We start from the raw sequence: 72,089 nt of genomic DNA on the forward strand, positions 1-72,089 counted from the left end.
TTATTTATTTATTTATTTATTTATTTATTTATTTATTTATTTATTTATTTATTTATTTATTTTATCCGCAGGACCAAATGACATGGCAAGTTGGGTGGATTGTTGCAGAAAATAATTGAAAAAGAAGCAGTCAGTACACGTAATTCACACAATTAAAGCCCGTATGCTACAATGCTGGCCAACATATCACATGGCCTAATTATTCAATGTTAGCTAATTCATCAAAGAGCCTAGTCGTTCAATATTAGTGTCTTCATACTCGTTTTCTGTAGCTCTTCAAAGCGATGTCTACGTTCTAGAAAATAGGAGGAGCAATAAACTTTAATTAAAGCCAGCAATTCAATTGGTTGGGCCTAGGCCTCCCACGTGGGGACGTCGAGGTCTGGCCCCTCCGCCGCCTCGCGGGAAAGCAAATTTTATTTTCGACAGAAAACCAGAATAGTCCTTCTATGAAAGTTACAGAAGACAGCATCCGACTACTGTGTAAGTTTCGGTATACATGAATAATTTGAGATATCGTGGAACTGCTTTTTAAGGCGTTGATCACGCTCACTGTTTATGGGCACCGTATTGACCCCAAAGCTGGTAAATCCTACCACTAAGCTTCTTTCACAGATAGACTAACATACGATGTCTATCGTACGACTGAGCATGCCGTTATCTATTCGAAAAAACGACCCCTTTAAGAGGCCGCAGCAATTCATATATTGAATAGGTGAGCACGCACAATGAAAACGGGATGGAAAACCTAGTTAAAATATCAGAGCATAAGACACCTTGGTCTTCTTAGCACAGTGCAGTGCAGTATTTACTGAAATTATGTCATCCTTGCCGCTTCTTTGAAATGAAAATAGGCCCATACTTCCCGGAAATATGCGTTACGACCTCGCAGTAAGATCGGGAAGCGTAATTTTTTTTGCGAAGGTGGCAGCAACTTTTCAGATATGGCGCAGGAAGCCCAGAAAAATTACGCCTAATTGGCCGAAGGCGGAGCTCACTTAATTTACCTCTCTCTTGATTGGCAACCCGTTCTTGCATCACCGTTTCCCTGCTCAAATGGGTCAGCGAGGCGCAACACGCCCAAATCCTGCGCCGATCGGTGTTTCATCTGATAAAGCTCGCTGTAGGTTCCTTTTCCGGTGCGCTGATTTATTGAGCTAGATCGATAAGGATGTGCTCCACAGAGAAACGCAGTATTCCGGGTAACAGGCCTTAACCAACAGCGGTTAAGACCAGTTTTCCAGAAGTCTCGCCTGTCGCTAGCGTCCAAACCAGAAACGTGGTTGTCCCCATTTCTAGCTACACTGTCTCCGCTCGCTTTCCCGGGATAGTCTGCAGATATTATTGACGCGATTATCTAGTTCCTCGTATTGCTCCTGCTGCCGCTGCGTTGCGCAATCATTTATCTTCGCTGCACGCAAGCTGGTCGAGTGCTTTTCCTCGTGACTAAACTTAGCTTAACCACACTGCCGTAATCACGCAACAGTGCCTGAGGTGTCAGAGCGTGTAGACCTTGCCGACAAAAAAAAACAAGTATGAAAACGAGACAAACTCTGCAGCCCCGTGTCCTCTTGCTTGACATCTAGGAATATGTAAGGAAGTTTGGTCAATGGTTTCCGATATTCTGGCTTCCCGGCAACGCCTCTTGTCAAGAATTTTATGGGATGTTGTCTTAGTCATATAGAGATTGCCTTTTATTACAAGGCTACTGGTACCGTGGCTTCTTTTCGCTCCATTTTAGGTAGTGTAAGCTGGCTCTGCATCTCTATTTGAAGTATTATTTGTAGCGTTTAGAAGAAATTACCGGTTCAGACTATCGCGAAACTTGGCTTCACCGCGGGGCCTGAACTTCCGAAATGCTGTTCAAATAAATACGAAAGTTCTGTGGTGACCAAACCTAGCACCTAATCTCTGCAGTTCGCATCTGGAGCGCGAAATACCGCTGATTCCTGAGCGATCGCCATCTAGAGAATTTTTCTAAATATCTTTGTATTAAATATCCCTGGCTAAATTGACCTACATTAGTAGGCATTTTCTCACCTCTTTCCCTGGCATACACATTGTAGTAACGAATTTTTCATAGTTATTACCAGAGTACAGCACCTCAAGAAATGTTACTTTTCTTGGTAGAGCAATTTCGCTGTTAGCATTTCAAACAACGAGGCCTGGAGTTACAACATCGAGCTGGATGCAAGCTAACAGTAAAATTAACAAGAAAGGAGTCGTACATATCAGCCAAGTTGGTGCTCTGCTGCGTGTGCATCCTAGAAAGAAAAGTAAAGGAAAATGACGTGGCGTAGCCCGCTCCACCGAGAGGTACAGCGAGTTTAGGACAATTAAAAAATAAACGAAAAGGGGGAATTTGCCATAGTGAATTTTGCGAAAAAGCCAATTTAAACAAAATGTTTCGGGGCCAAGCAAGGAGAATGGGGTCGAAAGGAGGCAAATGTTAAAAATTACGCTGAATAAATGCAAAAAGTAAGTTATAAACGAACTTACCATTTATGGGCCCCAAATAGTTAAAGTACAGTGTATTCTCGGCGGCTCTTAAATTTAATGTTCGAGGCAAACGACAGCGCCCTCGCCAGATAAGCTATTGAAGCGACTGGGCGGCCTGATCCACAATTTGCATTCATGTTTTATCGATTAATGCAACAGCGGAGACACTGAAAGTAAAGATAAAGTTCTGATATAAGCTGGGCGAGATGAGTCCGTGTGGAAGCCGCATGGTGCCCTTTGTTGTTGAGGATACGCACTGGTATCGTCGATCAGAAATTCAAAGATAGCGGTGGAGCAAAGGTACCCGGTTAGTCTTGAGATGTTCGCTCTTGTGCGGTAGCACGTGCATCTCTATTCTGGAAGTCATTTTTTTCCCTCTCTCAATAACGCCGATACGAGATTGAAGAGATGGTCAGCTTGAGCGGCGCGGTGATGATGTGAGCAATGGTACTGCGGTTAACGTAGAAGTTATGACACTGCTATGGTCACTTGGAGAAACCCCACCTTGTTTGGCATAACATGGTATAATATCAGAAATCACACGTACAAAAGTAGCACGACTGATGGCGAGTGTAGCTATAGGTATAAAAGGCACGTGTGTTAGATGAAGGCAAGGTTTGTAGTTAATACGCGTCAGGGTGGTGTAGAGGCGATGTTCTCATTGTCGCGTAAGTTTTTGCGATCGATATCTGTAGCAGATCTAGACGTGCCAAGTTGGTGCGAAGTCAATCCCGTATTTCAATTTCCAGCGTATGCGTTTCTTACGCCGATTAACCTGTTTGATAACGATAACGTTCTAACTACATCATTGTTAGCTTAAGTATTTACTTTACGCGCGCTTGTTCTATTCCAGCCTGAAGAAACTTCACATACTGCACCACCACGGTTAAGCCGTTCCTCCGGGAAACCAAGGCATGTGAAAAGCTTCGTCACGACCTTCACTTCATCACCACCGGCGTCCGCTATCACGGTGCCAACCGCGGACAGACCGCGGCACGCGGACGATCATCACCTTCCTGAGGAATTCGTGAATCATGACTCCTTCATAAAAACCCACACACTTCCTCCTCCTTGATTAAATATTACTCACCCCGTACACAAAGTGTTCCTTAATCGTAATTCGCAGATGGATGACCGAAGCGTTGCACGCCTGTCAAGGAACACGATCATCAGAAAACGGCGTAATGTAGCCGCCATGCCACCACGTACACCCTGAAAACGGCGCATATACATGCAAGTCGTGTAGATTTAAAGCCGTGGCCTTTCGAAACGCGCGTACTTACGACACTGCTTCTTAACGCACTGCTTGTAACGCTATTCACAGCAGTAGCAGGTGATAATATCTGGAGTTTAACGTCCCAAAACCATGATATGATTATGAGACGCCGTAGTGGAGGGCTCCGGAAATTTCGACCACCTGGGCTTCTTTAACGTGCACCTAAAGCTGAATACACGGGCCTCGAACATTTTTGCCTCCATCGAAAATGCAGCCGCCGCGCAGTAGAAAGTAGCAAGCAAGATGAATACCGAAACGAGGCTGGTCATAAAAGCGACTCAGAAAAATGTGCGCCCTTCGCCATGCGTGGTATTTACATACGCAGGCAGCACACGGTTAATGCGTACGTGCTACGCTATGCGTCGTACCAGCGCAGCAGCGCTATTGCGCACAGAGCGAACTCAATAACTACTTTCATAAGTACATGACGTAGATATAACTGCTCGCCTAAGCAAATTTATTGAACTTGCACACATAGCGCAAGCCAGGTTATTCCGTATTCACAAGGAGTCGTACATAGATCTTTATAAAGATAGATTTCTTTTGTTTTTTTTTCCACTGTTTTTTTTTTCGTACGGCGCTAAGATACGAGCGACCAAAACGGAGAAGGCCTTCAGACAAGTGTTGGTTGGCCAAGACGATTTATTCTTACCTCAGCGGTATTTTGCATTCACCCAATATCAGGAATAATTTGCCTGGGTGCAAGCAAGCCCGCACGTGACCGCCTAATACACTACACGTAGTTCGACGTTGCCGTCTATACGCGCGAAACGAGCTTCCAAGATTACATATTCAATTACAGGTGATAGTGCGCGGCAAACGTATCGTAGGAGGAGGTGTAAAAAACTTTGTTCAGAAAGGTGAGCCGACGGCAGACTCGTTCAGGGTGGGAGGCGTCTCTAGTCCAGGATGCCGAGGGCCTGAGCCGACACTTTGTCCCTGTTCATCAGACGTCGCTGCTCTTCAAGGCTTGAGCTTGCCAGCTGGGCCTCCCACCTTAAACCAACCACTAAACATAAAAATAAAAGGGCAGACACTCGAGCCCGCGGTAGCACTCTAATAAATAATGTCTGGGGTTTATGACGTCCCAAAACCACGCTATGATTATGAGAGACGCCGTAATGGAGGGCTCCGGAAATTTCGACCACCTGGGGTTCTTTAACGTGCACCTAAAGCTAAGTACAGGGGCCTCACGCATTTTCGCCTCCATCGAAAATGCAGCCGCCGCGGCCGGGATTCGATCCCGCGACCTTTGGGTCAACAGTCGAGCGCCATAACCGCTAGACCAGCGTGGCGGGGCGGTAGCACTCTAAGCTATTGCTTCGTAAAGCTGCCAAAATATGTAGTTTACAACTTATGCCACCCGATGTAGATGCTGCAATGACTTTCAGGTAAGTGTGACATTTTGTTTGCCGACAAAAGTAAAACGAGACGTCTTGTGAGTAAATGCATTTTATTGACGAGTCAATTCTCCGCAACCATACTACTTGGCGTAAAAAACCTTCACAGAGCCTAGCGGTATGGAAGTTACCAATTAGTGGGCCATAATTGCTTGTTATGGAAGGGCCGAACGGCCGGGTTACTCAAAAGCTTTCTGAACATGAAATTAATTGAAGGAAACAGCTAATACTCTGCCCATACGGGAATAATTTAGGAAACGGAAGTTAACATGTATGTGCTCAAAATACCGCTCTACCACGCTGCTACATTAGCAGCCGAGGGCATGTGTGCACGGATCATGGAGTGTTGGATACACCACTGAAAAATAAAACGATTAAAAGGTGCACAAATAGAAACTTTTGTAACTTTTCAAATAATGCATTATCAAATCCAAGATAATCTCTAAAATTATGTAATTATGCCTATGTAATTATATAAATATGTAATTCTATAATTCGATAATTATGTAATTATGCCCAGCACCTCCACCACTCTGCAAGACGGCAGCACAGTTGTGGTCTCGACGACGTTTATTCGGCAGAGTCGCCCGAGCGACCCTTCGAACGAAGAAAACGCTCACAGTGATGATGATTATATACGGGTCAAAAAGATGAAGGACGAATGCTGTGAATATTGTGCTCACACGTGATGCGACAAATATATCGCTTTATTCACGCGCCACAATAACTCTATATTCACAACAGCGTGGACATGTATGACACAAACTTTCGGAGCCGTTCAAGTTTCTTGCTTCCGAACCGGACGCGGAGAGCTACGCAAGGCGCCGTTTTACGCAGTGCAAAGCGCTCTCTGTCCCACATCGCAGTCGTAATTCGTACACGGTCACGTTTCTGCGCGTATGAAGATCGCTCGGATGTGTAAGGAGTGCAGTGATTCGAAACTTATTACCTTATTATTACTTATTCGCTTGGTGTCTACTGCTTCGCCGCACCGAACCTATTGGACGCTTGCTGCGGTACAGATTTCGCAGCGCAAATAAAACGAAAAAATAAAACGCAGTTCTGCAAGCGCCGACAACGTCGAAAAATAAGAATTAAATCGCAGGAGCACGCAATCGCAAGTCCAATTGGCGCCAGCAACGCTATGTAGTCGACAAGCTTTCCCGTCCTCTTAAGATTAAAGCTGCACATTGTTGTCAAAGGCTTGACCAGCTTCAGGCTTTACACGCACGCTCGCTATAAGTATTCACGGCCGACGGGAAAACAATTCTCGTAAGGCAAACTCCTGTTCTGGTGCAGTCGCATCAGTGATCCGTGGATGAGATCACAAAACGAAACAACACATTTTAAGCGATAGGAAATATTTGAGTCGATATTGATATCGCATCGCGTAATAAAAGAAAAAAAAAACGACAGCGGACTCCCGCATACTGCGTCTTCGCGCACAGACTCAGGCGGCACTCGTGACGTTGAGGATGTCGAGTGACGTCATGTTGAACGCCGACACCGGCGTCAGTGGCGGCGGCTGCGTCGCCCAAGCGGGAACATGGTCCAGGTCGAACATGGCGGTGCCGACGGTGACCAGCGAGACCAGCTCGAGTACGATAGTCACAATCTTGACTGGAAAGCCGATTTTAATCTGCGAATGGATGAATGTAGGGAGTTACACTCGGACGTGGAACGTATTGTGCGATAAAAGAGCACAGATAAAAGAGGACAGTAAAAGAGGGTGTTTATCTGTCGGGGCGGCCATCTACAAAAGCAGTTATAATAATGGAGCCAGCAAAAATGACACAGGGCGATTTCAATAAAATCGCGGGAAATTTCTTCCACAGAGTAGTGCCTTGCAAGAGAAAGGCCTTGCTTGCTTGCAGACAGGTTATTAGACATTTATCGTGGGGCACTACGCAAGGGCATACTTAAAATGCAAATCCAGTAAATTAAGGTGAGTGGAACATAGTTTTAGCCGCAACTGGGCTACTTTGACATTCAGTCTTTCTTATGCACACGTGCACAGCTCTTGAAAAGATTGAGAACTAAAGCGAGGACTTTCGACGAATGGTTTATTTCAAACCAGCACGCACTATGACGACGCCCACGTGCCTTAAAACAGGCTGTGCCTCCGCTGAGACAAGAGCCTTTTTGCTTTTTGTTCGCGTATATTCGTGTAATATATAATACCTCAGGTCTAACGCCCCAAAACCACGATATGATTATGAGAGACGCCGCAGTGGAGGGCTCCGGAAATTTCGACCACCTGGGGTTCTTTAATGTGCACCTAAATCTAAGAACACGGGCCTCAAACATTTTCGCCTCCATCGAAAATGCAGCCGCCGCGGCCGGGATTCGATCCCGCGACCTTTGGGTCAGCAGTCGAGCTCCATAACCACTAGACCACCGTGGTGGGGCTATGTTCGTGTACGAGGTATTCTTTTTACAAGAGTGCCAAGAAATAATAAATATACGGTATTTAACAGAAAGAAAAAGAAAATTTAGTCAAGAACCAGGTGCTGCGGTCATGCATAATTGTTGAAATTACGCTAATCACCAGTTAACTAAGACTCCCCAACTAAATTTTTTTCAGTAATTTCATTAGGGTACATATTGCAGTTCGTTTGCGCACTCGTGTTTAAAAAATTTCGTTAATGAGAGGCTGCAGTATGAATATTTTTCGCAGTGGCGAGTTACGAAATGCATTGACTCCTATGGGCGTTCGCCGCTGCTCCGAAAATATTTCGTTCCCTCGGGATTTCGTTATTGCGGGTATCAACTGTATAAGTGCTATCGCATTAATTGGCGTAGGCGGATATGAGTGTCTGAGCAACATTGATAGCTCACGACATGAACATGACACAAACGTCGCGCGCGCCACGAAACCCTTTCCCCCAGTTCCGTGTGGCCCATACCAGCATACCATCACTCTTAGAAAAAAAAAGGTCGGCATATTAACTAACTAAATACTAACCGTTTACTTGTCACAAAGAGCACTAGCCTCTTAGAAAGTGCAGGTTGTAAAATGCAGGTTAGTGAAATTTGCTACCTAGTTAGTAAGTGAATAGTGTTGACTCGAATGGTTAGTCCATTACTAGATTGTTAGTAACCGCGTTAGCAACTTAGTAACCGTATTAACTCTAGTAGACTACAATTAACCAACTACAGATTTACGCCTTTTTTTGTTTATATATGCGTGTGTATTACCATATCAAGACGATTCTATTACAAAAGTATGTATAGGATAAAAATATACGAAGCGGCATGGCCCCCGTACGTTAAATATTGACCGCTCATTGCTTCACGTAATTACCATTGTAGGTACGCGTCACAGAAACATACATAGAGACATGAATTGACCACAAACGAGAACACACACGCAAACGCACACAAAATCTCAAGACTTCTACGTAGCCAATATCTACTCTAGCAGCAGCATGAAGGCTATTTATGCTCCTAGTTTGGAATAGCACACCGTGTACTAGTTAGAAACCATAGAATTTAGAAGACTTGATGTTTTCTACACAATATCTTATGCCCTGCTATTTGCTTATATGTGCGCCATCATGTAGCACGAAACTTATATTCCAAGGTAATCAATAAAATAAAGTTTGGCTAAATTTTCCTACAGACTGTCGCGATTACGGCAAAATATACAGCGGCATCTACGAAAGATCTGGCAACGTGGGTGGCTTAGTAGCTACTTAGCTAAAACCCCAAGAAATCTTCCTAGGTTAGTAACGGCAAAAGGTACAAGCATTACTAGCTGCTGGCCTAGTAAAGGGATGCCGCGAAGGTAGCAAATACGCTTGAAACAAGTAAATACATGCGTTTACTAACTGTTTACTAACTTTTTTCCTAAGAGATGCATGGCCCTTGGTATGCATTCGGGTATGGTACACGTGCCTCTAGGCTGTCGGCTGTATCACAATACGATCGCTGCGGCCCTATCGAATCTACGCCTTTCGGGTAAGCAGTGAAGCACCGTGACCACTGATCCACAGCGGCGGCCCCTCGACTGTACTGCGTCGTAGTACAGTTATACAGTGTTCCCTTCTACGTAGGCCCTCGACAAATGTTCGACACACTCTCGCTGCAATATTTGAATGCTGGTAACAACAGCGGCCACAGCTAGAGAATAGAATAACAGAGAGCTGAGCTAGTTGGTAAGTATTCATGTTAAAGAGACAGGGCGTGCAAACACCACAAACGCCGACTAACAACTAAAAAGGCGAACTGCTTCAGCATGCGCAGATAAGTTTTCGTGCCTTCTTTCTTTTTCCGCCGTTGCGAGCCTTTTCAGTTGTTAGTCGGCGTTTGTGGTGTCTTGCCTTCTCTCGTGTGTCCGTGTTTGCACGCCCTGTACATTTAACATGAATCATAGCTAGAGGTTGCACGCTGGGCTTACCATCTCCCAGCAAGACATGCGCGCATAGTCGAAGAGCAGCGCGTTTCCATAAGAGGACACCGGCAGCAGGAACACCAACGAGGCGCCCTTGGTCACCGGCAGCAGGAGCCGCAGAGGGTTCCACCGGCGCTCACTCGCCTGAGCATCATGAAACAGTGCAGTACACAGTAGATCTTGTACCCCTTGGGGAGTATTTTTGACCCACTAGAAGAGCCATGACCTATTCGCTTGCTTGCGTTTCTCTTCTCGAAGGAACGGCGCTCACCGCTTTTCTACCAATAATGCAACGTCACGCTGATGGCGACGACCGTTACGACGTGGAAGTAGTGGTCGCGCGGCGTCAACTCAAGGATAGCCGCGGATACAGGTAATTATTGCTATGGGGCAAAAAAAATGCCATAATTACACCCTATCTTCTGAGAGCGTAGGAAGAGCACGCGTTGCACGGCACGATCGAGAACTCCCTTCGAACACTTTTTCACCTCTTTGAGCTAGAACACTTAGTTTCACAGAACCCACTCCCTATTCCACGACAGGGTAAAACACGATTTTAACTCCACTGATCCGAAGCCGCATTTCATACTGTTGTTTCAAAAGATGCACACTGTAGTACAAAAGAGGCGAATTTGGGGCGTCTTTCTTCCACGCATCGATAATCGCTGCGCGCCCGACCAAATACTTCCGCTCGCCTGAAAGTTCAGACGAGATGCTCCATACGAGTGCATTTACAACTGAAGACACAGGCAGGTCACCACAAAACAGCAGCGCACGGCAGCTTCAAAACGTAGTCGTCTCCTTCAGGCAATTCGTGTGTTCTTCATTAATGGTGCCAGTTAGTAGCAGTATCAATGATGATTACATATTTTTTTCGTGCCGAAATTCTTGTCCTCATAAAGAACTTGACTGACCACCTCCACATTTCTGGCCACGAAGGCTCCATTTGTACAAAAAAATCACAGCATATCCACGGGGTGAATGATGATGAGTGGGGCGAAGCTCCGGAGGGAATCATCGGTAAACCGTGAAACTCTTCCGTGAAATTCGCCCACTACATCATATAAAGAGTGTGAAACACCGTGTATATATTAAACATCAAACTTTTATTGTACTGTTGGTTTACGTGGTCCCTTCATTATCACCGCTTTGTGATCGGTGAAATGCATGGAAAGTGTCCGCTCCCGAGCGAAAGAGAAAGCGCGCCAAGAGCGACCACGTTCCCCGCTCGACTTGTGAACATTAACGGCAAGGCTAGAGGAAAGACACGACGCGCGTAGCGTTCCTCTTCGTGTTCCACGACGCGAGGTCGGTAGCATGCCCAACGAAAGCCAACGGAACGCGATCGTGCAAGTGCTCCGGCTTCGCATAGCCTCATGGTCCCATTTAGCCAGAATTCTTGCTCAAGGTGTGCTTTGCGTTTTTCGTAGAAATAATTTCTTTATCATGTACATTAAGACGAAAAGTTGAAAGCTCACTAGAGTATATCGCCCGCAAAGTATGTCTTTAGTGTGATTAAATCAAGGAACACTACGATGTCTTGTAAATTATGATAACTAGTGAATTGCTCATCTAGTGAGCAATTCATTAAACTAGCGCTGGCTACATACTACTACTACTATTACTACTACTACTACTACTACAGAGGAGGGAACGACCCACACCCTAAGGAGCTTCGCCCCTAAACTAAGTGAAATGTTACGTAAATTAACATCGATAGAGTAAAACATTATTATCAGCGTACGGCCACGTAATGTATAAAGCTGCCAAATATGATATCGTATAGACGTTCTCAACTCGTGACCGGCAACTTCCCACTGTCAATGAAGCGGAAAGTGCAGAACCCTTGTATTTAGCCATGAAGTTCTAAGACATGGAAAACTTCCAGAATAACAAAGACGCTCGAGAAGCAGCTAAAGACCACACGGGGTGCGATAGGACAAGAAATAATAGGTGTAACTCCAAGAAATAGGGAGACAGCACAACGGATCAGAGAACAAACAGCCGTAGCCGATATCCTATAGTATACATTAATAGCAAAAAAGGACCTGGGAATATGAGAACGACAGATAAGCGCTGGTCAGCTAGAACGTCAGAATTCCAAGAGATGGGAAGTGCTATCGAGGACGGCGAAACGTTAAGCGGGGCGACGAAATTAAGAAAACTGGCAGACATAAAATTGCATCAGCTCGCTCAGGACAGGGTGAGTTGGAGATTACTGGGAGAGGTCTTCGTCCTGCAGTGTACGTCAGATGGGCTGATAATGATGACGTTGCAGTATATATAACTGGTTTCTAAAACGAATTGTAATTTTATTATTACCACATAATGAATCAAGAATAAGAAACACAACACTTCAGTTTGTCTGAAGAATTAACATAGCTTCACCCTCCAAGACGCCTTTATGACACATGACAGTGCTCGTCGTACCCTCTGTGTGTCATTCATTTCTTTAACGCCGCGTGCCCGGTAATTTCAAGGTACCAGGCGTGCTATATGAGCGTGACATAGCATTCTTCATAGAACGTGGCGGGGGCGCAGGTTTCAAGAAAGGAAACGCAAGCAAACCAAATTACGATCAGGACCATTTTCGCAATGTAAATTTATAGGAGGCGTACCATTTCCCTGTGAGCCACTATTTCGTAATCGTGAATACATGCAGCGTTTGATCTGCGCACACCTGGGTGAGTCAGTAGGATAACATCGTTAGTAACAATGCCGAGGATGGAGACAAAGGAATAAAGAGACGGTGCGCTCGACTCTAAGCTAGAATTTTATGAAGGAAAGCGAAATATAAACCTTTCGTGCAAATCCGAAGTAACGGTGGGGGCCGATGTATGGACGTACAGTCGTCAGCAAGCTTAGCTCGAGCGCTCGGCAGCGTATCCTGAAACGGTTTGATTGACGCCTGCGCAGCGTAGCTTTGGGTTCTGTTGCTCAGATGTTACCAATGCATGCCGACATACTGTCCGAGCATCATCATCAGCCTGTCTACGCCCACTGCAGGGCAAAGGCCTCTCCCATGTTCCGCCAATCAACCCGGTCATGTCCTATCCACTGCCACGTTATACCTACGAACTTCTTAATCTCATCTACCCAACTAATTTTCTGTCTCCCCGTCACGCGTTTGCCATCTCTTGGAATCCAGTCAGTTACCCTTAATTACCACCGGTTATCCTGCCGACGTGCTACGTGCCCGGCCCATATCCATTTCTTCTTCTTGATTTCAACTATGATATCCTTAACCCCCGTTTGTTCCCGTGACCCACTCTGCTCTCTTCCTGTCTCTTAAGGTTACACCTATCATTTTCCTTTCCATCGCTCGCTGCGTCGTCCTCAGTTTAAGCTGAACCCTCTTTGTAAGTCTCCAGGTTTCTGCTCCGCAGGTAAGTACCGGTAAGATGCAGCTGTTATATACCTCCTTCTTGAGGGATAGTGGTAGACTACCATTCATGATTTGATAATGCTTGCCGAATGAGCCCCACCCCATCCTTATTCTTCTAGTTATTTCACTCTCATGGTTCGGCTCCGCGGTTACTACCTGTCCTAAGTAGACGTACTCCTTTACAGCTTCCAGTGTCTCGCCATCTATCGCAAAGCGCTGTTCTCTGCCAAGATTGTTCCACATTACTTTAGTTTTATGCATATTAATTTTCAGACCTACTCTTCTACTTTCCGTATCCAGTTCAGTAATCATTAGCTGTAATTCGTCTCCCGCGTTACTCATCAATGCAATGTCATCAGCGAATCGCAGGTTACTGAGATACTCTCCATTAACTCTTATCCCTAATTCTTCCCAATCTAGGGCCCTGAAAACCAGCTGTAAACACGCGGTGAATAGCATTGGAGAGATCGTGTCTCCCTGCCGTACGCCCTTCTTTATTGGGATTCTGTCGCTTTCTTTATGGAGGACTATAGTGGCTGTGGATCCGCTGTAGATTTCTTCCATTATGTTTATATAGACTTCGTCGATGCCCTGATTCCGCAGTGCCTGCATGACTGCTGATTATCCTCACCGAATCAAATGCCTTCTCGTAATCTATGAAGGCTATGTATAGGGGTTGGTTGTATTCCGCGCATTTCTCTATCACCTGATTGATATGGTCTATTGTTGAGAAGCCTGTACGAAATCCTGCCTGGTCTTTTGGTTGATTGAACTCTAGTGTCGTATTAATTCTTTTAGCAATTACTTTTGTAAATAGCTTGTAGACAACGGACAGTAAGCTGATGGGCCTGTAATTTTTCAGGTCCTTGACGTCCCGTTTCTTATGGGTCAAGATGATATTGGCATTCTTCCAAAATTCTGGTATCCTGCCCGTCAAGATACACTTCGTATACAGGGTGGCCAGTTTTTCTAACATAATCTCTCCACCGTCTTTCAACAGGTCTGATGTTACCTGATCCTCACCAGCGGCTTTGCCTCTTTGCATTCCCTTTAGCGCTTTCTTTACTTCTCCTGTCAATACTGGTGGGATGTCAGATTCCTCTGGGCTATTACTGCTTCTTACGTTATCATCCTGACTGTCTCGGCTGCTGTACAGGCCTCTGTAGAACTCTTCCGCTACCTCAACTATTCTATCCCTATTGGTTGTGACCTTGCCTTCCTTGTCCCTTAATGCATACATCTGATTTTTGCCTATGCACAATTTTGTCTTCGTAGCTTTGAGGCTTCTTCCGTTCTTTAGAGCATGCTCAATTCTCTCCATATTATGGTTTCTTACATCGGCTACTTTACGCCTATTGAGTAACTTCGAAAGCTCCGCCAGCTCTATTTTGTCTGTTGCATTTGAGGCTTTCATGGCTTGACGTTTCTTAATGAGGTTTTTCGTCTCTTGTCCGAGCATACCAAGGGATTATCTCGGCAAGAGCACCTAGCGCTTCGCTGCTTGCATCAGACAAACCAGTCCAGGCCACAACGCGGAGTGTTCCAGTTATGCTTTCTGACTAGTGTTCAATGTGCCGATTGGTTGAATTAACAGGAACGGGTGCCTGCCTGTCTGAGGTTTGTATTGCGGTCCATTCAACGTATCCACACAAACCTTTCATGCGGGCACACAGTGCATACAGAATGTAAAATGTATGCTGCATTCTCCGGTAACGTAATCGCGATTCGCATGGGACTGCATCCCCATATCTTTGCTTTGTTGCCTTACGATTTCATTTTGTAGCGAAGTTGTTCGTAACTAGTCCATTCGTAACTCCGTGAATGTTATCCACAGTTACCTACTCAACAGAAAACCCCTAGCATGTATGTGTCGCAGAAATAGGGCAACCCCCCCTGTCACAAAAGTCGCATATGCTTAACGTTGCCTGCGCATAATGTCCTAAGGTACGTTAAGAAAAGGGTCTTTTCTTTGTCTTTTTTTTTCAATTACGCCCAAGGCGAAAGCGCTCTAATTCTGCTCTAAGAATGGTGTGCCGTGAGCGTACGTGCACCGCTTAGTGTGTGTAAGCGTGAGCCGTAAGACGAGCACCCGAGCTGCGTGCCTATCATGTGTTTTTGTTTTGTCTAGTATGGAACTGCTTGCCGTGAAGGTCACCGCCAGCAGAGCCAGAGCCTTAAGACGTGTATCCGAATTACGTGTCAGATCATGTGCTTCTGTTTGTGTTTTGTCTGAACCACCGGACGTTGTGTCCGAGCCACGTCTCAGATCATGTGCTTTTGTTTTGTCTATTATGAAACGGCTTGCCGTAAAAGTCACCGACAGCGGAATCTGAATCACGGGACGTTGTATCCGAGCTACGTCTTAGACCGTGTGCCTACGCGACCGCGTGACTGGTGTTTTGTCTGTGAGCTACTGGTTCGCCCGTGAAGGACACCGAAAGCGAATTGTGAACCATGCCCGGTAGCAACCAGTGCCTACGTGACCGTTTCAAGGATGCATCGACACTACACTAGAAGCTGGGACCGGCGGCCGGAGAAACGTATAAAAAACGGCCCCATCCTATGCTTCATCAGTCTGCTCTGCGCCGGAGAAGAGATCCACGCTGGGCAACTCCCGGGACAAAACGCAGCCACCCATCACCCCCGGTTACCGTGGAGCCGCCGCTGACCCATGCATCTCGTCAGCCTCAAGGGTCACTTATGCTCGGTGCCGGTGTTGAGGGACTCTGCTGCGCCCGGTTACGTATGTCATTCGCTTGAACTTAGTGGACTGCGGACTCTAATTATTTGCTCGGCTCTTGCTGTTTGGTAATTCATCTGATACTACTCAGTGTCTTGACATATTTGAATTTTCATGCAGGCTGCACTTATCTGTATAATTGTGGAATGTATAATTAGTTCACCCTTGTATTCTAGATAACTGTTCTGTTCGAGTGGGAATATCTTTTTCTTTGTGTCAACTCGTTATTAAAGTTTTTTCTGCGTTCTTTGATTGGAGAAGGCCCTTGACTCTTTCATACCGGCGATTGGCGCAAGCCATACACCAGAGGCCCAACCCCCATGCCACATCTTGGGAGAAGCTGGTGCTTCGGCCCCGACCGAGTCGTGACAACCCCCCTACTCACAACTTATTTGTTCACTAAAAATGAACAGAAAAAAGTAAACAAAGTAAATTAGTAACGAAAATCAATAAATTAATTCATTGAATATCCTGCGCCTTGCACCTCTGTCTCACGCAAATAAAGGTGGAACGGCTTAAAGCCGATTCCCTGCGTTGGGTATGTGCCATGCTCAGAGAACAACAAAACAGCATACACTAAATTAAAAGAATCCTGTGCCTTTCAGTACGTTTCATCATGGTGGCAGAGCCCCCCCCCCCCTCTAGCCGCCATACCTTCACCGAAATTGTGTCACCTTTTTTGGCGTGTGCTAAACAGCTTCGCTGGTCATCCGCCTTCGAATACAGGAATAGCTCATGAATTTTTTTTTCTTTTCGTTTCGTTTGCTGCTGTCATTCCCATTTTGTCCGCTTGGTGGTGCTGCATCTTTCGCGTTCCTATAATAAATTTTAATTAAAAGTAAACGCACCATTCTGTTGTTCTCTTATGTCTGTCTCCGTTATTTACGTTCTTTTTTAATGAAGGGAAATGAGTATTACTCTATGATCTTTGTACATATAGTAGTTGCCTGCTGTGTACCCAATAGAGTAACTTGGTCCGTCTGACCAGCGGGGCACTCACCATCACCAACAAGCCCAGCTCTCCGCACTTTTGGTACTCACCATTGTTGCCATGGGAGCCATGAGGTGGAGCACGCTGTCGTGGCTGCTCTTCATCTCGACCAGGAAGCTCTGGAGCGTGAACAGCAGCGCCACGCCCAGGCCAGGGTGCAAGTCCGCAGCGGCTGACACCAGCTCCAGGCGCAAGGCACTCACGTCACCAAGCTGAAATTAGCGAAATAAATAGTAATAATCCACCGAGGACGAGTGATACCTTTTCTTCGGATGTACCGGGGAGTCTGGCGTTGTTTATAAATGTGGCGGGACATTGACACAGAAGCTTATCGACTGTTTTTTCGCATTTGCGAAAGCGCGAAGGGATGGTTTAGCCGTAACAGTGCGAGCTGGCTAGTTCTATCCCGACCAATAACCAACACAGCAGTCAGGTGGCCAGAATGGGAGTTCTGAAAAGCGCGCCGCATTTCCCTTGCCCAGAGCAATGTGCGGCACTAACTGCGCAAATTTGTAGGCATTCGTCGCAATTTTGAAAGCTCGCTTTTGTTAGCTTGCCTCGAGAAAATGCCTTCAACAAAGAAAAGAAATTCAGGATCCCTTCGCATATAAGCAAAATGAGTTCAAGCGAAGCTTGGCGTGCGCGTACCTTATTTATTTATTTATTTATTTAATTATTTATTTATTTAAATCAAATTGCGTAATGCTCCATCCTAACTTTTTCCTCCATGCCGGGAATCGGACCTTCATCCACGTGCTTGGCAGAGCCACACTTCAGTTGCTACAGGAAACAACGACAGTCATGCGTTCGTATTCAGGCAGTAATGAAATTTGGCAACGCGATATGACGAGTGACCACGATACAAGATCAGATTCACATACCAGAAACCACTGATCGCCGATGAGCCCACGACCGACAGAGCATCAGTTATTGAAAAACGGCGCATAGAAATACTCACGCGACCAGCGCACCATCGAGGCCCGCATTTCTGAACACTCTCCAGCGCCGGGTTCTTCCCGTAAAACGCCGTCGAAATTTGTAACGCATAAGAAGCGTCGTTAGAAAACACAGCGATTGTGTTTTTTTTAACACGAAAGTGTTTTATGCCGCGGTCCACCAAGACTCCAGTGACGTATTTCCGTCACGGAAATGACGTCGAAAAAATTTATACAATCAGATGGCAAAGAAAAAAAGTTCCGTCAACGGGCATCGAACGCACGACCGCTCGGTCCGCAACAACAGATGCCGGGCACGCTACCCATTGCGCCACGGTCGCAGACTCTAGAGGCTTTACAAACGCGCCTTTTATATCTACCACTCTCCCGATCGGCGGGGTGGTGTTGCCCTCTGGGAGCGGTAAAGTAAAGTAATTCGTCATTACTGTGACCTCCGCGAATAACACCTGCAACGCGTTACACGTCCGTCTCATTCGGCGCGTTTTCAGTTGAAGTTTAATTTTGTCAATGCCTTAACACACTGCGAGGTGGCGATCTTAGCACAAGCGTCGTAAAAGCGTCGGCCTCGCTCATAGCATCACGTTAATACAAACCAAAAAATAGCTCATTCGACGCGTGCCTGCCTGACCTAGCTGTTGCACCGCGTTCCACGCTCACGCGCTCGCCCTGAGCAAAATAGCGGCCGGGGAGTCGGCACGACGCGCTTTGCGTTTCCCTCCAGTCCAGCCGTGCTGTCCAATCACACTTTAACATGCCGCGGGATGGTGACCAAGTTCTGCGTTCAATATGCGGCGCTCTTCTGGCTATCACATCTCGTTCTCTGATTACGCTTTCATTGTTTACTACAGCTACCACAAGGTTTTGTGTAATCATTTAACGTGGACGTTAGTCGTCGGGACGGAGATGTACTACCAATCATCAAAGTGGGTGCATCCACGTTAAACGGTGCTACAGCTGCCAGACATCAATATACATTGTGCAAACTCTCTTATATCAATGTACAGTAAACATTAAGTTACTTCTGTAAGGGCACGCTTTACTTTCGTGTTATTCCGATTGCTATGACAGAGGGATCAACCATGTTTTTTTTTTCTTTGAGCGACCTTAGAGGGGTAAGTGTGACGGGCGCTGCATCCGCGCCGTGACAGAGGAGCGCACGGCACGTAGTGAAAGTTCTGGCTGCCGCAAGGGGCGCTGCGGTAGTCATAGGTACCACGCTTTCTTTTCTAGAGCCCTCCACTACGGCGTCTCATAATCATAGCTTGGTTTTGGGACATTAAACCCCAACAATTATTATTATATATCTCTTATGTCAATGTACAGCGCACAGTCAACTATTTCGGTAAGCATCCGGTTTACTTTCGTGTTATAGCGATTACAATGACGGAGGAATCAACCATGCTTTTTTCCGACGCTTTGCATTCGCCGTTTGGTTGCCCACGTGTTGGCTGCCAACCAGTGCGTGTGGATGTTGGCTGACCATACTGCCAAGCCACTCATGTGCATTCTTTGTGCCTGGCTTTAAAGGCGGATATAGAATGTTCTTGGAGAAGCCGTCGTATTGTAGATAGAACGGACACAAAACAGTCTCCGGACGACTTGGATTGGACCGAAACGCAAGCGCTGGGGCCGGAGAATCGAATTAGCCTGCTTTGTGTCTGGCTTATTCCAATCCCGCGCCGATAGTCACCACCGAACGACTTGTCAAATTGCGGCACCACCTAGCGTCCACTCAAGACACTAACAGAAATAAATTGTTAAAGTCATCGCGCTCTCTAATTTCAAGCTTCGAAAAACAATGCCTGCCAATATTGATGTTCAGCTATATTCGAGATTTCTTCATGCGTAGAAAACGTTTCTGAATTCCCTTAGCTCGCTTATTGGCTGTTTGCTCCCTCTCATCCTCTCGTGACGTTTCGTTCCGTCCCCGCCAAGGGTCCCCGCCTCCGTTCGGTGACAGAACGCGGCAGACGCGTTGTCCTTCTCCTACATCATGCGTCGGTCAGATTTGTTCCATCGTACTCCTGCCTTTGTGGCTCGAAGCGATGCCGCCGCCGCCTCACAGCGCTCGTGTGGCACGCCTTGAAGCCAGTGCATGCATCAGCGTCGCAGTGACGCGTCCCCATTGGTAGCCCGCATAGCCCCACGAGCGGAGACACGCGATCTCAAAACGCCGTGTCTCTTAGAGAGCGAGCGAGACAGCCAACGTAGTGATCATGAGGGACGCAAGACACCGCCCCACGGATCTGAACACAACTGAACAAAGAAATTGTGTGTAGTGGGACTTACCGAATTTCTGCAGCACATACGCGTTTATGATGATGACAGTTTTCCGATAGGCCGCACAAATGTCTGTGGCACATACCCGTTTGCCGGTTAACTGTGAGTAGTGGGATTTACCCAATGTCTGTGGCGCACACCCGTTTGATGCCCACAAGCGACGGATCCCGGACATGAAAGACTCGACCAAGAACAGCTTGGCTGTTCAAAGTGCATCGCAGTAGAATCGGTTAAACAAAAATGGCACAACCTGACAAACACACGAGTGTACCGCTTATTATGTACGTTTGGTGTGTAGTGTTCATCTGTTTCTTTCTCAAACTCTAAATAAGCGCAAACAACCCTTTGGCTTCTCGGCGAGGAGAAGCGCCCCAGTGACTGCCCGCCCTAGTTTTACGCTTTACAAGGGAAAAAAAAGTGGAAATTCCTGTTTTCTTAGGTACAGCGCGAATGAATCAAACAAGCACGAAATATCGCACGCAATGAATAATTTCTCCCTTAGCGGGTTCACCCACGCTTGCAGAACGTGATTAAATCTGGGCCTTATGTACGTGTTGTACACGCTGTGCAAACCAAATGTTAAGTAACATTTTCTTTGCGCAGCGCAGGAAGTGTTGTTGTTAATTAGCAAGACTTCCTATGAAAGGTGCCTTGAATTTCGTCGTGCTACAACAAAAACCCTCTCGAGGACAAAATGTAAAGCTAACAGGGACGATTGTACGCTTCAGTAGATGCGAAAACGTAATGCCCAACTGCGTTTCCTGTTCGCGGAATCCACTTGCTGTGGGCCGCTTTCATAAGCTGATGAACGCTAGGAAGAACGCGAAAGATGCCACGCCGATACAGCCTGTAAACAACGATATATGGAAATCTGCGACCCGTAAGAGTCTAAGCTTACGCCTCAATTCCACAACAAGACAACTCCCAAAGGAGATTCCGCGTGTAATTTTCATTCATTCATTCATTCATTCATTCATTCATTCATTCATTCATTCATTCATTCATTCATTCATTCATTCATTCATTACTATATCCATCAGCTTTTCTGGTTGAGCCTGCCCCGTGATTTGTGGGCAATTCGTAGCAAACATTTAAACGGCTGCATTCCAAGCATTTTCTCCATCATGTCGTATTGCTTAAAGGATAAAATAAAAACTGAATGTGCGTTTTACAGTACTCCGTATTGTACAGGTTACAAGGAAGGCTATTTGGATAGGCAGCCGAAATGGGATACGTATAACGAGATCTAGCGCAGAGGCTCTTCAGGATGACTTAAGCTAGATGTGCCCACGTATACTTGGCTCCGTCCGCAGCGGTGTCGTGTGGTCCACTAAGATAAACACACAGTACATTTTTAACCGCAGCTTTCTGCGTGACTACCACATCACCTTCGACATAGAGAAAGAAAAAAGTTAAGAGAGGACACTCCGCGAAATCTGGCCTCAGGAAGTACGTCACGACCAAGGAGGTTTAAAAAAATTCTGGAGTGGAAGCTCTCGAAACGCCTTACTAGCGAAAGTGAAGCCAGCTTTTGCCCACCAAAGAGCTCGGAAACTTGCTCTTTTCTGGTAGTGCCTACTTAGAGATCAAATGGCTTTGATCTGTTGGTGTAAATGCTACGTTAATTACAAAATAAAAGATCGTTGTTGCCGACAAAAGAAACCCGTCGAGAGGAGTATTGAAGATTGATGTCCAATAAAATTTGCCATGACATTGAAGCTTACTTACGAAAACTAGTAACACAAAGACACACCTGCAGCAGTATCTGACCCCTAAAAGTTGCCTTAATAAAGTTCTCTGGCGTGCGTGGAAAACGCTCGCTTTCCTTCGCCAAACGCTGATGGTTTATCGTGCCCCTAGTAAGATGGCGGGCGCAGCCGCCATCTTTTGGTGGGCACGGCTTCACTATTGCGCAATAATCGCCACTCCAGCAATTTTTTTTAACCTCCTTGGTCACGACTACGTAACGAACTAGTGCTCTCACCAAACGCCAGAGGACGCAAGCGCGAAAAAAGAATAAGTTGTCATCAATCCAACAGAATTGTTTTTACAAAATAATAATTATACGCCCAAAGTTGGCAGGTTCTTTATACATAAAAACAATTTACTCAACACACCTACTTGGGCATTTTCATTCAGCCGTACTGTGATAAACACCATCTGAAAGCGACAAACCCATGCATGACAGCGGGAAGGTTTCGTCCACGTCGGCTGCGTCGGTGTTTTCATGTGTGAGGCAACAGGTGAGGTACGTTTGCAAGAGAAGCTTGTAGAATGAGATGTTGTTGGGCTAGTTGGGCCATTCATTCAGAAAGAGGTTACAACTGCGCGAATAAGACACCATGTAAGTAACATAGAAGCCCGCACACACACACACACGTTGCTCTTCGTGTGTCTGCGTGTTTCTGACCTGGTGTCTTATTCGCGCAGTTATAACCTTTTTCTGAAGGTTGTAAGGACGGCGAGGTTCGCTAAAAAAACAGTTTGCGGCTCTATGCGGCAGCTAGACGTGAACATTGTGCAACGTATGCGTCAAGCCAAGGCGACGCGTGCTGCGTCTGCCACCGATGCGAGCGTCTCTGCGCTGAGCTCCGTGCGAAACATTGAGGAGCGTTCGCTGGTACTCGCATGCTTCACGGCGCGTTTCCCGAAGCCTCAGACCACGAATAAATCCTGGATTTTCTGGTGTATTATGTCCTGTGGTTTCTGTACGCTCTCTTTTTTTTCAGTGCTATATTTCGGTGAAACGCAGTCGTGACTCGCGACTTGATTGTTATGTGTATTTCACTTCTTCCTTCTTCAACTTTGTGCGCTGGGTTTTTGCCAGAGATCCTTACGGCCTAGTGTGTCATACTTCACCAGCTTCTGTGAACTCTAACGATCTGTGCGTTGTCTGTGTTCTCTCTGTATTTGTTACAATTTATTTGTAAGCCGAGATGCATTTGTTGTCTACCTTGCATTTCTGTGCGGTGTTGTTCTCATTTTGTGCTTTTTATATGCTCAGCCTCTACCGTGCCTTGTAATAAAAACATTGCGGATACGCTGTGTCTTTGATTGATATACAGATTGACCGCTTGTTCCAAAAGAAAAACACAAGCGCGATAAATGAAGCCGTAGTGAATTATGATTTCCTGCATCCCTTTCTATTATAACTTAAATGAAATAAAAATTACGTCACGACATCAATTCGCACGAACCATTGAACTATACAAAATAAGGAATCGCTAATTGAAAACGACAAACAATAGCTTTGCCATTTGGGCGAAGAAATAAGTAACTTTCGCCATAGCCAAACGTCGGTTACGCACAGTAATTCAAAATTCGCGCCAGTGAAACCGAAACAGGAAGCGCAGGCCACTTGCTCTCACCAACCACCAGGTGCGCTAGGGTCGATTGGGCCGCTGGGGTCTATGGGAGTGTCCACTCTTAACTTTTTTTTCTTTCTCTATGCCTTCGATGCCTTTGACGTCTGCTGGCGATCGACTGCACTTTCTTTTCTCTACGCATCGGATTTGTTGGCATCTATGAGCCGGCGGTGTCCGCAAACTCTGCCATATTTTTTCGCTCCCTCGACACTTACCTTTTAAATTCTCGACATACGGTACTTTTAGGAGGTTTCAACTGTGTCTTACCCCCGTATTCAGAAACGCTCCTTGACTTGAACTTGACTTGCCACCGCCTTCAACACGTTTCGAACGCGCTGCCTTTAGGCGGTGCCAAGGCAGAACAAACGCGTTTCAAACGCGCTGCCTTAAGGCGGTGGCAAGTCAAGTTCAAGTCAAGGAGCGTTTCTGAATACGGGGGTTAGGCTCCCACACTGACGTCCGAGGTCCAGGTTAAGGCCGTTCTAACTGCAATGCTAAAGTACTTGAGCGTCTCGTACAACACTTGTCAATGACTGATGTTGGGAGGTATGTTTATACTTGGCATCGCGCGACGTCGAGCGATCGGCTTGATAGAGAATATCTATCCCCCGGCCTCATGGCCTTCATGCGCAATGTCGAGGTGCTGTCACTACCACGTACCATGGCCTCCGAGATAACGGGCGCGCGGCGGGTTTCTCTCCGGCCGTCCCAATCGCCGCGCTCCCCAGCAAATAAAACGAACGTCGCGTCGCGCACCGGCTACCGCGGGATGGCGCACTCACTTGGGATTCCTTAGAGTTACTGTATATGCTACCTTTAGGTAGCATATACAGTAACTACCTAAAGGTAGCATATACAGTAACTCTAGGATTCCTAGGATTCCTGCGGCAGCGGAGACCACGGCAGAAAGCAGAGCGCGCGGGATTGCAGCGTGCGTATGTTTTTTTTTTTTTTTTTCTGCGTATGAGCAAGCATTGACGCCAGGATCTTCTGGATGCACTGAAGGCAAGTATTTTTTTCTGTTACTGCATTTATTTTGGTCCAATTTACGGAGAAAACCACGGCAACTGCTGAATTTTCCTGATATAAATTATTGTAAGGAGGTATCAAATCGTCTGTGGTAGTGTTACCTTTTTTTACAGCGAAAGCTGTTATGAGATCATTTCACCGGCCGTTTTTGGCGCCGTAGTTGTCCGCCGCCGCCGCCGCCGCCGCCGCCGCTGCCGCCGCCGCCGCCGCCGGTGTCCGTAACCAGTATCGCTCGAAATAAGAAAAAAAAACGAAATAAGAAAAAAACTCCAGGATGGAACGAGGTTCGAACCTGGGCCCTCTGCGTGGGAGCCCAGTATTCAACCTCTGAGCCACGCCGGTGCTTGAAACTGCTTTGCAAAAAGGTCCTATACAGGCTTCATGTCGGAAAGGAACCACATTAGCATATGCAATATAGCGTGGTAGAAGAGTAAAATAAGCGCCAAGCGTCGCACAACGCGAATTCTGTAACCAGGCGTCACACAATGCGAATTGCGCAACGAGTAGGTTGTTGAATGCTTCCAACCCATTACAAAGGACTCTGCCATAATTCTTCATCGTCATCAGGCACAGCATCAACAAAGTGCGCATAATGCCTTACATGCGTATAGCAGGTACCAACGCTCTCCGTAGAATGACGAAAAATGGCAGAGTGCCTGCTGCCCTACTTCTAAAAAATTACAATGATTTATAGCGTAGTGTGTTCCTCACAAGCGCACTTGTATTGGTTGCCAAGGAAGCCCATAAGCGCATGATCCACTTCCTCGGGGTCTCAGTAAAATTACACTGATTTATAGCGTAGTGGGTGCCTCGCAAGTGCACTTGTATTGGTTGCCAAGGAAGCCCATAAGCGCATGATCCATTTCCTCGGGGTCTCAGTAAAGTTCTTCGCCCCCCCCCCCGTCTCTCTCCCACGTCAACGTATGTTATACAGCATGACGGGAGAGGGAAATAGTGACCGGGCGTCACCCAATGCAAATTACATAACTGGTGGGCCGTTTAAAGATTCCAACCCATTACAAAGGGCTGAGCCATAATTCCTCATCGTCATCAGTCGTCGCGTCAACAAAGTGCACATGATGCCTTACTGACGTGTAGCTGGTGCCTCGCTTCTCCGCAGAATGACGAATAATGGCTTAGTAGGTGCTTCCCAACTTCCCAAAAATTGTGATTTATGGCGTAGTGGGTACCTTTCTAGTGTACTTGTTTTGTAGCCCCAAGAGAGCTTAACGGGCTCTAGAAACGCTGCTCTTCCAGCTTTCGCTGTGACTGTGCTGCGGTTTCAGCGCAGGCCTGGCGATTTTTTTCATTACGGTCCGTTTTGTCTCGGCGCGAAATACCTTGATTTGAGAAATATACAAGGGCGTTCTAGCATTCTTCCTTTCTGGAGACGTGTATGGGTGAAAACTGGCCTAATTTTCGTCGTTGAATCATATTGACCTCCTATCGTGACACATCGTTTTACTATTTGATCGCGTACGGATATTTATGAGTTGGTCAACCGAAGCACGGTTACGCTCTAGATAACTGAGTGCCCTGGGGATGACACTGAAGTAAGATGATAAGTAATTTTGCCGGAATATTGTTGAAGGCTTCGATTAGCCGACCTACATTTACTCCACACGTCGTTCACAGTGAAAGTGCCCGAGTTGTTATCGCCTCCTTTTTCGTCATCCGGATTTTACTTACATTTTGGTAGCACAATGGCAATATTAGCATCGTGTTCATTTACTGTGCTCTCGACTGCATCCAAATCAATCAATCGATCATAAATGAACAAAACGCGCCTGTAACCAGCCCGTGGTCGTCGCAGAACCGGCGACTTTCAGTCTAGACCACGGTCTAGACGTATGGCGACCGCCTGCAACCTCCTCCCTGTCTCCTGCGGCGCGACGGGAGGTACATAGTTGGAAAGGGAAACTGGGGAAGCCTCGTGGGCGAGTGCGAGGCATTGTGCGCTATGGGAGACCAGCGCTGGATAGGTGGCGCGCCGAAAAAATGCGCCTGGCGGGAAGTCGCGGCATAAGTCCGCCGCTCGATCCGACGACATTTGTTGCAGCTCGCATATGTTTCGGCTGTGCGTGTCGTTTCGCTTCGGTTCAAGCTTCTGAGAGAGAGAAAATAAAACATTAACAAGGTTCTGCGAATGCTCATTCAGCTAGCGCCATCAAGCGAAAGAATACTGAAGAAAATCTGCAAAGCTTTATATATTTTCGCAGTGTGCCGCGGCGAGCGCGCCTGCGTAAACCCGCTAGCGTGGTTCCCGGGTTCGCGGTCCCGTGCTTGTTTAAGTTGTCGACAGCTATGGCGCCAGTTGTGCTCCGCTATGGTTTTAGTAAAATAACATGGCCTGAGGACCACTTCCGCAGAAAGGCACTTGAAAACGGGGCGAAGCTGTGCAAGGCGAAATGTGTACGATGTGGAAGAGACGGTGTCGTGCCGTGACAGCGATTCTCAAGTTGCAGCGAAATTCCACTCGCAAGTACACCAAGCCAGCTACGATGTCACACTTCAGGTATGCGAGCATTTGATGCTAGATCGGTTATTACCGCGTGTTCCTGTCCTGTTTCTTTACGGCGCGTGTAGTTGTGTAAAATAAGCGCGAAGCTGTACGCAGTAAATCGCACAGTTGGTTTAATCGTACAGCGAGTTGACTTCCGTGCGTGATCGCAACGCTGGCACTACATGTTTTCATTTCGAACGAAAACTTGTGCACGTTTACTTATTGCAGTTTTTATGTGTTCGCCTCTAGCTGTCGTCTCAGCGCCTGATAAGTGGGGCCACCTGTTCCTGCAAGGCCGGCAGCGAAGGCGCCTGCAAGCACGTCGCAGCGGTAGCACTCGAGCTCAATAACTTAGCCGATGCAACGTCGTCAACTGACGTGCCTCAAGTGCTCCCATACCTGGCCGTCTTCACTGTTGTATAAAACAAATGAAACACGCGAAATTCGCTTTAGACCCCAGCTCGACGCCGCCAAAGAGGACCGAACTTACCCCGCTCGCCTGACAGCTTGTATCCAACGTTGCCTCCGTTCTTGCTCGTATGGTTTCGCAGGAAAGACGTAGAAAGATATATCACCTCTCATTCCTACGTAGTTATGACACTTATATACGCTGCAGTAACCGTCGGCCTCCATTTTGTTTTGTTCGGCGTTCAGTGCCCGCACCGCCTTCGCTAGTAGCCATCCTTGTGCGTGTCGTCCGCGGGAGCGGCTGAGAAGTGCGCGCTTTGACCGCCAGGGCGGCACGGAAACTCCAGCGCTGGTTCCCTATGCGAGCGCAGCTGTCGCGCCAGACTTGATGGCGCCGGCGACATCGCGAGGAGAGAGCATGACGATTGCTGATGCCGAGTTTGGTCGGCTCAGTTAGCGTTCCGCTCCAGCGTGCGCTCGACCTTATTTCTTTGTAACGCGCTCATGCTGCGGCGTTTGCGCGGTTTTTTATCTTGCGTGCTTGTGTCGCTGGCGTTCTGCGTAAAGAAGACAAAATTTTGGCGTGGAAGTGGAAATGAATGTTCGATTCAATAGCAGTGATTTATTAATTGAAGTTGCAGACTACTTACGGCTATATAACTGACACTCTGTCAGTGCTGTCTTTTTTGTTGTTGTTGTTGTTGCAGTTGCTAGAGAAAATGCTGTGAGGTCCTGTGTCTTCTCTTTAATTTCAGGAATATGGCATACTGCTGCGTACCCTTCTGCAAGTCGAATAGCAAAAAGAAGCTTGGGATGCCTGTAAATCATTCCGTATAGAAGGAAGTGCCTGCAAATTGTTAATAAAGGAAATATAAACAAAGTGTCCCTAATGGAAAATTTGAGTGCTGCTGTACGTGTGTTTTCATTTCGCTATATGTTGTTACACCGAAGGAAAAAATGCACAAAGGAAGCAAGCACCGATACCTGCTCTTTGCGAGACTGCTTCCAGACGGCTTCCGTCGCACGCCTTAAATCTAGCTTACAACATTATCAAAATATCTACTGTGGGCTCGGGGCCAGTGGTCGGCCAAAGCCCTCAGAGAACACGTAGGCGACAAGAAAAACGCGTTTAATTTACGGAGGCCCGGCAACGACTGATCGGTCTTTAGCGGCAGGGCGAGCGCGAGCCCCGGGCGTCATCACGCCCAGCCTCGTCATCGTTCTTTTTTTTTTCTTGTCCTTCGCTAGCGTGCCCATACTATACAGCCCGCAAATTTCGAAGTATAGTAGGTTTCTAGCACATGCGGATCTCTTGCAGAGGCATCGTTTTTCTAAGTGCTGTGATAAAGGCGGCGCAAATCTACAGCAAAAAAAAAAAAAGCCCATTTGAGAATCGATAGGCCCCGGCATTTACTTGGCCTCTCGTACACCTTGACCAGACATTTACAAATCAGCGCGCGGTTAATAAAAGCGCAAAACCATTTTTTCCTCGCCACATGCAAGCTGCGCCAACAGCGCGGCCGATCCCAAGAAAGAGCGCCGCGGTGCGGAGAAAAGAGCGCGCCACGCCCACCTCGGGAAATACGCTCTCCCCGTGCGATTCGGACGGCCGGAGAAAAACCAACACCACCTATACTCGGCGACAATTATCTTGGCATTGGAGCGAAGGCTACGGAGGCGGGGCACTCCGCACATTTGTGTTACTACGCAAGTAGTTCGGCCATCTTGCAGCGATTTCAGTTCCAGTTTCGGTTTCGCTTGCTCGCATCGCTAGAGCGTTTAGCACACCGCCTGCATGCAGAATGGGAACATCAGTGTCGTAGATGCATCTACTACTGTACTGTATATTGTCACAGGTTTTAGTTGACGAAGGCAGCAGTGGGCGTGTCGAAGATGAAATTCTTTATTTGGCCGAACTTGGTGGCCGGGAAACGAGTCATCAGAGCGTCGTCTGTCAATAATTCTGACAAGTGGTAAAGCGTGTCGGCTTTATACATGTTCTATCGAATGTTCCAGCGTTATCGCTGGTGGCCACGTAATCTCTAGACTATTCGCGTACCGCGCGCAATCTTAACGGAAAGATCTAAAACAATCGTGACGCTTCCGGAACACCGCATCGTGGTTTGCGCGGAGCATTTAAACAGTCTTTGCGGGTGAAGTCCGAAGACAACAAAAAAAGACACATGGCAGTATGATGAACGCCGCCAAGCGCACACCGCAGCCAGAATACGGTGTTTCCTCGATTGTCACGCGATCACGATTGTGACGCGAGGGGCGACTTTAGTAGCAAAAATTTGGAGGAAAAGATCGCATTGTATTCGAATAAATACGGAATGCAAGTACCATGATGCCGCTGAATTGGATTTAGATTTAAGGAGAGCTCACGCTTAATTAAAAAGAGGCTGACGCAGAATATTTTATCAAGCTTCGCTGGTCACACACCTTCATAGAGCGTAGTTTCTCGGCCGTAGGTATTTCATTGCGCATGAAGCAGCTGTGCACTTTGCGCCGCAATGCTGACAACGCAAACGTGTAATAGCGCAGCAGCTGCGTCTTGCCGGTGATGCGCTTCTCGGTTTGGCCCGAGAAATTCAATTTCTTGCGCTTCGGGGAGGCAAGTTGGGCCCGCAGAGCTTCAGCCTTGATACGCTTAACTGTTCGCTCACTTACTCCGGTGAGCTCGGCGACAGTCCGGCACACTGCATTTGCAGACGAGTCACACTGACGGCGCCTCACTCTAGCGATGACATTGCAGATAACTTGCGTGGTCTGGTTTGATAGCCACTTTCTGTCACATTTAGAGTACAGCTTCTTCGGGAGAACGAAACGGCGAGTTGCGGCCGCACACGGTTCAGGCCAACGGTTCAGGCGACATCGCAGACGCCATGTTTACTGAGACTCTGAGAGAGCAGGCGTGAGGAAAATGCAGTGCAGGCGTGAGGAAAACGTGGGTGCTGTCCAAAAATAAAGACAGAAACAAACTTGAAGTTACAATAACATTTTTCACGAATGGCTTCCCATACTCGTTCTCTTTTTATAACGAAGAAATCTTTATTTATTCGAGCTAGGTAACTTTTCGAATTAGAAAATAAATATAGGTACTATTTCTGGCGCGCGCGCATGCAGGCACTTTGGCTCTGTAGCTTCCACAGTGGTGCCAAGAAAAGTTGTCGCCGAGTATAGATAAGTTCAGGCCTCTTCACTCCGGCGCGCCTTCGTGTGACGTCATTCAACTTTGCCCGAGCCTCTCACGCCAACACCACCTAGCTCACGCCGTACCAGCAGCGTTTCGGCGTGTCCGGGCATGTTGACAGGCAAGGAGGAGGGCGACCTCTCTCGAGGAGAGCGAGCACCGTGGCACCGTGGTAGCCCGTAGCTTTGCGGCAGAGCCGTAAGTTGTCCGAGTGTCCGACAGGTGGCGGCAGCCGTGACAATTATTTCACTCTGTCGTTGAACGAGACCACGCGGCCACGCCGTGCGCGCTGTTCCGTGTTGCAGTTACCGCTTCCGCCGAATTTATTTTGTTGACGAATGTATCCTGAGACATGGGGCGGTATTGTGTACCCAACTGTCGAGGGAACTATGACAATGGTCCGAAAGTCCGCTTGTTTTCTTTTCCGAGAGACGCTAAGCGAAGAGCGGAATGGCAGCGGGCTGTGCGACGGAGCGACGTCGACGTGAGGCTGTTGAAGGACCCCAAGGTAAGATGCATCGAGCGTACCCCTTCAGAATTAACGAGATTTCTCGTAATTATCCCAGGAGATTCTAATTGGTGTTTTTTTTTTTTTTGTTCCGGTCACGCGCAGGTTTGCGAGCGTCACTTCAAGTCGGAACACCTGCGCACAACGTCAACGTATACGGACTGCGATGGACGAACCATTGAAGCTCCTATGAAGTTGACACGGCTGACTCCAGACGCCTTGCCTTCCCAGCCATTTTTCCAGACTGCCCTTCGTATATCTCGAATTCGCGCACGTCGCGAGAAGAGCCTGAACTGAAAAGGAAGCGGACTGAAAATGAGCTACTCCAGAAAGCCATACACGAGTCCCAAGCAGCGTTTGAAAAAGAAGAAAAACAGTACAAAGTTTGTAATCTGGGTGAACTGATTTCTCGGGTTAACGAGCGTCCAAATAAGAAGTTTTGGTGTACAACAGCCTGCGAGACGTGCCTCATCGTCGCCCACATCGAACCGGCGTTGCAAGCTCCGGAGATGCTTGTATCTGTGGTGGTTACAGAGGATCTGTCCGTTTCCGTGTATTTTAAGTGCGCTCCGTTGGTGTCGGATGATGTGTGCATTCCTGACGAAGTCCGTGATGTCCGTGTGCTGGACAACCTTCTAGACAGCGTGGAGCGATATTGTGAAAGAAGGCCCGTCAACAGGAGGACAAGGTGGGAGGAGTGCTTAGGCTTGTTTTATCCTTGCTGGATGACATTTGTGATGATGAGCTGCATGATGATGAGAGGGCTGACGCACTAATCTTCCTGAAGGAGCAGTGCAAGCTGCTGACAAAGAAGAGCAATGGCGTGCGGTATTCTGCAGAGCTTTTAGTTTTTAGCAGTATATTGCACACAATTTCTCCACATGCCTACAAGTTTTTTCGCCACAGCAACAAGCTTGTCTTGCCGCATGACACTACCATCAAGCGAGTTTGTGCTGCACATGATGTGAGCCCATCGAAAGAGCAGTGCGAAGAAGGTTTTCTGAGGTACATTAAGCGCAGAGCAACCATTCTGAAGCCTCATGAAAAAAATGTGACTGTCATGCTTGATGAAATACACCTGCAACAGTTTTTTGAATATAAAGGTGGCTGCCTAACAGGGTTTGCTGCGCATTGTGCGGAACCAGCAAAGACAGCGCACGTGTTCATGGTACAGTCTTTGCTTTCATCTTATAAAGATGTTGCTCATATCCTTCCGGTAACTCGTATCACAGCAACGGAGCTGCATGATGTTCTAAAGACACTAATCATGAGGCTTGAAAGTGCTGGTCTGCATGTTGTTGCGGTCGTAACAGACAACAATGCCATAAACAGGAAAATGATGTCTCTGTTTAGCGAGCAAAATGAGCCAGGGATTGTTTTTCCTCATCCTGCCAACCCGCAGCAGCCATTGTTTCATGTTGTGGACACTGTTCACTTGCTCAAGTGTATACGCAACAATTGGCTCAATCAGAAGGATGATGACAAGTCGTTTTTGTATCCTCCTTTTGAAAGCTGTGGAAGTGGTGAGGACCAAAAAGCTTCGTTTACTTTTTTGAGGAAGCTGTACCAGGGTGAACAAAGCAAGCTTGCAAAGGTTGCCTATGGTCTGAGCTATAAAGCACTTTATCCAAGCCACCTAGAGCGTCAAAATGTGAAATTGGTGTTGAAAGTTTTTAACAGCTTTGTGTCATCAGCTTTGTCACTTGAAGCGCAGAAATTGCATTTGGCTGCACTGCAGGAAACGGCCACCTTTATTGATTTGATTGTCAGGTGGTGGAGCATTGTAAATGTTAAGACTCCAGAAAAGGGGCACAGACTACGTGATGTTTATCAGCAGCCTGTGAAGGATATGTCTTGTTTGCAAGTTCAGTACCTTGATCAGTTCATTACCTGGCTTGACAGGTGGAGCCGGAGGGGAACCACGGCTGGAGGTTTGACAAAGGAGACCCACTTTGCTCTCCGGCTAAGCACGTATTCATTGATTGAGCTGTCACGGTATTGCCTTGATGAGCTGGGCTTTAGGTACGTCCTTTTGGGGAAGTTTCAAACAGATTGCCTTGAGGCCAGGTTCGGGAAGTACCGCCAAATGTGTGGATCTCACTACAATGTGTCAATCACAGAAGTATTCGAAGCGGAGACAAAGATTCGCTTGCAGGACACTTTAAAGCTTGAAGACATGCCGCTGTCATTGGCACCTAAGGAACAGGAGCTTGATGCCGAGATGCTAATAGCAAAGTATGCCATCAAACTCACCCAAAGCGACCTGAAGGCATCACAAACTGACGTGCCTGCGTTGGCATACATTGCAGGCTATTGTGCGCATGCTGCAATTAAACGTCAGCCATGTGAGGATTGTCAGTCACAGCTCATGATCACTGACCGAGAACTGCAGCAAAGTGAGCACGTACTCATTGACAGCATGAGCAGAGGCGGCTTGAAGTTTCCGCAGCCTTTTGTTGTTAATGTTGTTCTTGGCACTAAGATAGTATTAGAGCACCCTTGTCAGTAAGGAACAGGAGCAGCGGTTTCATGCAGAAGCCAACCAAAGGATGGTCCTCTTGAGCATCATGCAGTTCCTACTAAGCGATGGCGAGGAGTTGGACATGTGTGCAAGTGGCCACCATCCAGATACCGTACTCAAGAACATTCTAAAACCAGCTGTCAACACGCTTCTAAAAAACTATGTCGCTTGCAGGAATGACAGTGTCATGAAAGAAAAAGCCTGTACAAAGCAAAGAAAGTTGCTAACGCTACAGTAAACTTTGCTAGTGGCCCCTTAGCTAAAATATGAAGCAAGCTTTACTAATTGCTAGTTTTTTTTAAGCTGGCCGGTTCGTATTTTCTTTTTGTCCCACAATGTGAATATGGCTTTGAATATGACTGTTCCAAATGCTAAATGTTTGTTCCTTGTGATACACTTTATACATTGTAATAAATACTCCAGTAGCTAGTTTCTTTCGTTCTAAGAGCAGTTGTGTTTTTCTGTTTGCCCCATAATGTGATTACGGCTGTGAATATGACTGTACCAGATGCTAAAAGTTTTTCACTGTGATAAATTTTGAAACATTATAACGAATAATCTAGCGCCTTGTTTTTTTTTTGCTTAATCTTGTCAGTTTCGGTTTTTGTGTTGCACAATGTAGTCATAGATGTCAATATGACTGCTAAAAGCTGGAAGTTCGTATGTTCCTTGTGATACATGGTACTTACATTGTAATAAATATTTTGCCAGGTGCCCGGGACTTGTGTACGTTTCTTTTAAGTGCAATCTGAAGCAGTTACGTCCGCCGAGATGGAGCGGAACAGCACTATTTCATCTTGATGTGAAATAACGTTCGTTCAGAAATTTTATATTCTATGCCTATATCGCGGCAATGCAGAAATTAATGTTTTACTCATCTGTAGTGGCCGCCGCGCGGGAAGCGTCCGCGCCGCAGCGGCTCGCGCGCGCGCGCTTCGACGGGCCAGGTGCGTGACGTCACGGCGGCAGTGAAGAGGCCTGAACTTATCTAGGTGGTGTTGGAAAAACCCGCCGCGCGTACACCATCTCGGAGGCCATGCACGTACGCCCGTGTATATAAGTAACCACCGCCCAGTTGCGCTGACCTTACACCTGCCTGCGGGGACGCCGGCGGTTCAGAGGCCATGGAGTCTGGATTGCCGCGTCCTCAGACTTTCAGACAGCCCAGAGTTGTCCCGAGCACTACACGTATCACTATGGCGCAAATCCCACTGACTGGGATCTCTAAGAACAATGGCGTCACATTGCAGTGCGTCGGGCTCGTGTGACGCAGGACGCTAACGTTTTAATGCAGAAAATCCGCATTGGCCACTGAGACCCTTGCCCCTCTCCCGTCATACGTGCATAGCAAGCAGTGATATACTCGCGGACAACTTTTCTTGGCAATAAAGGGAAAACGCAGGGGGGGAGCGTCTGAGATATATGCTACGCGAAGTAGTCGGTTGGCTCGCCTCTCGTAACGCCGTGGAAAGTGATGGCTAGCGTTGCACTTCGACACAAACGCTGCTTAGCGTCTAACGTACGGGTAAAAGGCGTGACTTCTTCACGCACGCAAAAACGCAGAGTGACAACATATAAAGTAAAATAAATGCAAACATTTCCCTTGTGTGCGCTGCGTTCCGTCTCAAAAAGCGACACGTACAAAATGAAGTATTTTGTATATCTCACGCAGAAAATACGGACGCACTTGTGGGACTACATTAATTAGCGGTAGGATACGTGCATTGTGGCTCCGTAGCCTTCGCTTCATTGCCAAGAAAAGTTGTCCGCGAGTATAGTAGACAGGTACCAGCGTATCATGCGCGCCTCTTCACTCTCGGCGGCAGCTTGGCGCTGTAGACGTGCGCCATGTGCACACCCTGAGGTCCTCCGGGATGCACGCCAGGCGCTCATCCGTCCGTGCGGCTCGCCTGCACACACGCTGCAAGCTATAGCTCAAGCCGCAACTGGCTCACGCGACTTCCAGGCTTTCACGCGCCACTTTGAGTTTGTGGCTCAGTCAGCTACTAGCGTAAGTTCTGCCGCAGGGGGTTCTTTGCACCCCCTCTTAGAAGATTTACCCCGTTACTCCAACGCGGATTCTAACACTCTCCTATCGCCACCATCGGATTCTGAAATCAAAGACGCTTTAGATGCAATGGAATAGGGTCCGGCCCCTAGACCCGATGGCCTCCCCGTCGAGTTCTACATCGAGTTTTGGCCCATTACTGGCCATTCTTGTCGCGTGTCATCAGGCGCTATTTCCACGATCTTTCCCTCCCGCACTCTTTCCGTAGCGGCCGTATCACACTGATACCCAAGAAAGACTCCCAATCTACGCGACCCGAAGTTTTGCGCCCCATCACCCTTCTCAGTGTTCTCACTCCTCGCTAACATTCTGGTGCGCCGCATCAGTCGTCTCTTCCGTCGCTAATAGCTCCCCACCAAGTCTGTTCCATTCCAGGCCGCGGCATTCATAGTCATACCTGGCTGACACGTGACATAATACAGTACACCACTGGACGATGCGCCCAGGGGTTACTGGTTTCTTTAGATCAAGAAAAAATTTGCAGTGGCTTAGCTCGGCTATGCCAGGATATACGTAGCGTTAGCAAAGGTTCAGCTGAATATTCTGAGCTTTCCAGATTGTCTAGGATCTAGCTTGATTGTCATGTTTACTGCTGCTCCAATGACACACATTCGGCCACATCGTTCAGAACCAAGGAGGTTCAGAACCGGTAGACCTGGCGGCATGGCCGGGTAACGATACCCACTGGTAACGCTAAAGAGCGGAATGTTCTGCTTAACGAGAAAGTTCTTGCACGTTGTACAAACCCGCGCCACGGTTTCACCTCACTCAGGCGCCGCCATTAAACTCAACGTTTCACGCATGGCACTACTTAGCGGCGTCAAGTCTTTCATGTGCCATAGTCGTTCACACACGTCGCACACGTATCCAAACGGATTGTTGACGAAGTCCGTCTCGAAGGTCCGAGTCGCACTGGCGCTTTCGCTAAGTTTCACAGTATAGGCAGTCGATCGGCGAGCCTTGACGTCATCGACGGCGTCTTGTTGTTGCTGATGCAGAGGTTGTCGGGCACGTCGCTGAGCATCCTGGCGACGCCGCTTTGCTAGACGTTCCTCCCTTTCCTCCAGTGTCTCCGCAGCACGTTTAGCCTTCCTCTGTACATTCTTCGTACGCTGAACCGCTAATTGCCAGGCAACTACTTCGGGATCCCATGACATAAGCTTCTCGGCTCTTCTGCGCCGTTGAGCAGCATTTGCGCTCTCCTTCTCCATGGCGTTACACACCTGCAAACGCCAGTCAGAGGCGCTATCAGGCGGCACCAGCGCATTGCCAGACGGCGACTGCACAGCGAAGGCGAATAGCTGCGCGCGCCATGGCTACGACGTCACCCCTCTCGAATGCGCAGAGCAGCAGCGGCGAGTCGCGCACGCTGGCGCCAGTCTGTCTGCCCGGCTACGACGCCACTCCTTCCGCTCTCCACCACCAGCAGCGACGAGCCGCGCGCGAGTGCGCGTGAGATGCCGGCTCCACACTCATCCTCGCGCATGCGCAGCACGGCTCATGATGACCCACGCGAAATCGGCTCCGGCTAGGCAAGTGTAGCTAACGCTACAAAAAGGTTTCGACTTCGTTGAACATACCTATTTATTCAACGTCTTACAAACATTCGGTTTTCCTGCCAAGTTCATCCGCCTCATTCGTTCATTCTAGGTTACAGCCGCCCATTCCAGGTTACACGAGGAGTCCGTCAGGGTTGTCCTCTCTCCCTCGTCTTATTCGTCCTTACCTTAGAACCCTCTTTAAGGGCTATCTAACGAGATTCACATAACCGTGACTTACCCCTCCCTGGCCGCACTGAAGTTAATGTAACTGCCTATGCCGATGATATTACTCTGTACATACACGACGAACAGTCACTGCAGCACGTCCTGAATGCCCTGTCCCTTTTCGTTGTGATTTTCGGTGCTATTTTAAGCTTGTGAAAAAGTCAGCATTTCTTCATTGGAAACCCTGCCGGACGTATTGACATCACGTTGCCTTTGCGATGGTCCCCCACCATGGAGATACTAGGTGTCACAATGCTTTCGGTATACTGGAAAATATCTGGGCAAATATACAAACTAACACAAAACATAGACGCTGCTAAGCACTTCGATTTTCGCCTTTTAGAACGCCGGTACTTGTCGCAATCGGTCGACCTCGGAAAATTTTGGTACTTATGTCACACCGTCAAACCCCCGCTCCGCGTTTCACAGAAACTTCAGCGTTTAATCACCTCGTTCTTTTCGTCTGGTGGTACGGAATTATCGCGCCCCACGTAGGCGCAACCGCGCAGCCGAGGAGGCTTCGCGTTCCCCTACGTGGCCGTTACGGCTTCCATCCTGTCTCTCGGCACTTTATTCCGCGTTTTAAATAATGATGGTACGCCAGCGCAGACACTCGCGCGTTACCACCTGGGCCCATCCCTACGTGTCCTAGTGCCCGCTGGTCCTATCAACTGTGGTCCGCAGTCCTCCCATTTAACGACTGTGTATCGTGCCCTCGTAGCCTTCCACCGCCGTCTAGAGCCTACTCGCCCCGATATTGATGTAGCCGAAGCGAAAGTGGTGGACACAATGGCCGCCCTTGTGCAGCCTTTGGTACTCCGGCACCGGCATGCGGTAATGAGTCGCCCGCGGAAGCACATGGCCGTAGCGGCGTTGCCGGGTAACCTTCGAGACTTTGGCGATGGGGCTGGAGCTTGCTCCCCACTCGAGATCGGCTGCAATGGTGGCAGGTGGTACGCACCTACACTTGCCCCAACTGCGTCATGGTTGAGACCACCCGACATTTTTTGGCGCGCGGTTCATGCTCGTTTTCGTGGACAGGGTGTCCGAGGATTCGTGTCCGGCGGCTGGTTCCCACGAGGGTGCTTCGCGGCACTCTTACTAGCCGCCGGCCTGTTCAGCTTCTGGCGCAACCGCTGCGAAGCCGTCGCTGGGAATTGCCGCCGACGTGCGTTATGGCCGATATTGGGGCGCATGAGGCGTGAGATCCTCGCGCTCCTCTCTGAGGAGATATTCTTCTTGGGGGAGCGCGAGCTTCTGCGCCATTGGTCATGCCGTTTTGTGGCGTTGAGCATGAACGGGTCCAACTTATTCTTTCGGCCGACATGATGCTAGGTCGCATCGTCGGGTCGGAGTTGATGTGCTTGTCTCCTCGCCCTTTCGATCTGTGTTCGCCACCTTGGTGTCTCATGTCCTGGTGAATATACCACCGAGTTGAATGATGTACACGATGGAAAATTATGTACACCTACCCATTTACCCTATTCCCTATTGTGTCACTTGTGAGCTATGTGCGTTTGTTGTTATATTGATCAGACTTCTGCTGTTCACCCTATGCGAAAGTGTTGGTTTTTGCGATGCAAATTAGTGAAAATGTGAATGTATCCCTGAACACTGATATGTCACGCATAATTTATGCTTTGTACATAGTGTAAATAATTTTTTTTCTAAACAGTACGTAAGGAGTTACAAGTAATCGATTACTTGAAGTCAACAACATTTTCTTGTAATATACTCGGTTACTTTTTCGAATCTGCAACGTTCTGGGTAATGCACTTACATTTTCTTGTAATTGATTACTAATAACCAATTACTTTTTGTTTTCAAAATCAAATTATAACCAGTGTTCTACGGCAGTTCTCGTTTCGAAAAATATGGGACCGCTCTGTAGGGACCCCCCATCCAGTTCTGACGGAGCCTATTTTTTTTCACCTTTTCCTTGGCCTTACCTGCCTCGCCTTACCCGAGCGCCAGCAACAGCGAAGTGGGACACTTTATAGTGCACATGGACACTAGCATCGAAGCACCGAGCCACTACGAGCTGGTGCGCAAGGTGCTCCTACGTTATAATACCGCCCTTCCCTGCAGCGCACGCATTGATAATGTGTTCAGTGCAGCAACTGCATGACCTCTTCACGAGGAAACGAAAGAATCAGCGACCACAAATTTGAAAAACAACTCCTGTTGAAAGCTAACGTGCAACCCTATTCACAGAGCTCAGAGTGTCCGCTCATCCTTCACGCAAGCCTCCAGCCTTCTCTCTACCATGCAAGCTACAGTAGTTCGTTGCAGTTTGAGTAAACTTCTGTCATGTGTTACGGGAAAAACATTTTGAAGGAGAGTAACGCAAAAATAATCGATTACACTTCTGTAATTGCTCAGTTACATTTCTGGGGCTTTAAATGATCACTGTAATAAAATATATCTTAAAAGGAAGTAATTTTAATTGTAATCGGTTACCTATTTTCTGTAACGTGTACAAATCTACTGACTGTCATACTTCTTACATACGCCTCTTACTATATAAAAAGAAACATAGATCATCCACCATACGAGTCGGTTTAACACGGAAGTTGAACGTGTCTTGACAATAATTTAATATTTATTGAACATTTATACATGAGCTTCCACAAGGTATGTTTGTGTTTGGCGACACCGTTCGATGCGGCTGCACCTACGGTGACGCCTGGTGGCACATCTCCATCCGGCGACTAACGTAAGTGATCATGATTAAACCTGTGTGGTAGCTGAAATCGATTAGCGTACACCCGGACAAAGCTTATGGTGAATCCTGCGCAAAGATGGTATCAACAAGCACATACTGGCGCAACGACATGCGCTCATGGAAAGCGTCAACATTTCAGGAGAGAAATGGCAAGGTGCGTACTGTCCAGTAATTGGGTAACCTACACCTCTGCTCGTGTATACACTACTACACAGCGCTTCAGGAACGCGAGAGGCAGAATTCGTAGCTCGTGCCGTGAACGCGTGACGGCGTTCCGCTTCCCGCTGGCGTGTCTCTGCCCCAAAGCACTCATTTGCGCGACATTCGTCCGTCGACGTTGTTGCCTTTCAGCGGCACTTAATGCAGCAGTGTTATCTGCTGCATTAACACTAGACGGCGGAGAATCGCCGTTGGTACTTGCGGAATCTTCACAACGTTGGAGACGAGGTAGCACGCTCTTACATGGCGCCAAAGAAAAAGCATGCGTCTGCGCTGCCACAGAGTCGAATCGCCACGTTGCCCCTACAGCCTCGATGGGAGGAGGGGGGAGGTAGAAGAGGAGGGGGTGAATAATAAGCTTTAGTGCAACGAAATGGGAGTGGAAATAGAAAGAGGAATAAAGAAGCTGAAAGAAACAGGTACAAAAAAGCATACCAGAAGCAGAGAAAAAGAGAAACAAGGAAGGCCGCCAAACTCTGCTTTTCTTTCAGGCTTGGCACCACTAGTGCGAAGCTGCCACAATATTTTTCTTATCCTCCTTGGTACCGACCAAGGAGGATTAAAAAAATTAATGCTCCTTGGTACCGAGCCTATCCGTTCGAGCAGTTACTTCCGGCTTCCCGAATATTAATAAAAAGCCTTCATGAAAATAAAAATCGGTTGTTCTGGTTTAGGGTACGAGTTATATTAGACATGGGTGTCGGCAGGGGGCTGCAAAGGGGGCACTTGGCCCCTCCAAGCCAGAGCAGCGCTTACCCCCTCCCCCGCACCCCCAAGCCACACAAGGACTAACCCCCTCCACCCGCCGCGATGGAACACGGTTTTACACCCCCCCCCCCCCAAACACATATGATAGCGGAGCATAGCCTAGAATAAGGGCCAATGAACTGTCCGGATAATGAATGAAAATTGAGTTCATTGAAAGACTGCTAGCAGCGTGCCCGATTACGCTAACGCGTTCTACTCTTGAAGGCTAAACTCAAGAGTACCCCAATTTCGCTTCTTAGGTGCATCTCGTTTTACAGCAGTGGGAATTGTTACGTTCATTTCGGCCCTATTGAGAGATCACCATGTTTTAACACGAAAGTGTTTTATGCTGGGGTCCACCAAGACTTCAGTGACGTATTTCTGTCACGGAAATGGCGTCGAAAAAATTTACAGGATCAGATGGCAAAGAAAAAGGTTCCGTCAACGGGCGTCGAACCCACCACCGCTCTGTCCTGCAACAACACATGCCGGGCACGCTATCCACTGCGCCGCGGCCACAGGCTCTAGAAGCTTTGCAAACGCGCCTTTTATATCTACCACTCTCCCGGTCGGCGGGTTGGTGTTGCCCCCTGGGAGCGGTAAAGTAAAGTAATTCGTTATTGCTGTGGCCTCCGCGATTAGCACCTGCAACGCGTTAGCTCGTCCGTCCCATTCGGCGCGTTTTCAATGGAAGTTTAATTTTGTCAATGCCTTAACACACCCCGAGGTGGCGACCTTAGCGCAAGCGTCGGATAAGCGTCGGCCTCGCTCATAGCATCACGCTAATCAAAACCAAAAATAGCTCTGCCACGCGCGCCTGCCTCACCTGGCTGTAACAGCGTTCACCCGCTCACGCGCTCATCCCGAGAACAATCGCGGCCGGGCTACCGGGGCAGCACGGCACACTTTGCATTTCCCTCTAGTACGGCCGTGGTGTTCAATCACATTTAACAGGCCGCCGGATGGCGACCAAGTTCTGCGCCCAATATATAGCCCAATATATAGTCCAATATGCGACGCCCTTCTGGGCGTCGCATATTGGACGCAGATTATGTCTGCGCATGTTGGCGCATATTGGACGCATATATTGGTCGCATATTAGGCCTGCGAAAGGCATCGGTGGCTTGGCATTGCGCTGCAGCATAGTCATCGCTAAACGCGTGGTTGCGTGCGATATGGAAGGAAATTGAAGAGTGGCGACTCCGTACGAGCTCCTTTCCGGCCCGCTGAGTCTCAAAGAAGTGACAGAAAAAGACACGCGCGATGCGGCAGAACGAAACGTTTGCCCTGGGAAAAGCGCTCCTGAAGTGTTCAGTATATGTGCTTCCTTCGGTGTGCGACAGGATGCGTTTTTAGTTAGAAAGCGAATATCTGCCGCGCTTTATATAGCCTTCAATTTGTGCCTGTGCCACTTCGTTTCCTTACTACAGTCATTATTGTGACTGACAACGATCTGTGTCCTGCCACTTCTTACCAATAAGTGGCTACAAAACTACGAAACTTTGTGTATAGTTGTACAGTTTAGCGCAAAGCAAAGGTAATCGCGCGTCCCAGGGGCCTAGCGGTCCGCTTCGTAACAGTGAAAAATCGAGATATGGCATTCTTTTCACCCTCGCAGGCTGTTCTACGCTAACACAATCGCCCCCACGACGAACTCGGCACGCTTTCTATTTGATGCCGTAGCAAGAGGCGGGAGGAAACAATGCTGCTAAATTGGCCATAGACTTTTCACTCGTTGCGACAAGCGCAGACTTGATCGCTTCTTACTTCCGCGTACGGTAAACAAATCTGATGCTCTTCAGAGTACTGCATGGGGTGGCCCATGTTTTCGGTCTCGGCAGCAATGCCGTTACACACGCCAAATGCAACTTCAGAGTGTCCAATTCTGACCACACCGAAGAACACATATCGCTGAATACCACCAGTACCTGCTACCTGAACCAGAAAAAAAAGACATGTAAATGCGCCATCTTGGGACGGGAGTGCCTTCAGCAAAAAGTGTGAGGGAAGCTTGCCTCATACCTCCACTCCTCGAAAGAGGGTTCTGCGCAGTGGCGCTGTTGTTCTTGGTTGATGCTTGCGCGATAACCTTCAAATCGCGCTTGACTGTACTAACGCTTTTCAGGCTTTCCTTTTTTGGAAGAAACTGTCGTTTTAAATGTCTTCTCAACCAAGGGACCGACAAGGAAAATAGTGCAGTGTCCAGTATTCTATACCAATGCAGATGAGCTGAATATATTTAATGCCTCCCGAAGGAGCAAAAGCCACTGTACGAGTGACCTCGTACCTCAAAGCAGAGTGTCATGGCGCATCCAGCTCCGGCCAGCAGGAACACACCCCAGGGCATGCGAGTCTGGATCACGTCGGCCGAGAGAACACCCGCATTCAGAGAGCCGCGGCTACGCCTCGTAGGAACCATGAAGGCAAGTGACGTCAGGCCCGCCATCACCGTCTCCGAGCGAACCGAGCTGCACGGTGACGTATAGAAAGGATTCCCATGAACGCTGGGATTGGGGTAATAAACCGTATGACTGAAGAAATATTGCTCCTGCGGTGCCACAAGTCGCAAGGCTTCACCATGGTATCGTGTCGTTCTTTGATGGTATCGATGCTGATGGTGCATCTAGGTGAGGATATAATGTGCAGCACTGCTAAGCTCGTGGACACGGTTTCAGTTCCCGGCCATCGCTGCCGCACTCTAACAGGTGTAGCGCCTAAACACCCACGCACATACAGTCAGGTACACATTAAAGGACCCCCATGGTTAATATTATTTCGTGATTCCTCACAATGGCCTGCCTCAATCACATCGTGGTGTTGGCTCGTATCCAGACATCTTTATTTTTGCCAAGGGCACCAACGCGCTAGCGTCTCGATATGCCATCCGACTCTTCACCTTCCTCCACGAACCACTCCTACCTTACTACATAATTGGTAAAGCTCTTGATGGTGCAAATATTTGGCAATCACAGTGTTCCCGTAGATACATATGTCAACAGAACCCACCGTTTACTGATAATGAAAAGCTGGAAATAGCTATATGATAAAAACAAATACAGCTGGCGCACGGACTCATGCCTCCTAAATTGTTGTTTCAGTATGCACACATTTTTTTCAACATGGTTTTACAACAAATGCTAATGATTATCTTTCGTTTGACTGCACTACACCACACCCACCTCTTACTACACGTGTCACCGTGTTATTTCCTTTGAGAAATATATGGTCTGAGCAAGTGGTTTGTATCCAGTGCTGCATATCGCATCAAATGTCATCGCGCACGTTTATACGCCTTGTAAATAATATTACCAGGGAACTGGTTACCTGGTATCGTCGTTAATGTTAATCCAATCCTGGCCGACGAGGGAACAGTTGACGTAGGCCACCATCATAATTATTGCCACGGTCTCGTAAGACTTGTGCCTGTTCAATCAGTAGAAGGGAACAGAGTCAGGAGAGATGTGTTGAAGGAAATACAAAGTAAATAAATGTAAGATGTTCGTGAAATGCAGCATACAAGAACGGAAGCCTGAGCGAGGTGGCTGTAGCGTACATGATGACGATGCTAACAGCTCCGAATCGACGTACGAAAAAGGATGACGTAGAAAAAACATGACTGATCCCTCTGTCATAGAAATCGGTATAACACGAAAGTAAAACGAGTCTTCACAGACGTAGTTGACCGTCTGTTGTGCATTGCTTCGCCCCGAGGGCGAAGCAATGAATGCTATAGCAACAAGTTGTAATGTCACGCGAAGAACGGCAAGCAGCTCGAAACTCGCAACGCGCTGCTCAAGCAGAAAGGACGCACGGAACGAACATACACAGGACGAGCACAAACTAACAACTGTCACAGCTCGACAGTTAAAGCCCGCTGGTCAAATACAAAGGAGGACGCACGAAACGAACGCACAAGTATACACAGGACGAGCGCAAACTGTCACAGTTGTAACCTATTTATTTGGGAGCAGCGCGCTTCTTTTGCGAAAGCGGCCGCTGCAGTGAGCGAAGTGACCTTCGTGCTCTCTGTAACTTCAAAGCAAACTTGCGATGAGAGCGCAAGACGTAAAAGATAAGCGCGCACGCACGAGCGACCACGCCCTGTAGATGCGCACGCTCATCTCAACGTGTGGGGCCACAACCTTTAAAGCGCGCACTTCGAGCCCTTCGCGCCATCTCGCTAGTGATAACGAAAACAAGCTGATGTAACCCGATCTCTGAGTACCGCCACCGGCATATGGTGCATATAAATAGCGCGCCGTTGATCATCCGGCGAAGGATGATCATATACATAGCACGCATTGATCACCCGACGAAGGATGATCAATGCATTGTTCGGGTCGTTTTAGGACATTGCAAGAGGGATCCAGGAAGTTTAGTACCGGAAGCGCAATTTAATTTTTGAATGTTTTTGTTTAATCCTTAAAACGGCGTACTCACAGCTATCAGCAACGGTACCCTTCCGTGGCGTCTCAACATGACCGGTCCATGCCTAACTTCATGAGAAGAAGCCACCATTCATGTCACTGAAATGACAGACTCTACCACCAATCGACGGTGAAAAGGTGTGCTCGTTAATTCAAGGCATGTCAAGATCACCGTAGAGCAATGTGTCGGAAAACTAACGCCGTCAGAAAAACTTGATGGCGTTGTAAATTTGCAGGTCTTCCGTATCAGTTAATCAGCGCGCATGGAAAGCGACAATTTGGTGATATCTCCGAAAGTGATCGTCTGAGAATATGGCCCCAGATTTTCCTGGTCTTTCCCATCTCTTTAATCTCATTCACATGTTGTACTCAAAGGGACACTAAATAGCAAAACGATTTCTCTCGCATTAGTAAAGTAGTCTTCCACGATACCAAAAACAGCACGCTTGCTGCGAGAAGACGCTTAATAAGCGAGAAAACGCGCAAAAAGAAAATACAGGTGGCGACTCCACCTTGGAATTTCCGCACCATTTGCCGTGACGTCACATATTTTTGACGGCGCCTGCTTGGGCCTACGTAGTTTCTAATCGGTTAAATCGAAGTACATTGTCCTCTCCGGGGGCCAGAGACTTGACATAACGAGTTTGTGGAAGTTTCGTCGAGCCAGTGGCGCCAAAATACGTTACATGCTCTTTGAAATCTTTGACGTCACGAATTACAAAGTTCGGCGCGAGATTTAAAAATGAAACTTTGAACTTGGTTTTCTCCTCTAATAAAAACCTATGGTGGTGAAATAAATTACACAAGAGTTCTCCGAGCACACTTTATCAATCTAAACCTATTCATTGTTTCTCTTTAGTGTCCCTTTAAAGCTCATTACAGAAAATTATGAACACTAGCTTGCTTCTGTCGCTTCTAGATAGAAAAAAGTGCCTTCATGTTTTCATCACTTGTGCAGAGAAAAAAAATGAAGTGCTTTTTTTCCCGCTAAGTTCTGTACAAAAGAAGTACTGCGGCATTTTTCACATTGTAATACTTGAAGGTGAAAGCCTGCACTACGCTTAGTGATGAATTCAGTTACGCTATCGGACTCGACTTCTTGCACGACATAACTAGTGGCAGTTTGAGAGACTGGCATTAAATTATCTTAACGTTCTCAGATGATTGCATGATCACCGCCGCCCTCCCTGAATCTTTTACCACCCTACTTTACGTCGCAGTACCTTCGGGGTCGGCCCAGATGTCAGCTGATGCCATCATTTTTTAACGTCGTCGTATGACATCATGATGACGTCACAAATTTTTTCGATCTGTAACGTGACTACAAGCCCTTCCCTCTCCATACGCCGCTCACTCAGACAAGGTGACGTGGATTTCTTGAACTGGTCTCGAAAAGCCTCGCAAAGTAATATTATCTCGGGTTTTACGTCCCAAAACCACGATATGATCATGAGAGACGCCGTAGTGGAGGGCTCCGGAAATTTCGACCATCTGGTGTTCTTCAACGTGCACCTAAATCTAAGTGCACGGGCCTCTACCATTTCGCCTCCATCGAAATGCGACCGCGGCGGCCGGGATCGAACCCGCGACCTTCGGGTCAGCAGCCGAGCACCGTAACCGCTATACCACCGCGGCGGACTAGCCTCGCAAAGTCTCGCGCGCAGTTCTCGCGGAGAGGAGCGCCAACGTAATCACTTAAGGCTTTCGCCTTAATAGGTGGCGGCGGATCTATTCTCCTGCATATTCTGGAGTCGCAGTTGCGCTCATAGACAAACCGCACGCAGTTTCGTGGGAGCCCTTATGACGACGCCACTTGTCACTGTTCGAGCCAACATATTAAGAATTGTAAGTACGTTCAAATCGCATGTCCAGACAGAAGTGCCAACACCTAAGTTACTTGAAGAGACGAAACAAGAGCTTATCCGTCGTATCGTTTCTTCTGTCTCTATCTTTCTGATATCATATTAAGCAGAGTTTTCTGAACAGAAAGATATCTATCCATAACAAAAACGTTTAAAGATAGGTGGTGTCCAGCCTAACGTTAACTAATGTGTTCTTTTTTTAACATCTCTTCTTATCTGGTTAGCCAAATCACTCATGCACAAACATAGTACTGTTGGTGACAGTGTATTGAGAGGAAGAAACAACGTATAAATTAAATAACTGTATATTGTACGAGTTTTTGCATGTCTTTCCTTCAAGGTGGCTAAACCTATAGCTGGGACATCCCTTATACACAGTTTAACACAGCACTATGTGCACGGTTCCAGTATACATGCTTTCACACAGCACTATGTACCTAGCACACCTACATTCTTTCCACTCAAATCTCTTAGTTTACAGTTATACCCCGAGGTAGTAGGCTCAGTGTTGAAGCGTTCTGTTTGTTTGTTTGTTTGTTTGTTTGTTTGTTTGTTTGTTTGTTTGTTTGTTTGTTTGTTTGTTTGTTTGTTTGTTTGTTTGTTTGTCTTAAGTGTACGCCAAATATCCACGCCATCATTAATGCTGCTATTATTACCACAGGCAATAATACTATGGAAAAGCATCATATGCACTTACTCAAGTCTCCTGATCGTGGCGTACTTTACATGGCAGACGTCTGTGTCGTCGTGGTTCCAAGCCGTACTCTGCAACCTGCGACAGTAATATTATGCGCATTTAGTCACACATCAAAGTCATCAAAGTCGTGGGTGGGTTTGGGATCACGAGTGTCTGCTATACCGGATGTTTCGAGAAATGCGTCCGAAATCCTCAAAAATCAGGAAATGGCGATATGTGTTAGATGCCTCCACGATTACTTCTGTAGTCCCAGGAATCTTGAGATGCCTGAAGACATCATTTGGGACAGTGTTTAACAAAGTTAAATATCTTTATTAATTAGTGAATTTAGGCAGCTATGTCAAATAGGAGAATTGAAGCCCTCTAGTAATTATTGTGGCGTAATGAATTTCAACCAAATTCAACGAAACCGAAGCACCGATGAGTGCAACAAGCAGACGACCAGAATGACGTCACTTTGCAAGACAACGATTACAAAGGTGTAGTTCTTGGGCGTTGGATAACGTATGTGCACCATAATTGCAAGCGCAGCCCCACACAATGCAGTCGGTTGATGGTTGATATAACGACGCTCAGTCAATCTGGACGCGTCAGGAGAATACGGCAGTTGCGCTCTTCCGCGTTTCGGTTTCGGTTTTGCCGCTGAATTTGGGTGAATTTCATTACTTGGCAATTATTGCTAGAGGCCACGTTTTCCAAATCTCAAAGCTGCAATGGGTTCTTCGCATGAAGGACTTCAATTCCCATATTGGAGATAAACACGTAACTCCAGTAATTAAAAAGTTAGTTTAACTTTCTTGATTACTGCCCCAAGCGATGTCTTTAGGCATCTTAAGATGTCTGTGGCTACAGAAAAAATGTAAAGGCACTGAACAAATATCGCATTTCCCTGATTTTTGAGGATTTTGGACACATTTCTTGAAGCACTCGGTATGTGTTAGTGGAGGTGAGTTTTCTGCGCTGCTTCGTCAATATTAGTTTTTGTTTATTGTTAGAAAGAAATCGCAGCTTTCTGACTCTCCTACTAGATTAAAACAGGAATGGCGTCACATAAGTCGTATTAGAGCATTTTTTTTATATTTTTTGCCGTTCTTGAATTGCTGAGTCAGCATCTTAGACAAGACATTGTAGAAGGAACAAACGGGCATTTGATTTCATTTATTTCTTCGAGCGATAATGCCAAGAAACTTCACTAATATTTCACTGCCTTGAATAAACGGGACCAACGCACTGGTTCCCACGGACAGCGCAGGCTTCCTCAGCCCCGACTACTCGGGTCTGTCTCCTACACACAGACCTGATATTGTTCCCTAAATAAAGCGCTTTAGAAAGCTTAAGTGAGGATAGTCACCGCAGTACCTCAATGGTAAAGCACCACTCGCCTTATGTGGGATTCACCTGTATGGCTCCCACCTGCGGCAAGTTCTACTTTCGTCCACTTTCCTTTCCCATATTTATATACTCCGCATAGATTTTCGGAAAATTGCGGCGTCAAGAGTCGGTCGAAAGCAGTGTTGTATGCGTTACCGAAAAAAAGTAACTAAATACGTTACTCGTCACGCTAAAGTAAAAAGGAACGCGTTACCGCCCTGCGTTACCCATAAAAAAAAGTTAACGCGTTACCGTTACCGTTACCGAAAAAAAGCAACGGATGTTACTTCTGCCGTTACACCATAGTCGGAAATAATAATCTGGGCGTCTTCACCTCAATAACCTACAACAGCGACTTTATAAACTCCTATTCACATGCAACATTAAAGTTGTCGCCCAAGCCAAAATCTTACCCGAAATACTGATTAAACGAGAACAATTTGCAGAAATCTGCCGTATGTTCGCAGTACTTTAGTGGCCTAAAGTTACCTGTATAGTTACATGTGATTGCATCTAACTCTGTGGCACATGGGGAAGCTATTTTTCGGAATGGGTATTAAACACAAAGCGACCGATTTCATCATCAACGCTCTACGCAATGAAAACACCGCTGAACAAGCCTGCAGTAATTGTGACGGCGTGCTTCTACTACGAAAATAAATGCGCAGATTTTGTAGCAATAAAGGAATGCTTAAATGGCATAAATCAGGGGGAAAATATTTGCGCACGTAAACAAGTATTTTTTTTTTCAATATGGCCTGCATAATTGCCTCAAATATTGCGACTGCGTATGTGAAGTGTTCAAGGTCAGCCTCGCTTGCTCAGGATTTCAACAACCAGAAACGTAGGCGCCGTTCCAAATAGCAAGGAGCGAAACTAATTTTGAATACGAAGTTGATAAACAGTGCTAGAGTATTGCAGGTGCAGTTCCCTAATGTAACTACAAGCTGCTGAATATAAGCAACAGCTGCGCTTCAAAGCTTTATTCGGACAGCTTGACTCGTTTATTAGCGAATACGTCCGCACCTACGCTAAATAGGAGTTCTACGGACGCACTATATGGTACTCCTGTATTCACTTACGGAAGAGCTGGTGAGCGCGCGGAAAGTATTCCTTGAGCCCGCTCATGACGATGCCATGTGGCACCAAAGGTACCGAGACAGTCGCTGATCTTCAGTTGGCGATTACGTTCAGAAGGTATTTCCGAAGAAGTCATCCTCCTTTGCGCTGGAGCTAACACCGAGTCTTGATGTCCACAAGCCGAGCACATCTCGACAGTTCGCTTTTGACGGTTACGAAGACCGCATTACACTTCGCTTCATCGACAATCAGCGACAAGTTGAACCTCGATAGCAAGGTAGCCGAAACTATAGCAGATCTATTTAATAAATTTTGGGAATTCGCTCCCCATTGCAATTACCCCCGCGTAAAGAAAGGACCACGTGCGGGGTCACTCTGACAACGCTTGGCGGGCCGACGCAGTCCGCAGCAGCAACAAAATAACGCCGGGGCGAGCTCCGAGAAAGGCGCTCCTACAAGACGACTGAATTTTGTGTAAGACTGCCCGGATAATTGGAATTCATGTAACGAGTAACGTGACACCTCACGTTGCCGAAAAATGGTAACGAAAGTGCGTCACCCGTTACAGTTCCGAAATAGTAACGAGTACGTTACTAAGTTACTGAAAAAAGTAACGCGTTACCGGTAACGCCGTTACTTGTAACGCGTTACCGCCAACACTGATCGAAAGCAACACCCTTTACAGCGCGAAATAAGATGGACTGTTCAGGAATATGTGTCGAATATTCAATAATTTGTTACAAGTTTGAAGAAAGTTACGACGACAGGGTGTTGATTTGTGCGTATTGTAGAGAATTACGATAATTACGGTGTAATTAAATGCACATTTGTCTTGTAGTTTATATTATTGCGGTTTTCAATAAAAAGAATTGAACTGCCACCTCAAAGTCAATGCCGAAGCTAATTATTTGTGATGGAACTATTTCTAGAAAAAAAAATAATTTTTTGCCAGCAATAGCACTAGAGATATACCGAACATCCCGTGAAAGGTGGTAATGTTTGAATTAAAGCGGTCATCCTTTATTATACGCTGCCCACTAAGATTTTAAAAAAAACTTACGAGTTGAGTGTGGAAGGGGTTGTGTTGACCCGAACATCTATTGCTTTTTCTTTGCAATCACCGGACGCAACTGGCGAAGACCAATCGCGTCCAGAAATATGTACGCGATGCCTGAAGGGGACCTTTTCGCGTGCACAAACAACCTCCTAAGTAGTGGGCCCTTGCGTACAAAACCGTCTCCAAATGCAGATGATGATGATGATGATGATAATAGTAGTAGAATTTTTATATCCCAAAACAAATTATGAGAGAAGGCAGCAGTGGAGGGCTTTGGAAATTTCGAACACATGGAGTTCTTCAACGTGCACCGAAGTTTAAGCACACGGGTATCTAGCACTTCGCGTCCGTCGAAATACGGCCGCCGGGACCGGGATTCGATTCCGCGACCTTCGGAACAGCAGTCGAGCACAATAACCACTCGACCATCGCGGCGGGCTGGTGCAGAGGTAACATTGAAGAGTATGTATGTTCCCAAGTCCACTCACGCTCTGGGCACCCATCGCCTGCAGAGGTGCCACCACAGGAACACGGCCGATGCGACCACGGACGGCGCCGAGTACGCTGTCCAGGTGATGTAGTTGAGCGTGGTCGCGCCCTTGTACGTCCTGTATTAACGACATTCACCTATTTACAGAGAGAACTTGTTACGAGCAACGAAGTCACTATACTGGCACGACAAACGAGACGCAGGAACGTGCGCTTGACCGTGATTAGCACGCGCACTGCTGGAGGTATTCGAACAGTGACCTCTACATTTCTTTCTCATTCTTCGTAAGCGTAAGCTTCTGTTTACATAGGCCAGCTTGCGTATAATGAACTAGAAGAATGCCAATGATTCACTGCATCCTTGAAATTGGTGGTCATGCCCCGTATTTGCAAGAAAACACTTACGTTAGAACCATTTATTATGGAAAATTGCAGCCAATACAGAATCTGAATATATCAATTGTGGAGACGCCTATACCCCAAGACAAAGACGTCATGCGAACAAAATGTGCCAATGTGCGACATGTGGACAAAACCTAAGGCTTTCGCCATAATATGAAGCTAAACGGCGCTGAGACACTCACTATTCTATAGTTGAGGACGCCTTGCTCTTATGCGCTCGCCATTTTTTTCTAAGCTGAACTTCCTCTGTGCGCGACTTAATAACGATGCAGCATAATGTAGCTATTCCATATCAGTGTGCAGATCATTGTCAATCGCTTGCAATTTTCTAAGCACAAATTCACAATGCAAGGTGAAGTTCATTTAGGGACGGCATACCGCTCTCTCTTAGTAGAGTACACAGTACTGTAAATCATCTGCTATTTTCCTCAACACGCTATATTTATATATCCATAGGGACAGCTGCATAAAGTTACAGGGATTGTGGGATTTTACGGCGGAGCCATACATACATGGCACACTTCCTTTATTATTGCAATAATTATATGGGCTCTCTCGACGTGTTTTTGCCGTCGCCGTCATCGTCATGTCCTGCATATGTATGTATGTGTTATATATCTCATACCTTGCCTTTATTTAGTATTTGGCTCATTTTTATACTAGCAAAATCTAATATGAATGCTTAGAAAGCTGTGGTATTTTGCCTTGCTGGCACTTATTTTACAGCTCATAGGCGTATTTGAGCACCCAGTTTTAGTTTGTCTACTTATCAGTTGTTCTACTTATTTTGTTGTTGTTGCAGTTACAGTGTCTGGCGTTTTTGTGCATACGCATGTATATACAATCTACGTTTCTCTTTTTTTGTTGTTACAATGATTGGCGTTGTTTCTTTTTTTTTGTTTTTTTATGAATCTAACTGTATGTTATGTATAATGCATCAGTTGTATGTATTTGTATGCACTCCTACTTGGGCCTCTAAAGAGGCCTGCAGTGTTATCTCAACAAATAAAAAATCAATCAATAAAAGTCAGATATAAAAATAATTCAGCAGAAATATTTTCGAAGCACCTGACCGGGTACTCGAACCTGCGACCCCTCGCTCCGCAGCGCGCTGTGTTAGACAATTCCGCCACGCAGTATACATCCTCCATCATTCTAATGGCGAGCTATTTATATACACCATTTACCGCTGGCGGTACGCAGAGCTCGGAGGTACATCAGCGTGTTCAATAGCACCCGCGAGATGACCCGACGGGGCGCTTTCACGGCCCTCGTCCCGCTTGTAGCTACGTTGGGTAGGCTGCTCTTGTGTTAGGAAGAGCAGCAGCGTTTGAGAGTTGGATGAAACGCAGGCAGCGTTGCGTCAAACGCAAGGGACACCGCACGTGGCGAAATTAAAATTATGCAAGGCACGGGTCATGCTGCGTAGTTCCCACGCTGCGTCTGCGTCGTCTAGCTGGCGACCCACGCTAGTTTTGCAGTGTTGAGTCTTGGAACAACGCGAGCGCAAAAGCGCAAGAGGGCATGGGTTCGGCGCATCCGCACTGGCGGCTCGCAAATTTCGTGAGTACCCTAGATACTTGGGTCCCCAATTCTAAAACTCTCTAGTGCTTCACCGTAGTGGGAATGCACGCCTCCGACTTGTACTTTGACATGCAGGGCGTGGTCGCCCGTGCTCGAGCGCTTACTTCTTGAGGGGTGACGTTTGCACGTCTTTTGCTTTCAGCGCAATGTTTGCGTTGAAGCTATAGACCGCACGAAGGTCACTCCGCTCGCTGGCGCGGCCGCGTTTGCGAAAGGAGTAGGCTGCTAGCTAGAAGAGCCAAACTGGGGTCTAGTTGAAGTAATAACTGTGAAAATTGTTACTTCGCGCTCGTCCTATGTATGCCTGTGCGTTCTTTTCATGCGTCCTGTTTTGTGCTTGAGTCGCGCGCTGTAATACCCCGGTCACACTGGCAAATTTAGTGTCATTTTGAGCGAGTGCACTACGCTCACAGAGTGTCACTTTGGCGGCGCGCTGCTACACGAGAAGGAGAAGTGTGCTTTGGAAATGATGGCAGTGGCAATTGGTGATTCAGTAGCGCAACGTATATTTGTTATTTTTGGCAATGCTCGCAGTTTAATTGCTTATTATAGGCATGAACATAATTTACAATGAACTTTGCGCGTAAATGAAGTAAATATTGCAACCGCATAACGTCACTGGTCATCGCGAGCCGAGACGAGACAGTATCATATCCAAGACGAATCGAAAACAAAAATGGCGGACTCCGGTGCAGAAGGGACGCGTAGTGGTGACGGGCGTTTGGAGCGTGTTTTGGCAGCAATCATTTGCTCCTCCCAAAGGCGTATGAGCGCCGGCGTCTCTGCGTTGGACCACGTTGTCTTCGCGGAAGTCGCACCCGTGGCACACGCCATCGCAAATGATTAAAGAATGACTGACCTGCACATGTGCAAGGAAGTAAACAACGTGAGGGACGCGGCCATTGCACGGCATGTGCTCCCGCATACTCCTAGCGGACGTGACCGCAAACTGCCCGAGGGCGAGAGTATCGAGGTTTTTTGTTGTAGTATCATTTGTTTGAATACATGGCAGTATTCCTAATAACGAGAACGACGGTTTAAAAATAACATGATCGTCGTGTTTTGCATAAGCGTATTTATTTGCAAGCCACTGCTGCCGAGGATAGACACTCCGTCGCAGCGAAGTGAGTTTGGCGACACGCACTTGCCGGCAAGTGTACTTTGCAGCGAGTGTCACTAAGCGTTCCTGTGTGACAGCGTGCAAATGACACTACCGGCGAAGTGCACTCGCTCAAAGTGCACTTAAGTTGCCCTGTGTGACAGGAGTATAAGTGTCGAGCTGTGACAGTTGTTAATTCGCACTCGCCCAGTGCGTGTTCTTTGCGTGCGTCCTTTGTGCTCGAGCAGCGCGCAGCAGGTTTCGAGCTGCTTGCCGTTCTTCGCGTGACATTCCAATTTGTTGCTTCGCCCTTGCGGCAAAACTGTGGCTTCTTTCAAGCCACGCACATTTTACCTCGAATAAATAGAAATCCCTGTGCTTTCGACAGGAATGCATTTTGCTTTTCTGGAGCGAACATTGCTACAGACCGCCCAAAGATTGGCGTAATGCTCAAAGCACTAAGTTATGTGAACAAATGCCAAATAACCGTTGTTCCAGGCTCGTGATGCTTTTAGCCAATATTCTACTGGCGCATGCGCCCTAGGTCGGTTAGCAACCTTCAAAAGAAAGTGTACAACATTACTGATCGTGCGCAACATCATAACCGAATTTTCTTATTATGAGAATTTTTTAAGAAACGCAGCATCATCCTAGCAGGTTTACTCTCAATTGATTCTCTACCGCGTTTTGCTATAACACCATGGCTCTGGCGCAATTATGGAGAGTTAAAGCTAATTTTTTAAACCATGAGATGTACAGCAGCCAATCCTTTTACTATAGACGGTTTGAGTGTACACGTGCACTCATTTCAGGCAAGCGCGCATCCCTGTATATACTTACTGGCGCAGGAAATGCAGCAGGTAGTAGCTCTGCTGGGAGCCACGAGAGGTGCCACTACTGCCGATGTTGGACCCGTACACGACTGCCGCCATCATGGCCTTGAACAGCGAGTTCCGATCGTCCCTGGAGAAGAAATTGTTGAGCATATCGAACGCGAATGCCAACATTTCAAGCGAGCCAACGCTGTCATTGAGGCGCTATATAAATTCTGCACAGAACGGTACTCGCGTTTCTTTTTATTCTGATATTACGCACCACAAGTGTGTTCTCGAGCAATGGCGGAAAAAATCTTAGAACAAGGGCTATCGACAAGTGGTCTTGTCTTCTTCGAGCCAGCAATCCGCCCTTTTCACGATTCCACGGCGCATGCGCCCTTCCCCTAGCGATAAAGTCGCGAAACGCCTCTGTATCTCGGAGGCTTTCGTTCTGCTGATACCGGTTGTCCCGGCCCCTACCAACACCCTACCAAAACGGCGTCGGCAGCACAGGAAAATGGCAGAGGCGGATTGCCTATCTTAGCGCGTATATGTGCATGCTTCGTGCACTATCCCCTAACCAAAAAGGTGGAGGAGGAGAGGGGAAGAGCAAGAACGACGGGGGGTGGGGGGCGAGAGAAAAGGAAGGGTGGTTATTGAGAAAAGGTGGCGTGCCGAATAGGGTGAATAAAGCGGAGATGAACAGGCCGGGACGTGTTTGTCTTTACGCAGTGCGAGTAATAGAGGTTACGTTGAGCAGCAGTTGATGCGTACGCCAGTCGTACGTGACACACGCAGACGGATTGATTCGACGATCGGGAAGGCGACGTTCGTCGAGGGAAGAAGGGGGAAGAAGCTGTGCGTGCAGGGGAGCACGTGAGGCAATCTGAAGCGTTAACTGCTGCTGGTACTCGTTCGTTTCATTATTTCGCGTAGTGGAAGCTGGTGCACGCGCACGATATCCATGCGCCAAGACATCAGAAGCAACGGTGTGAAAACGTGGGACAGGTCAGAACCCTACTACCCAAAGGAGCAATGAATAAACACGTAGTCGAGAACTTTTTTTTACCTTTTAGTCCCCGACAGCAAATAAGTATACAGGCGACAGGACCGAGGTCGGTGAGATAAAATGAATAAGAACTAGTAGGAAAGTGGAGACGCGGAAGCCCGACCCTCAACCTCCTCAAGCGGGTTGGTGTACCAGGTGCGCGAGCTTCTATAGATACTGGCATTTCCTACCGCCATTTACCATAGCAGCGGAACGCCTTACCTTCGCATTGATTTCGAATTTAAAGAGCAGATTAGGACCAGAAAACCAACTCCGCAAGCGAGCACTCGTCCACTGCGTAGAACTACGGCCCCTAATCCGCGATTGGAACACAAACCCCGCTGCTGGAGCGAAGCGGAAATTCTAATCTCCAGATGCAGGCTGAACATCACCCCCTCGTAACCTACGGTTGCAGAGGCGATGTTCGTGTCTGATTCATCGCAGTTATAGGAACTTGAGCTTTCCCACTCGCAGCTGTCTGCCAACTAGCAGAACGAATGCCTCCACCTCCTCCCTCATTACCAAGAAAACTGGCGATTACAAATTTTATCAGCCTAAATAATCGTCTGTGTTCAGTAGACAATACAACACGCGCATGTGGTAATCATCTTCGCGGGACCCACGCCCACGACTTTACAGCCCTTCCGACGTAACCATCGTCGATGGCTCCTCCCAATGTGCTGACTTGTGCAATGGTCGCAACGTCTAACTGAACGGCTTGTAAGACTGATCGACAGGAACACCAGCTTTTGCAATACCACGCGCTTGCGAATTCTTCGATTGTTCTCCTTGTGCCTTCTTCGAAAGCTTGTATGCATATTCGCGTCGAACTCGTCTTCATCGCAATGTGGAATCGGCAACACATGAACGCTAGAAGGTTGAATTTAATTAACCCTTGGCTACCCGCAGCACGCGCAACTGCACACACATTGTGTCGTTTAATATTACTCACGGGTCGCACTGGGAAATTACCCCGCGAATATTTTAATTTTGAAGTGGACGTTAATGCGAGATATTAATTTCGCATCTCTGCAGCATGCGAACCGAGCACTCTGAACAATGGCTTCTCTCTGTTGTCGCTACCGCTTCTTTTAAGTACAGTAAATCTTTGAAGAGCGCCGATGCTGCTTTTGCGCTACCGCATTTTGCTCTTCCGGTTCCGGTTTTCAGTTTTCCCGGGTAGTCGCCATCCATCTGCGCCGCCGTGCAACTCCCCCTATGCAACGCGAGAAAGACTTACAGCAAACGCTCGATAATTCGAACGTGGTTAATTCGAACGTACAGTCGATTCGAACTGACACCCTGATCCCGGCACAGCCCCCTGTATTTCTATGGGGGTAAAACTTCCGATAATTCGAACGCGTCGATGTCCACAACGATTAAATCGAACTAGGAGCCCCTGGTTTTCATCGATCCTCGCAGAATTCAGCCGAGTGATCGCAAAATTGTGCTGCAAAACCAAACCAAACCAAATTTACTAGAGATTCGAAAAAACGAAACAGCAGCATTTCTCAGCAGATGAGAATTCGGACGCTGCGCTGGAGCTCTTTTGCGAGCGGCAACCGATTATCATGGAGTCGCGACAGAGGAAACGCAAGCAAATGCAAATTACTGATTACTTTAATTTTGATCGCGTTAACTCTGCCACGTAAACAAACCTGTTTTGGAGCATAAATGGCGTCTTGTATTTCGACAATAAGGTTCACTGCTCACATGAATGTATGTCTGTGCTTGCTTCTGGCGTATCACTGACTGATCAATTCATTCTCTTTGCTGTTAGAGCTCAATGAACTTAACTTGTGAAATCACCTGCCACAAACGTGTAGTAGCGCCTAATTCGCGATAACGAGTCAAGAGGTGGCTTGTTTGGGTTCTGCCCGCTCAGTGTGGCGCGATGTCCGTTCATTGTAGCGGCCCCTCGATAATTCGAACAATTTTATAGTCCCTTTTTAGTCCACACGAACAAGCTTTTACTGTATTTGTTACGATGAGATCTGGGGCACACGTCTGGTCGGACAGACAGCAAATCTTAACCAGCACGATTCTAACGTTGTGTATGTCAGTTGTGGACAGTGGTGGAGCGAGCTGGTTCATCCATGAATATTGTCGGATGTTGGGAGGCATGGTGGAAAGCCCTGACTGCAGCTTGAGGGCCAGCTAGCGTTGTAGAGGTGGACATGCAAGCAATTTAGCCAGTTCGGGCGCCCAGGAAGGCCTCGAATATAGTGGCGGAAAAACGGAGTTACTTTTTTTTTCTTCCTAATTTCTTCAGTGTGCTGAGATGCCGCTATCTATTGGCCAACATGCAAGGTGGAAGTGTTACGGTGCAATACCGGAAATCGGGAAGGTATGCGATGAGGAAGCACTGTTCAGAAAGGGAGGTCAGCGCTAGTTAGAACTTGCTTGGTCGACGGAATACGCTATGCTAGTGTGTCATTGTACGGGCAAGGGAAGCTTCTTCATTCGTTTTTTTTTTTTCAATAACAACAGAAGCAGGAGCAAAAGCTAAAGGATTAGCAGCGTAGCTAATGTCCCTTGAGCTAAATACAGTGCGGCACCCTTGCGAGAACGCATGCCGCACTTTTACATATATCTATGTGCGTGACAGAGGTTAGTGCTCACCGGACGTAGGTGGCGCACTCGTTGAAGATACAGTGGCGGTAGGAGAAGTACGAAAGGCGCTCGGCCGACTCCATCGACTGGTGAAGAGGCACCGAACTGGGGCTTGCACCAGTTCCGGGGCAAAGGCCCGAGTCAGGCATACCTGCTTGCGGACGCATGTTGAAGCGTATATAAATAGGCTGTCGCACAACTGAGAGGCGATGCCCAATACGAGAGCATCTGGATAAAAGAAAGGCGGGCAGCTCTTTTCTATCTCGCTTTTCTTTGTCTTTTATAACTCACTCTCATCGCGGTAAATAAAAGTCAGCGGCGTATATCGGCTCCTGTATCAAATGATTATTCATTAATCAGCAGAAGCTCAGAACGCATGGAAAAAGATCTATGTAAAACAATCACGGCGCTGCATTTCATTTTTTATGTTATTTAGTCGGGACAGAATCACATACATAAGTCGCGTACGAGCAGATTACAGTTGACATGATGACTCGAAAAGAACGCAGTGCAAGCAGTCTCAACGAAATATACGCAAGGCGCAGAAAAAAAGAAATAAGCCACTAAGTAAATTAGATATTCATGTATGGACTACCCAAGTCTATTACGTTTGTTTTCTTGTACAAGCTAAATCTTTGCGTTGAATACTAACGTAATGACATTTTTCATCTTACAACTTCGTTAAAATTGACTCCAACGGAGTAATTCACTCGTAGCACGTTATCGCTGAATGCGGGTCTTGAGGACTGATGTTTATACGCCAATATATGCGTTCTTTGTTAATATGTTACAGGGAGGAATCAGCTAATTTCAGTGAGACTGTGGCCACATTATTGAAAACCTTGCGGCTCTGCAGTTGTACTTGCAGTATGCAGCCTCTTGTAGTCCCTCGAGTTGCTAGTATATTTCATTCCTAAGCCTAATCCGAGAGATTTTTGGTAAAGATGGAAAGCTTTCTTCCCCCCTCCCCCCCGCCTTTCACCGCCCCACACACACACTCGCTTTACTGCCACTCCGGCGTTTTTTTTTTTTTTTATCAGAATCGAATGCATGGGAGTGCACTAATTCCCGAGGCCGTATTTGCAAAGCTTGTCGTTCGTAGGCGCTTATTGCCATTGGCCAGTCGGCATCGTTAATGATATGTTTAGCAACAGGATTGGCTGAAGTCTTCTCTTAAAGGAACATTACAGGCAACTAACATTTTATGTCAGAGTGACAGGTCAATGTGTGAGGACGTCTAAAACGTGAATAGTATCAACAGCAGTGCTCTAGTAATCGAGAAATTAAGGTAAATGTAGAACACGACGTGCGCCACGAGTATAGGATATTTTCGAAATGAATACGATGACGTTATGAGTCCCGAGTACAATTAACTAGTAATTAAACTAGTTGCAATAAAAAAAGAACCTTCCGTGCATCACAAGACGCAATAAGATGCTGCTTCAGTTCGTTTGTTTGATTCATGGAAAAAAACTTCTTGGCGTTACTATCGAGAACGGCGCGACGGGTTCAGAAGTTCCGTTTTCGACGAGCTGCGCGTCTCAGTGGTAGTTTCAGTATCGCATACTGCTGCGTGTGCTTGGCTCTCGCTATTTTCGCCCTTATGATACTCTACTTCTGCTGCTGCTGGCCAAGCTAAGCTCCGTTACAGTGAACTATACAGTTTCGGAGTGGCCCGTGGCTGCGTGTTGGCAAAGTTGATGGCCGCTGTTGCTCAAGAAACCGTAGCGTCGGGGACCGGGCAGTAAAGGCGGGCAACGTTGGCCAAGGCAACTGCTACGTCAGAAGGCCTGTTCAGGCGGGTGATTTGAAGTGCGCTAATGCCGTACGGACCATTATAATATTTTTTTTTTTTGCAAAACAAGCATTTCCTTGGCACGAAATAAGCACTACGAGGTTTCTGGAACGCTATTCCAACAATCAATGTTGACTTAATATTTGCCGTTAGTGTCCTTTTAAGAACTAAACTAGCGTAAGACGTTTCTGTGAATACGGGCCCTGCTTCTAAAGACATGTCAAATAATTCGCAGGGATCCAGCTGTACGAGCTTCAAGCAAATAACTATTTTTGATAACCTTTCTGAAAATTAGGTGGTGCCTTCTTCGCTTTTTAAGTTTTCCTTTTTTTATTTAGCCCTTTCCATTTTCTCAATACAGTATGGAATTAACACAGGCCCGACCGCTGTCTCTCCACTGCGAAAGGTACTCTATAGCTGCGGCTTAACGAACAGTCTATGAAGTGATAAGAAAACAACAAAAACAGGAACAGAGGTAGTCTTCAAAGTCATCATTTGGCAACATTTCACTAAAGTTGAAGTGTCTTGAGCCACGACCTCGAGGAGTCATAAGAAAAAAAAATGTACTAACACTGTTTAACGTCCCAAGGAAAGAACATGTACTATACTAGAGGTGTGCACGGGCTCCGGGTAGCCCGAAAGCCCGAGCCCGACCCGGCCCGCGGGCCGGGCTCGGGCGGGCCGACGCATTTCCACCTCGGGCCCGGGCCGGGCTCGGGCTACTTGGAGTTTTATCGGGCCGGGCTCGGGCCCGGCGCAAAGCCCGACTCAAGCCCGAAATATAGAAAATCAGCGGGAATTGTTTTCCAGCACGCATACAGCGCCTTTTCCGCGACCACCCTTTACCGCTTTTCCTTTCCATTCGCTACTTTGGACAAAAGGGGAGCTCTCCAATTATCTCTCTATGGAATCGTCCGCCTGTCCATCTGAAGTTTTAGTCTTCTGGAAAAACAAGCAGCAGAGAGATCCCAAGCTTGCCAGGCTGGCAAGAAAGATATTAGCAATTTCGGCGACGAGTGCAAGCAGCGAACGGAACTTCAGTTCGGCGGGCTACATAAAGCAAAAGCGCCACACTTCTTTGAAGCCGGAATCGTGGGACTGCTTGCTGTTTTGCACGACAGTTTGTAATCTGTGTAATAGAGACTGTTCGTAGTGTGTCGTTTGATCATATTTGATATGCTCAATAAAATGCCAAATTACCGGAAAACGATGTTTTGTTTTCGGAAAGAACCTTCAAAAAGCCGGGCCGGGCCGGGCCGGGCCCGGGATTGTGTTTTCGTACGTCGGGCCGGGCCGGGCGGGCTCGCAGGCCTTTGCCGTCGGGCTCGGGCGGGCCTTCGACAAAGTCAGCGGGCCCGGGCCGGGCTCGGGCTCGGAAATACGGCCCGTGCACAGCTCTATACTATACTTCAGCGCTGTCCACATTACAGAAAGCGTCATCTGCGTGTATATATGGGGTCAGTTAAACTGACCGGCGGCCACATTGGCTTGGACAGTGTGGAAGTAGATCTCGTCCACGATGCACTCTACTGTGGACATCATGAGCACGATGACGCAGAAAGCATCCAGCAGGCATGTCATCGTCACGGCCACGGCTATCACGAGTGCCAGGATGCTGCATACCAGGAGCTTCAATGATTACAGGGAAATTACAAAATCACTAACAAACGAAACAGGCGCGGCTCTGACTAGAAATTTCTAATACCAAAGGCAGCCAGGTGCATCCCTAATCTTTTGGAACATTGTAATCGTTCAAATTATTATTTTAAAGAAAAAGACGATGGCCTCTTTTCGAATAAGCGTCTTGTATATCTAAGCACGGTTTTCGGCTGTTGCGTCCTCGTATTGGAAAGTGTAAACGCATGCTCTAACAAAGTGAGTACTTTGGAGGTAGGTCAAAAGAAGGTTGCGAACAAACCATTGCGTTTTCTAATCGACCCCGCACAATATGCTGTACGCATTACGTGACCCGTGCGACTCCATTTTCTTATCTTAATTTGAAGCATACCACTGTGCAAACACACAGTGAAGTACCATTGTGTGTTATGCAACTCTTGTTCGATCGCGCTATAAGCGAACGAAGCAGTACCCACACCCCCTCCAGGACCTCCCCATGCGCCTTTCGCGCGATGGATGGGGGCGGATTTCCTTTCCGCTTAAGCCGCGATCATCGGAAGCCTTCGTACGCTTTCCCTCCCAAACAGAACATACGACGCGCGGGCAATGTTATCGCTTTGGACTTTATACAGAACCTCACGGCGACGCCCACGGTGAAGGCAATGCTGCAGCCAAAATTCACATAATTGCTATCGCAAAAAGTCTCGGGGTCCCTTATTCATTGGCCTAAGACGACTCAAAGGCGAAAGCCATCTTCTTTTTGTTCTCAGTCGATGTATTGATCCTCCAACGCCCCCCCTCCCCCTACCAAACCTGCCTGCAACTAACGTGGTTTTGCCCGGCCTCCGTGATCGGCTCATTGACCAAGCGACGGCGTCATGGGCTGGCGTCATCGTGTGACGTCATAACGACGTCATGATGTCGTTACAAGTTTTGGCGATCTGTGACGTAACGATGACGTCACGTGTTGACGTCGTCACGCGATGATGATTTTTTGCATCGCTCGTGTTGACGCCGACGGTCAGTTTTCGCGCCTGATGCGGCAACTGAGGCTTTCGCCTTACTAAAAGCTATCTACACTACGGACGCACCTGTTGATCTTGTGTCCCGTGTGGCTGAGTATGAGAAGTGCCAGGCGAGTCGAGAGGCCGCACTCTTCCATGGTCAGCACGATCAGCATGGCGCACAGGAAACTCAACTGGCGAACCTGCGTAGCGTTGTACTCCCTTTCATATATTTATCGAAAAGAAGTCCTCGCCCGACTACACAAATAGGCAGTGCATTCTTATTTAAGGCTAGGCACTTTAAAATGCTCGTGACACACAATGGGCACGTGCCTTATTGCGGCGGCGTCGGTACTGGCCGTGCATACTGTTTCAACCTGCGATCTCTGACGAGTATCCACTCCAAGAATTCAGATACCACGGTGACGCCGTCTAAAACATAAATTTGGCTAATGCTTTGTGCATGACATTGTTGCTGCGGAGCCACGCTTAAAGTCACCAAGCAATCCTTTTCATTTTAATTCAGAATGAAATAAGGGTCTTGTCGCGTGCCCAGTCACTGCTAATTATTCCATTTTATAATGCAATTTTATTCAAATCATGCTCAATCTGCAATGACCGCAAGGTTGCTAGACGCTAGAAAGGCTAACTATCGCCATTCGGAAAAATTAGTGAAATGTTCAACGTTTCCATACTAAGTTAGCCGCCACACAGGCATACGACGCAATAAAAGCAAAGCAGAAGTTTTCAAAAGAACATATTTTTCGAAGCTTTTCTGACCGCAGCAGTGTCTGTGAATACGAAGATACTGTTTTAAGGTTGTAATACGAACACGCCGACAGGCGCTATTGGAACGAAGCATACATGTCAACAGTGACAATGCACTATGAAGGGAATGCAGTGCTGACGTTGCACTGGATTGCGAACGTTACTTGCGACGTTTCGATGACGTTTGCCCAGTTATGTTTACCCGTTCAAAAGGAATATTGGCTGATTCGGATAGCTGGTATTCCAATAATACAGTTGGGAAAGCACATTGCGGGTACTGTGCAGTAGAATAATGCGGTCACTCAGGAGACCGAGGTGCACGACACGTCAAGGTTGGGTGAGAGGAATTATGCAAAATGCATACTGTAACGCAGGAGAACAAACATTAAAGGGGCCATGACGCGGTCACCCAACCAGCTGCGGTTTTCAGGGGAAAATAGAAGTAGAGAATCGATTATACCTATACCTATATGAAAAGTGGACTGTGAGAGAATATTTCAGTGCAAAATAAGCCCTAGAAGTCGCCGGCGACCGCCATTGTGCCACGGCGTGTGTGTCGTCATGTACTGCGTGGAGTGTTGCCGTCGTCATCTGCCAAAGTTTCAGCCGCTGCAAATCGTTCAATTTCACTGCCAAGCCTAAGAATGTTGGAATAGGTCGTTTGCACGTGCAGCTAACTACCGAACGAAATCATTTACCGGAATGCCGACGCTCGCACAGCAAGCAGCTTGTTACGTCACGGCTCGCGTGTGCGCCAGTGTTGTCCGACTGTCACGCTGCTCCCGTGTTTACAAAAATAGTCAATTATAAATTAATTGCTTGACCAAATACGCTACGTTTTCGCCAGCTTATTTGGGAAGGCACAAGGATTAACCCGCATAACACGGATTCTGATCGCAAAACGGGTGTCATGGCCTATATACTCCCAGCAAAGCATGCCTCTGTGTAAACCTTCTCACTATTTTTTTCTTCTCTTAAGAGGGAAGTGCAAAGAACAAAGTGAGGAAGAGAGCGATAAATATTACTCGGCAGTATTATGAAGCGTGAAATTAGCGCAAATAAAGACGGACACAAAGACAAGGCAGTTATGGACAGAGGCGCCAGTCCTCGTCGGCCTCGTCTTTGCGTCCGTCTTTATTTGCGCTAACTGCTGTTTTTTAAACGCTGGAGTAGCCAAACAGCCTGTTTTACTTATGAAGCATAGGGCGTGAGAGGAGAGAATATAAAATGAAAGATGTGTCCTGCCAAGTGAAATAATTTGCGAGAATTGTACTGTCGTTATAACATGCTCCTGCGAGTTTTGAACCTGTATCAACAGAACATCTCCATCGCAAAAAAAAAAGACTGCCCGTGTTCATGGTTTGTGCCGGTGGCCAGAAAAAATATCGCGTTGGGCTGCCAAAGACAACTTAATTTATTCCCAGTTTTTATCCTTAAAAATCAGATTTACTTTTTAGGAACACATCCTGCCTTCCTTTAAATATCACGAAAGGAAACGTAGGACCCTACTGAGCTATCTTGTTCAAAAGTTGTTCAGCTGTGACATCCATAAGAGTACGAGGCATAAAGAATGGTGCTGAACCACCAGAAAAGGAAATGACCGTGTTCTTGCTTTCTGATTGGACGTATAATCAGTCAGGATCGATTAATTTTGCACGTCCTCCCAAGAGGACGAAATATCCGGTGTTAAATATACGGAAAGCTGTACCGTTGAGTACGGCAGTGCGGCGGCTCGCGCGTCGGCCAGCTCCAGCAGTGGCATGCACAGGAAGGGCAACAGCGAAGCCATTGGCGCCGCAACCAGGTCCATCGTCAATGACGTCATCAGCAGCAGGCCCACGCTGCACGCGCGCCATGACTGCGAAAGACCAAAACGTAGCTTGAACGATAAAGCACTAGGATACACAGGCTGTAATTTTTTTATGATACACAAAAAATTCTATGCCAATCAGGCACCTGTCGTCTTCCCAGACGAGCACCACGTCGAAACAGGAGTACTTTGTCACCGCTAAAGTTACTCAGGAATGATTAATTAACAAAAACGTGATTATTTTCGATCTACTTCAGGGCGTAGTTGTTTATATTGGAAAGCTTGAGGTCGTTAGAATATATGGCATCTCATTTCTTTAGCAATCCCGAATGTCGCACGAAAGTGGAAATTTTCAGCATTGAAGCGACGCTAAAGTGAATCAAATAATCAGTTTAGAGTGACAAACTATTCTTTTAAAACTTTACTGTCATTAATTCCATCCTCATAGGTTAATCAATAGAACAAGAAGGTCAAAGAAGGTCAATGAAAGTCAAAGTTTTCTACTTAAGATTCGTGCCGCTATCTCTGCACTTGAACGTCAGGGTGGCATCGTGGATTTCGAACTACCTTTCTTTCTTCATATTTCGGCCCTATTTCTTGAAACAAAAAAAAACTTTCTCGAAACTTGGCCCGTTAAGGCTGTGGACGTGTTAGAGGACAATGCACTTCTTTTTTGGTGCTTAAGAATCATGTAGGCCTTAGTAGCCGCCGTCAAAATTTATTTCGTCACTGGGAACGGGAACTCCAATGTGGCGACGCCAGCTGTATCTTGTTCTTGCACGTTTTCTCTCTTACTGAGCGTCTGCTTGCGGCAAGAATGGCGCTTTTGGATTGTGAAAGGATGTTTTACTAACAAGCGATAAATTCTTCTCTTCAGTATCTCTTTAAGGTTCAACGGCCATATCGAAACCTACCACGCCGGGCACGCTGGAGAGGCGGCTGCCCTGGCACCTAAGACTGGGACTTTCCTTGAAGAGGAAGTGAAGAACTTTTAACGAAAGCCAGTGGCGTAGCCAGGGTATGGCACACCGGGCCCGTGCCATATTTAGGAAAACGACAACACGAAAGAAGGCGCACAAAATAAATAAAGCGTAAGTGTCTCCTTTCGTGTTGTCCTCCTCCTAACTGCGAGCAGTTCACAGAAATTTACCAGAATGCACCAACTAGCCCCTCAAGATGCTCCAATTGTAGAAGAACTTGTTTTTGGGCGAGTTGGAGCTTTAGTTTGCTGAACACATCGTAACTTGCGCGAAGCTAGAAACATAAAAAAGGGCCGGAGGAAAGAGACAGAAGGGCGCCAATCTGTCTCTTTGGCGCTCTTCTGTGTCTTTCCTCCGGCCCTTTTTTTTATCTTTCTAGCTTCGCGCCAGTTACGATATGTTCAGCAAAATGTTCCAATTGGCTCAGGAGGTTCTGATCTGAGTAACAGAGCGGCAACCTCTTCTGCGCGCACAGGGCGCTAGGTTTCGATATCGCCTGGATCGGAGCCTTTAAATTGAACTATGAATATCTCGAACTACGTGCAATATTTTCATTCATAAAAGAATAGTTCAGTCATTTTGTAGCGTCAGAACTTGCCTATATTAACGAGTGTCAATAATAAAGAAAATAATCAGGTTTTGTTAAAGGGGTACAGGCACTTTTTTTTCGAACGTGAGTTTACTCTGCCATACAAATCTCCTGTATGCAGAGACGGCTCTGAGCAAATGCTCATAAGATATTTTATTTTGATATTTAAGTCAATTTTTCCATGGCGCACCTACCGACATCGACACTAGCTTGACGTCAGGCTACGGTACTACCTTTAGTGATTTTACGCAGCAGTCTGGCTAGTTGTGATGACGTCAGGTACCGAAACTTCCAAGATGGCCGCTTGTGCGTCACAAAAACATTCAAAATGGCTGCTTGTGCGTCACCAACCGAGCCACGGTGCGTAGCGGCCGTGGAAACGTCTCTATATAATGTGCGAGCACGTTACGGGAAGCTCATACCGTGTTGGGGCATCAGGGTACGGTAGGAACCAAAACTAGCTTTTCAAAACATATTGTAATTACTTTTTGAGGCTTCACTCGCGCTTAGCACTACCTTTTCTAGGCTCTTAAGGGCCTGGCCTTTCCTTTGGTGCAAAAAACAACGACAACTGAAAATTTTCGTGTCAGTACCCCGGATAACTTACCAGAGGAAAGGTATTTCTGCATCCACGTATAGAGTTCGCGTGCGAAGACGACAGGTGTGTCACGACATCTTTGTAAAAGAAATTAAAAGCTGTATTCTCTAAAAAAACACACTTTCTAGGTCTCGCGATGGATGGCACACCTTTTCGGCAGAGTTCGGGACAGCGGCCAGCCAGAGCACGAGCAGCAGCAGCGCCATGGTGGCCAGCACGCGCACGCTACTCTGCAAGCGCTGCGTATCGCCGGTGTACAGGTCCTGCGCCAGCCAGAAGCAGTCCAGCTGCGCAAGCAGATCAAACAGCCGCCTGAGCGGCGCACCGGGCGAGAGACTCTGGGGCAGATACGGTCGACTCGCACTGGCGTCCGGCAGCTGCGAATCTGCCCCGCCAGCTCCGGCGACAGCGTCAGCAGCGGTATCTTGACCCGTCGTAGCTTCGACAGCGTCGGCATGCGCAGCGCCGGTGACGGCGTGGACGCCCACGAAAGGCGCGTACGACGCCGCTGCGGCGATGGCCGCTGCCGCCGCTGTTCCGCTCGCAGACAGCGTGAGCGTACCTCGCGGATCGGATCCTGCGAATGGCATTGCTATACGTCAGAACGTGTTTCCAAACAGCTACGATGATTGCAGTAGTTGCAGTGCTCCCCAACGTTCCGCGTTCAAACGATAGGCTTCCCTTGCGGCGGTTCATGACAGTGATAAGCAGACGCAGCTGTTATCGCCAGTGCCGCCGCAAGCAACCGGCTTGTCATCGCACAGCCACTACTGTTGTCACTGTCCTCTAGCCTTCAAGGAGGCAGTATACACATAGGCGTGCGCAGGGTTTCCCATTAGGGGGGGGGGGGCAAAGGGTCGTCGCAGCGCCCCCCACCCTTCTAAGTCAATGTACGGGGCAGATTTTGCGCCCCCCCTCTTAGGTGATTAGGGGGGGGGCGCCCCCCCTGCGCCCCCTGTGCGCACGCCTATGAGTATACACGTTGCCCAATGATATGGCCCTTTTCGGGTGGAACGTTAGGGAGCACTGCAATTAATGCGTGCAAGCGGACATGTCACGTGATATTTATTTTTTATTTCGCGGCGATCAGTGTGTTCTGGATCAGTGTGTTCTGGAAACAATAATACTTAATAGATAGTTAGAAACTGAGTTAGAGAAAAAAATGGGGCATCTGTGCACTAATGGTGCCAAGAGCGACGAAGCAGCGGGCTGGTTGTGTAGCCCTCCTCCTTTCCCTCCTTCTCGCCCACCCTCTCCTTTCTTACCCATTGCTACTATACCAGACAAAACTATTCTGCGATTTACCCTCTTACCTCCTTCTTTGCCTCCTCCTCACAATCACTTTCCTTTCCCACCCCTTGTCATACATGGCTCTCTTTTTTTCTCTCTCTCTTAGCATTTCTTAGCGAACTCAAGCACTTTGAGCGTTTCTGTCTATCTGTCCGTCTATCTAGCCACCTACGTCTGGGTGCTCTCGTGATCGCCTCCTTAGCTTCGTGCAGACCAAAATTAGCATGGGAGGGTAAGACGGTTTGACGAACATAACTGTCTGGTCATGACATGAATAATGTGAAAATCCTGTCGCGTACGTCGTCAAATCATTTCCTCCAGAGTCCAGACACGCGAGGCACATACCCGTATACCACGGTAACTTGGTATGCACCGCAGGTGATTGACAGTTTCTATCTTCCCGGGAACGGCGAGAACTGACACTGGTAATTTAAATGCGAGAGCGTGAAGAAAGACCCGACATCGGCAGCGTTGATCCGACGAATACAAAGAATAAAAATCAGCATCCCAGCAGCAATCGAACCCATGCATTCTGTGTGGCAGTCAGGTATTCTACCACAGAGCCACGCCATGTTTTGAAACTGCTTTGGAAAATGACCCTACGCAGGTGTAACGTTGGTGCGACGTCAATGGTGGTTTCAGTGCTGGATAGCTAATTTTATAACAAAGTAGTAAACATTACATATGTACTCCTACGATACAGGCGTCATTCCGGGTTATTGTCAATTGTAGTTCCAGTGCTGGCTTCCGCTTTCATAAAGTCTAGTAAACATTGCATTTGCATTCCTATCATTCATTAAGCTATATTCAAGCGCTGCTCGACCCCGGAGGAATACGCTAACGAAAGTTGCGTATGAAATTCACATCATCGCACCGTAAAGTTCACTTCGTTTCGACAATACTCACGTCTGTGCTCTGAAGTGCACGCTGACGTTATGTCAGATCATAAGCTACCCGTTAAAGGGACACTGAAGAGAAACAATGAATTGGTTTAGATTGATAAAGTGTGCACGGAGAACTCTTGTGTAGTTTATTTCACCACCATAGGTTTGTTATTAGAGGAGAAAACCAAGTTCAAAGTTTCATTTTTTAATTTCGCGCCGAACTTCGTCATTCGTGACGTAAAAGGTTTCAAAGAGCATTTAACGTATTTTGGCGCCACTGGCTCGACTAATTTTACACAAACTTGTTATGTCAAGTCTCTGGCCCCCTCAGAGGACAATGTACTTCGATTTAACCGATTAGGAACTACTTGGGCCCAAGCAGGCGCCGTCAAAAATATGTGACGTCATGGCAAATGGTGCGGGAATTGCAAGATGGCGTCGCCACCTGTATGTTCTTTTTGCGCGTTTTCTCGCTTATTAAGCGTCTTCTCGCAGCAATCGTGGTGTTTTTGGTATCGTGGAAGACTACTTTACTAATGCGAGAAAAATCGTTTTGCTCTTTAGTGTCCCTTTAAATGCCAGCGTAGTCGACGTGCCTGGTAAGGCCACGATGTGCACACAGCTACTAAGCTTACAAAAACACGTCCATCCACTTCATAACTCTTGGCTCAAAGCCAAATAATACAGCATAGACAACTACTCGCTGAATGCTTCGCATGAAACCGATCCCCACAAGGCGTGGGATTTGCCGAATTTTTTGTGTCGGTTTCTTTCTATCTAGAGCTTTCTTTGTGTCTATTTTTTCCTATGTCTTTCCATCTTCTTTTTTCTTTCTTCCTTTTGTTTCGTGGCGCATCGTACGTACGGCCAGAGTGAGCACAAGCAAGCATTTTCTGGAATATATGGACTATTAATCAATTATTCCTTGGCTATCGATTGGTTATCACAACTTTTTGGGTCAGGCTATGCTCATCCAAGCATTTTTATAATGTATTGGTTATTGATAGATAGATTAGGTATTGATTGGCTCTCACTTGGTTATCACAAGGTATCGGTCATGCATTTGGGTGAGGCTAAGGTCGTGCAAGCATTTTCTAGAAGTTGTTGGTTATTGATCAATTATCGATTACCTATTGATTTTTTATCGATTGGCTATCACTACGCTTTGGTAATGTGTTTGGGCCATGCGAAGCATACCCATGCATTTCCTGGAATTTATTGGTTATTGATCTAACGTC

General features: G+C 47.2%; 1 protein-coding gene across 1 annotated transcript; it reads right to left on the bottom strand.

The window, feature by feature from the left end:
• Positions 1-5,222: 5,222 nt before the first annotated feature.
• LOC119383815 (solute carrier family 13 member 5-like) lies at positions 5,223-55,998 on the bottom strand. The gene is made up of 8 exons (XM_037652106.2): positions 55,881-55,998; positions 51,955-52,074; positions 47,959-48,033; positions 44,297-44,395; positions 43,260-43,440; positions 16,735-16,896; positions 9,575-9,712; positions 5,223-6,814 (listed from the first exon to the last, which is right to left on the bottom strand). The coding sequence occupies exons 1-8, from the start codon at positions 55,973-55,975 to the stop codon at positions 6,626-6,628; spliced, it is 1,059 nt and encodes a 352-aa protein (XP_037508034.1). The 5' UTR covers positions 55,976-55,998; the 3' UTR covers positions 5,223-6,625.
• Positions 55,999-72,089: the final 16,091 nt, after the last annotated feature.

Source organism: Rhipicephalus sanguineus, chromosome 2, assembly GCF_013339695.2.
Source record: "Rhipicephalus sanguineus isolate Rsan-2018 chromosome 2, BIME_Rsan_1.4, whole genome shotgun sequence".
Classification (NCBI taxonomy): Eukaryota; Metazoa; Arthropoda; class Arachnida; order Ixodida; family Ixodidae; genus Rhipicephalus; species Rhipicephalus sanguineus.

What these genes read in the sequence shown, in the direction of transcription:
- LOC119383815 (XM_037652106.2), bottom strand. Translation starts at nt 55,975, where the DNA reads ATGATGGCGGCAGTCGTGTACGGGTCCAACATCGGCAGTAGTGGCACC. An exon ending in GCCACGATCAGGAGACTTGA is followed by an intron (nt 44,396 to 47,958) that starts GTAAGTGCATAT and finishes CTGATTGAACAG; the next exon opens with GCACAAGTCTTACGAGACCG. An exon ending in TGGCTCCCATGGCAACAATG is followed by an intron (nt 9,713 to 16,734) that starts GTGAGTACCAAA and finishes CATGATGCTCAG; the next exon opens with GCGAGTGAGCGCCGGTGGAA.